General features: G+C 47.1%; 8 protein-coding genes across 9 annotated transcripts in view; 4 read left to right on the plus strand and 4 right to left on the minus strand.

The window, feature by feature from the left end:
* Nucleotides 1-12,294: 12,294 nt before the first annotated feature.
* On the plus strand, nucleotides 12,295-19,256 carry LOC118513766 (nuclear pore complex protein Nup205). Its single transcript, XM_036059942.1, has 5 exons — nucleotides 12,295-12,481; nucleotides 12,609-15,742; nucleotides 15,815-18,539; nucleotides 18,606-18,782; nucleotides 18,853-19,256. The coding sequence occupies exons 1-5, from the start codon at nucleotides 12,472-12,474 to the stop codon at nucleotides 19,053-19,055; spliced, it is 6,249 nt and encodes a 2,082-aa protein (XP_035915835.1). The 5' UTR covers nucleotides 12,295-12,471; the 3' UTR covers nucleotides 19,056-19,256.
* A 357-nt stretch (nucleotides 19,257-19,613) lies between these two features.
* On the plus strand, nucleotides 19,614-34,891 carry LOC118513769. 2 transcript variants are annotated; one of them, XM_036059946.1, is made up of 5 exons: nucleotides 19,614-20,857; nucleotides 29,512-29,852; nucleotides 29,919-30,612; nucleotides 30,689-30,955; nucleotides 31,044-34,891. In XM_036059946.1, exons 2-4 carry the CDS (start codon nucleotides 29,709-29,711, stop codon nucleotides 30,934-30,936), a joined length of 1,086 nt encoding a protein of 361 aa, XP_035915839.1. In that variant the 5' UTR covers nucleotides 19,614-20,857; nucleotides 29,512-29,708; the 3' UTR covers nucleotides 30,937-30,955; nucleotides 31,044-34,891. The 2 variants fall into 2 exon arrangements, with proteins under 2 accessions (XP_035915839.1, XP_035915838.1); XM_036059945.1 differs by having other exon boundaries at nucleotides 30,689-34,891.
* Nucleotides 33,778-37,355, minus strand: LOC118513770 (ribonuclease H1). Its single transcript, XM_036059947.1, has 3 exons — nucleotides 37,162-37,355; nucleotides 36,683-37,096; nucleotides 33,778-36,590 (listed from the first exon to the last, which is right to left on the minus strand). The coding sequence occupies exons 1-3, from the start codon at nucleotides 37,257-37,259 to the stop codon at nucleotides 36,224-36,226; spliced, it is 879 nt and encodes a 292-aa protein (XP_035915840.1). The 5' UTR covers nucleotides 37,260-37,355; the 3' UTR covers nucleotides 33,778-36,223.
* Nucleotides 37,356-37,456: 101 nt separating this feature from the next.
* LOC118513768 (mitochondrial-processing peptidase subunit alpha) lies at nucleotides 37,457-39,619 on the minus strand. Its single transcript, XM_036059944.1, has 3 exons — nucleotides 39,431-39,619; nucleotides 37,918-39,323; nucleotides 37,457-37,854 (listed from the first exon to the last, which is right to left on the minus strand). Exons 1-3 carry the CDS (start codon nucleotides 39,484-39,486, stop codon nucleotides 37,682-37,684), a joined length of 1,635 nt encoding a protein of 544 aa, XP_035915837.1. The 5' UTR covers nucleotides 39,487-39,619; the 3' UTR covers nucleotides 37,457-37,681.
* A 432-nt stretch (nucleotides 39,620-40,051) lies between these two features.
* On the plus strand, nucleotides 40,052-44,608 carry LOC118510057 (ribonuclease 3; the record flags this gene model as incomplete). The annotated part of the gene is given in 4 exon segments (XM_036051446.1): nucleotides 40,052-40,498; nucleotides 40,564-41,147; nucleotides 41,210-43,373; nucleotides 43,375-44,608. Coding segments are annotated over 4 exon segments (4,272 nt in total), but the record flags the coding sequence as incomplete, so codon positions are not given.
* Nucleotides 44,609-44,897: 289 nt separating this feature from the next.
* Nucleotides 44,898-49,922, minus strand: LOC118513767 (manganese-transporting ATPase 13A1). Its single transcript, XM_036059943.1, has 4 exons — nucleotides 46,556-49,922; nucleotides 46,132-46,471; nucleotides 45,782-46,058; nucleotides 44,898-45,713 (listed from the first exon to the last, which is right to left on the minus strand). The coding sequence occupies exons 1-4, from the start codon at nucleotides 49,425-49,427 to the stop codon at nucleotides 45,597-45,599; spliced, it is 3,606 nt and encodes a 1,201-aa protein (XP_035915836.1). The 5' UTR covers nucleotides 49,428-49,922; the 3' UTR covers nucleotides 44,898-45,596.
* Nucleotides 49,923-50,187: 265 nt separating this feature from the next.
* LOC118513771 (TBP-related factor) lies at nucleotides 50,188-51,540 on the plus strand. Its single transcript, XM_036059948.1, has 3 exons — nucleotides 50,188-50,405; nucleotides 50,487-50,566; nucleotides 50,865-51,540. Exons 1-3 carry the CDS (start codon nucleotides 50,325-50,327, stop codon nucleotides 51,382-51,384), a joined length of 681 nt encoding a protein of 226 aa, XP_035915841.1. The 5' UTR covers nucleotides 50,188-50,324; the 3' UTR covers nucleotides 51,385-51,540.
* A 10,335-nt stretch (nucleotides 51,541-61,875) lies between these two features.
* Nucleotides 61,876-69,014, minus strand: part of LOC118513772 (hybrid signal transduction histidine kinase L-like) — a 13,063-nt gene continuing 5,924 nt past the window's right edge. The window contains exons 2-3 of the mRNA XM_036059949.1: nucleotides 68,378-69,014; nucleotides 61,876-68,271 (exon numbers count right to left, since the gene is read on the minus strand). The exon at nucleotides 68,378-69,014 is cut by the window's right edge and continues 1,246 nt beyond it. Of these exons, the coding sequence (XP_035915842.1) occupies nucleotides 68,152-68,271; nucleotides 68,378-69,014 (757 nt within the window). The 3' untranslated portion in view covers nucleotides 61,876-68,151. The remainder of the gene's footprint in view (nucleotides 68,272-68,377) is intronic.

The following is a 69,014-nucleotide window of genomic DNA, read 5'->3' on the forward strand; positions in this document are numbered from 1 at the left end:
AAATTGGGAATTTTCTATAAGTTTTGAATTATCATTTCATTATTTTAACGCTCGTTTTTTGTGGTACTTTCTACGAAAAACATAAAATAAAATCAAAAGATGCTCAAACTCCTAGTGCATCAAAAGACTTGAGTGCCTGCATAGGACACGAACCAGCCCATCAGAGACTCTGGGTTATCGTCCCAATGATGAGGAATGATGTAAATGAAGTCAATGATTTAAGATTTTTCAATTATTCATTTGAATGATAACGATGAACGATTTACTAAGACCTTTTCAATTATTGATATGATGATAAATATGATACTTTGTACGGAAAAATTAATACAAAAATTATGTACTCCTGGATTTATATCAATAACTTAAATAATGGGTCTTTTTTTACTTGCATGAATAAAAAAACACAAAAAAACCCATTTTTTTGCTACTTCCGTGAAAAATCTTGATTTGACTTTATTTCCCTCGCAGCTGGACAGTGTGTGCTACGAAAGTGGAGCATATCTGGATTGGATTAGAATCTCTGTAGTACCTTGCGAAGATTACTGCCACTATCGCCTCGGCCGTCGGACCATACTATTTTATTAAACTGTATATATTTTTTATTTATCAAGGACGGCATGGCCGTATTGCTTAAATAATATTAACATCATATTAAAGATTGTATTTCTTGGTCGCGTGTCAAAAGACTTGCACGGCTGGATAGGTGACGAACCCGCCATTGGTAGTTTCATCGAGTGCTTTTGTGCTTTGCGTGAGAGAGTCTAGGATTTTCCTTCGGTTGTGTTTTATTGTAATAATTATTTTACAAAATTTCTCAAGCCAAATGTACCATAAATCTAAACATGAACTTTAATTCATCCAATAATAGCCTATAATTCATTTGTCATAGGCTCGCTGTGTTTTAATAACCCCTTTTTTATTTCCCTTCACAAACCAGCGAAGCTAAAGATCACCTCGATTTAACGATAACCCACACACACACGCACACAGCCACCGCACCCCATTAACCAAATAACAGCTTAAAAGAATAATATCACCAGCCCTTCCGAAGTACTACATCTCCGCCAACCGTTTAATGTTGTTTTTAGTTGTTAAAGACCGATGCGAAACAGAAAAAAAAACCTGAAGCGCTAATAAAACACCGCATTCCTTTTCTCACCCTATTAATTCCTGCAATGGTTTCGGCCCCCAAACATGGTGATCGTGGCCCTTCACCCATTCCGTACAACAACCAAAAAAAGGGCCAACCAACTTCACAGGTTGTTATTACGACAATTTCGGGAAATGCGCCATCATAGATCATCTTAAACCGTCGCCTCTTCACGTGAACAATACCGCTGCCAGCGCAATACGCCTGCTCCACGACCCAATGACCCATTGAACCTTTCGTCGTCGTTGTCGTCGTGGGGTGCAGTGGTACATTCATAACTTTCCCTTTCGCCCACCCGCCCACCTGCCCATCCACCGCGACCGATAAATTGCCCCGACGCCCAATTAGTTAAGCGCAGTTACTAAACGCACCGTCATTGAGCTGGGAATGTCACGTCGGGCGCCCTGCTGATGCTACCGAAGGGCGACAGTCCGAGAGCCACACCAAAGCATCGGAGAGAAGAAAAAAAACTCAGATGCCATTCAGATCAACAAACGGACCGCTCTCCCACTCACTCTGTCCCCCACCGTCAACGTCACCTGTCGATCGTTAGGTTAAAACCGTTTCGAATCAAAGCAGCGCTGCTAAATGACAGCCACCGGGACCGTGAAGCGTTGCGGGCCGTCGCCGATCGCGCATATGAATATGTAAATCGGATCGTTTTAGGGATTATTAAAGCCGAATGCTGTGTTTGCTCACGGAGCGAATTTCGCCATTGGCTGATTAAATTTTACACTCCCTTTACGGGGTTTTGTCCCCCAGCGCCACAAAACATTTCTATCGCTCAAATCTACTCGGTTCGGTTTGGGTGTTAGAATTGCTATTAATAGCGTGTCCGATTAGCATCTTCAGCTGACTGGGCGAGCTCACGCTATAGCTAGAATCAATAGTCGCCCCGGATGTGATAAAACCACGGCTTACATCGAAGGACACAGCTTAAGGATTACTTATCAGTGTCTTTCCCGGCTGCTATTTCCATAACACTGTCCATAGGCATGCTATCAACCCATCCACCTGGGTTGATAATATTTTCTCGCCCTCATCGCTATTCAAACGCAAACATTACCGCAAACTCCCCGCCCGAGACATCCTGACTGTCCTTTCAGCTGGTAACAGAGGCAGGCTCAGACCGCTTTGAAGAAAACACAAAGCTTAGCGCCATAAAAAAAGAAGCGCGCTTGACAGACCTCCCCATCGGCGAATGATGGACGTAATCGTAATCCATCGATAGGAAAATTAACAGCAAAAGCATCTGCAACGATTCCGAAACGCCCGTTGAACTCTGCGATCTATCGTGGCGCCTGTGTCCAATGTCTAGCCATCGCGTTGCCAAAAGGCTTTTGGCCGTCTTGCGTAATGGTGAGCGAATTTTCCAGGATGGCAAACCTGGCAGCCACCCGCATAATAGGATTTTTCGGTGGACCTTTTCGAGTGTGGGGTCCAGGTACCAGCGTCCAGGGGATTGATTTTTTTTTCATTGTGTGTCTTCTCTTAACTCCAACGCTCGATGCGCGCTCCGGAGGTGATAATGGCGATGGGATGGCGAACATAATGGTGATAATGGTCAGCATAATAACGATGATCGATTGGTGCTTCTTTTGATGTCCCAACTGATCGTGATCGATTTTGGCGTTAGCCTCCGGTGGTTCGATTACTGCAAAGTGTGTTGAAGAGGTTGAAGACGAAGTAGTAGTAGAAGAAGGCGTTATTGATCGTGGTGGAAGCGAGTTATGATTAAGAAAAGCCCCTGCAAAAGAAGAATATTGCTCAACAGGCTTTTCTAGTGCATATTGCAACTATTAGAATTTCTGCTTAAATTCATCATGAGGGCACAGATAGCAGCACTAAATTGAATAAAGGACTATGTATACAAAATAAAACCACAGCTCATCTGTCAGTTACTCTTAAGATGTTTATACGCCCTAGTTCCGTACTCTCTTGAAGCAGCAATACCACGTTTATAATACATTGTCCCGGAGTTGAGAACGAGTTATTAGTGATAATCTAATCATCAACATCTAAAGGACATTAACATCGACAGAAAATAATAGCTAATGGGAAGACAAATGCATTAACTTATTAAATTAATTATAAAACGAGTAAAAAGGTTCACCTTTCGCTTGAAAAATAGCACCCTATAAAAACCGATCGGCAAAGCTTACCCCCAAGATCTTCAGCCCAAATCGATCAACCCTCAATCGATCAACTAGAATCGAACTTTATCGTGCTCAACATTAGGTCAAGCATCCCTTCAGCGATAGCGATATCTCAAAACCAAAGCCCCTAACATCCGCCTCCGAAACTGCAGCGCCAAATGCTCGGATCATTTAAATTCACATTTATTTTAACCTCCCTTAACTAACTCAACCAACAGGATCCGTTGGTGGGGGCATCGCGGCATCGGTTGGTATCGATTTTTTTTTTGGGCTAAAAACTGATCGAAATAAATTATGAGATAACTGCCAGACAAAGCGACGATAATGATCGTACCGCCATTAATCTAATTTCTTTTTTATGTAAATATTTATTTTCATTCTGCTCTGTGGTCTGTGGGGTGTGAGAGTGTGTGTGTTTTTTTTCTTCTTCAAACTAGATTGCGAAGGAAATGTTAGCCACTAGAAGAAGAAGAAGAAAAAATAAGATCAAACATTGCTTTCCTTGAAGTAATGGCCGTTTGCAGCTGTTGGCCGGCCAGAGTTCGGGGACTCGTTTTGGGCAACCTTGACACAATTTTGGAAAGAGACTTTATTTAAAATGGTTTATTTCATACACGTTGACCGCTGAGCTAGACAACAGTGACAACAACATAAAAAACATTATAATCCTCCACAAACTGCCCATTTGTAAATCAAAACGCGCTATTTTGCTCACGAACGGTTCGAATGCATGAAATATCGATCGATTGCATTGGCCAAAATCGTCAATAGTTCTATTTCACTTAATAAATTACAAAAAAAGTTTTGGGTCACATTTCAAAGCCGCCCGGCCACATTCCATAAGACACGCCGGCGCTCGGTTCTTGTGCCACCGCACGGACCCGCACAAAAACCCTTTAGCGCCGGCCTTAGGCCCTTATTTGTATGACAGGCCCGGTGTCAAACACCTTTGCCGCCGGATGAAAAATGATCGCACACACACATCGCATTTTTTTTTTTAGGACTGCCCTGGAATCAACGTTCGTGTAACACATTCCGAAAAGGGCTGTCGCTTCCCTTACCCACGACCGACACCACCGAAGCGAAACTAGGGATGAATCCAGTCTTCGGAATCGGTCATAATTAATAGCACCCGAAAACGAATGGCACTCTCCTGAAGGTCAGTGGTTTAGGAACGGCACACTCGCTGGAGGGACACACAGCTCTCAATGAGCCATCTCCCAGCCAGCCAGTTTTGATTATGAAGCATTTGGGAGTCCAAAATCAATCACCTTAAAAAAAAAAAACCCCAAACCGAACGGAACGTTTTGGGGAACCGGCTGGATGGCGCCGCCATCCTTCGTCAGCTGGGGATGAGCTGCAGCATCGTACCTTTGACAGTTCGGCTAAGCTGAAGCGACATGCCGAAATTAACCACAAACCTCCTTCCTCACTCATCCTCCCTTCCCTCCCTCCCCTTTCTAAACCCGCGCGAGCGTGTGTACGATTGTGGCGCGAACATTAATTATGCTCTCGGAGCTTTCGCGGGCAAGCCGGACTGCAGGAACAAGCGCGGGCTTTCGACTACCCCGGGGCATCATCTTCGGGATTTTCTTCTCCACCTTCCCTACACCCCCTCCCCTCCTTCTCCGTAAGCTGAGGGGGAGAGGGGGAGTATGCAAACACAAAAGCGGGTGGATTTAATGTCTGAGCGCTGAGCGCTTGCGTAAACACGTGCGTTCCTTAGGGGTATTGCCTATATCGAGAGGGGGTTTGGGAATTGGTGCGTGATCGAACGATGAGCATCTTGCCACCACCGAGAAAACCACCTTGTTTTCCTTCTTTTTATTTATGACGTGCGACAGCGGTGCAACGACGCCCGAACCTGTTCCCGCAGCCGGGCCACACTTGTCTGTTACCACACACACACGCAGGGCACGTGAAGACTCCCGAGGCATCCGAACGATTCCGCGCGGTGAGTGGATAAACATATTTCGTTAGGATGCATCTTTATCACACCGGTGTTGACACGCGTGGAAACGCATCGCCACAGAAACTGCATTCGTAATCCAACTTTTTGGGGTAGCTGCCGGACTGGTGGACGTTTTACTACCATTTTACACTTCGTTAATATTGTAGTATTCGAATTTATTGATATTGATTGAAATTGGTCCAACGTCCAGGCAACGGAGGGAGATTATAATCGAAATATTTTGCCCCTTTTATCTGAGGTGCTTTTGGGGGCTTTCGTCACGCCGGGACAGCAGTGAAGCGAATGGGAACGATCGGAGGTTTAACTTAAGTCTCTAGTTTATGGTGCCGCTACTAGCTGCTACTTTATGGCGCCGGATTATAGCGCACCCGATGTTGGGTTGCATTTTATATTTGAATTTAAATCAATCAAATAACGTTTTTACAATCCAGCTTTACTGTATGCATTTTGATTGATTAATTATTTATTTTTTGCTAACGTTCCTAAGGATTGACCATTGGCACCTGACACTCACCAGTAACTATTTGCCTATAAGCATCTTCTCTAGCGATCTTCTTCCTTACTCATCATAACAAGAGCTGCCACAGTCTAGTTTCCGATTTTGGGAAAGCTTTTTTTCGGACCGAGTCACAACATCCTGGAAGCACTTTGGCCATGATTTATGATGATTAATGACGTGCGCCCGAACGTTCGAAATCTTCCCCAACATCGACCGTCGGTGCAGGTGAAAAACAAATTTTGGCACAACAGCTCAAGGTTGTCCCTCGTCTCGGGTTTGGGAAGGAAATCATTAAGCATCTCGATTTCTGCAACGGTAGCCGTAGACAGACAGTTGTCACAGCCTAGAAAACCCGACCGGAAGCATCGAATTTCCTGGCGTAATTTGATTAATGGTGGCAAGCGACCAATTGCTGTCACATTTATTCGCGAAATTGCTTTATCTGTCATCAAAGCGTTGTGTCTGGTGGGTTGTTTGGGCTATGTCGCCTTGCTTGATCGCTTAAAGGAAAAGCTCATTACAACCTGTTTTAGTATCAAATTTCCCCCATTAAACGGAGTACATCTCGATCGCATAATCTTACCTCCAGGGATATGTCACAAAGTCGAAAACCTTCCACGACAACATGCTGAAATATCTCCACATCCATAAGATCACCACCAACAGAGATCGCCGCGGTGATCCTCGTGTAATCGAAGAACGCTTTATCCCTGCATTGGTCCACTCTCTCAGAAGCACACACATAAAGCATCGCAACAAAACGTGAAACTTCCCTCCCAAAAACCGAAAACCTGATCGTAAACCAGCCTGATAATCGTGCTGCCTGTATTACGCCTTCTCGAGCGCTCGGACGCGTTCCAGAAGATGAAACCGATATCCGGATCTTTTAACTTGTTTTCATTTGGAGCTTGGAGAATTTCTGGAAACAAAATGTGTTACAAGAAGACCTCTTTCTCTCTCACTCTCTGTTAGGCGTTCGAGACTACCTACCAGACTAAGATTAGTTAAATCGATTAGTGATGCCTTCGGCAGAGACACCACAACACCACCGCTGGTATGATAATTTGCACCATCACTGAAGCGGAATGGCATGCCGACACCGCGAACATATCACCGGCGCGTCACGACGCGTCCTGCCGAAGATGACACCTCGCGGCTCAGTGGAGTTGGCGTTGCGGCGCGCTGTTTGACAAGCTTGGCCTAATTTGTTTGACCAATCAACAATTATGCAATCGAACGCGCCGAACTCTCCCGGCCGAAGGCGACCCCTTTTTCTTTCGCCGGAGAATTCCTTCCTCGTGCCGTTATCAAGTTGGCGGCAGAAAAGAAAGCAGCGAAAAAAGTGCCTAAAACCGAATCGTTAACATATTTGCATACACACATGCATTTGGCGCGTGGTGGGTTTTGGTTCACCACCACCCCCGGAACCAGATATACAAAGGCCGTCTCACACGTCCCCATGCACACGGTTGGTGATAGTGGTGATCGATAAAGAGCAAAAAAAAAGGGGAGAGAAGTGCATTTTTTTATGGTGACATATAACTGGAACGTCACACTGGATGCAGGCGAGTAAAGCGAAAAGAAAGTTGCCCCATATTAGCTCCAAATTTAAGCAGTTAACTGCTACTCATTAAGATTCTACCAGATATCTGTCTCTCTTTCTGGAATATGGAGGAAGTTGTGACACCATTCACTGTCTGCACTCTTTCTTCAGATGTCGGGTAATGTAAGTGAATGACTCGATCTCTTATGCCACTCTTTCTCGCATTGAAGTAGTACGAGATCTAAGCATTCAGTCGCTAAAGCATAGCTATTACCAACGCTGGCGAACGATCTCAGGATTCATTTCAATATACGGAGAAAGATTTCATAATAAAAGGTTTAGGATACAGTAGAGCGGATATCGATTTCCTGCTCGGTTCGCTACAGAAATCTTCCTACGATCTAGCGTCACAGACATTATCACCCCATCTCAATGTATTCCTGTAAGGACCCGAGACCTAAGCTCCTCCTTAAGGATCTGCGGGCAGCTCAGATGGATTGGGTCGCCTGGTACCGTTCTCATGACATGCCTAGCTCAACGGAGCCTGGTGAGACATTATGTGGAGCCTGATGAGTCTAAGGGAGTTTTGACAGCTCTGAACAGAGCGCTTCTTTCTGAGGTGAATGTGAGTACTGGGACTTTGAATATTCTATACAGTCCCAGGTTCATCTCTTCAATGTCAACTACGGATGAAATGAAGTACTTCTTCTTCTTATTTCGATCTATAATCTCGGCCTGCCGGAAGTAGATTCTACAGCAGCACCGGTCTTTACACGGCAGGACTAGGGTTCAAATCCCTTCTGGGACGTTCCCCCATAGTGAGGACTGATTATCCAACTGAGCGGTATCAAAAAGTCTCGTAAGCCAGAGATTGCAGGCTTGACCTATGAGGCCCAAGAAAGAAGAAGAAGAACCTCGGCCTGCTATTTCTGGCTTCCTATGAATTTTATGAAAGACACAAACTGGCTCTTACATCATAACATGAATAAGTAATTGAAATTCAATCGATAAATTAAGCATTAAAAATATATTCAAATTCAAGCAAAAATACACATAAAAAGAGGCCTAAAAGAGTCCCGTTTTAATTTACCCTTTAATGTACTCCCATAAATGCGTAACACTTGAGTGATATCATTTAATTGTCCTAACTTTCATTACCTTCTGGGCGTTTCCTTGCCAACCGTTCCCGCCCGAAAGCAGACAAGTGATCGTGTGATCGTGCTTTTATTGTAAAATTGAAAACCCCCCTGCCAAACTGCACCAACTTTACGATCGCAGTATCGTTTAAAAAAACGTTCCATTTATGCTTTGCCTCGTTTTTTTTATTTCCCTTGTTTATTTGTATTCACTCTCCTTTTCATTTTATGACCCATCCACATTTGATTACCCTTCGAACGGCCATCTGTCTCGCCCCGAAAAGCGGTGCTCCCTATCTCGTCCGCTATACTTGGGTGCATTAAGTACGCCAAACCTATCAATTCGCGATGGATGTCACGCTAATTGCCCGTAAGTGAGTGTACGGGTGTTCAGGCACATTTGCTTTGCTTTCGCCCCGTTCGGCCATCGTGGCGTGAACGATCGTCAATCTTGCCCAAGCTGCAGTGTGCTGGTGGGTAGATTAATGAGAGCATCGTCTGGACTACGTGAAGGACCCCCAAATAAGGTCCGGTGCAGGTGTGTTTCCGTTTCTACTCTTCCCATTTTCTCCTTTCTTTAAGTGTTTTGATCACATTTCTGCAAACTGCGTGCACGGGAGATAAGCACGGACAGGCTCCGCAAGACAAACGAACGATAAAACCTTTGACATGCAACGTTTCTTTTTGCATACAATGTAATGCAGACAGTAAAATAATCTTAAAACTCTCCAAAGTTGAGTCGCACAACGGATTTTTTTAAAAGCTGTCAAAACAAGACCCAATTTCCTCATTGGCGCCAGTATCCCAAGGTTGCAAATGCCAGCCCAACCGTACTAGCTAGCCATCATCCCGAAAGGAATTACTAACGGCTTTGACAGGTGACACAACACAATTGTGGGTACACGCGCAACACTCGAAAGCCTATCCCGTGCGAAACCATTTGTCACAGCAAGCTTCATAAACTAGCCAGCGCCACACTTTTCGCACCAGAATCGCACCGTTTGCTAAAGGTGTACACGGTTTTTGATCTGGTGCGAGCTGGTGCAGAAATGAATTAATGCACCACGAAACACTGGCGGAATGTTTTATGAACAAAAGCGCAAAACGCGCCTCGGCACGCTGGCTCTAATTAGAATTTTGAATTCCGTTTGATTTACGTGCCGGATAAGTGACGGGCCGCGCTTCTGTGCTGTTTGCGCACATAAATTCCAAAGACTAGCTGCTAACGGGTGGCACCGCTTTGGTGAAGCTTCCTTAGTGGTTTGGTGGCGTCTTAAGTATGACAACATAATGTTTTTGTTTTTTTTTATGCATTCGGTGCGAAATATGGCCGCGTGGTTGATGGCGCTGAGTGCAATTTATTTCCTTAGTTTAGTTGAAAATTTATCTCTGCCCAGTGTGTTGGTGAATTTGTTGCGCTTGAATGGTGCAGACAGATTCATCATAAGCGAGAAGATCGCAAAGATCAACTTCATATTGAGTGTTTATTAGGACTGTTTTGGACGTTCTTTATCATGTCACTAAGATCTTTACATCTACTTTAACAGCTGATATCTGGAATGACCCGCCGGACTTGTACTTTGAGGTGTGATCTAATACCCTCCCATGGCTCGTCTAGACACAATCTCTCACCTAGCAAGGACTCGCCGAATCTTTCGCAAGTCTTCAAGAAGCATAGACAGGCATCAGGAATGTCCACTTTAAAAGCAGCATTAATAAACATCATTTGAAATTGTACACTTGCGCGTCTTATCGCGAATCGGACTTATCTGTGGAATCTGTGAAGGGGTGGATTTTTCAGCTCAACACGGATACCAGTCCACTGTAGCTTGATATGCCGGGCAGCGCTCGTTGGACATCTATAGGTTTTACTAAGGTTGGGCATCGTCTATGATATACCGCCAATGTCTTGCGACAGTGATATGCATCTGCAACTGCAATTTGCACCTCGCGCAATTGCCCAAGCCGTGTTTCTAGTTCCCCCTAGCCAGGCAATAAACTGCTAGACTTCAAACTTTACTAAAATAACTAGAGTTCCTTAAAAGTTCTCATTACCTGTAATAGCTTTCCGGCACAGCTAATTTATTGCCGATCGTTGTGCATCGTTGATCCACCCGAGGTGCAGTGCAGTGAGCGCCTCTGCCAAGATCTATCGTATCACCTTTGGCTTATGGACTAATCGCCTTCATCGAATAAATTCAGTAGTTCGACGGGAGTCACCTTTCACGCGCGCGATTCGCTATCCTTCCAAACCTTCCATCGCAAAAGATTCGTTCGTCCAATCGGTCGTTGCGGCTAGAGATTTCGTTTCATTCATCTTCGCGGATCTATCCTCTGTGTATCGCCGAGAAAACGCAGGCGAGCTATTCCGTATCGATTCTTCTCACGAGCTGAGCAAGCATTCGGCGGGTGCTCCAACCTGAGACTGCTCACTTGCAGTAGTGGGTAGATTTATCTGCAAACCATCCCAATGACCGTAAATATTCGCCTACCGGGCGGGCAGTTCTTGTAAACCCCCGGGGGCAGTAGCGTTGAATTATTGAGATGATTAACCACCACCCGAAAGGGGATGCTGCCCGGTACCGAAAGTTGGAAACTGAGCTTTTGGCCCAACCATCCAGGTGTGAAGAAATTGCAATCCACCTTTCGGAGCAACTAACGTCTCTCTAATAGCGAGATTCAAAGTTGATCGTTAAGTTTGGTACAATATTGCGTTATGAACGAGCCAGAATGATGAAGTCCAGGCGCAATAAATAGTTTCAAAAGGCTGGGTTCGCATTTCAATTTCGCATATAGAAGAGTTAAGGGATGGGAAAAGGTTAAAGGCATATTTTAAATTACTCTCTCTCTACACACTCGGTGCATTTACTCATAATTTGACAGTTTTGATTGAACAAACTATTGGTGACTCTTCAGCTAGTAAGGATCGTGAGTCCCGTACTCATCTCCCACATCGTTCTCTTCTCTGTACCGGCTCAAAGACGACCGCACCAGCGGCTAGCACAACCTGTTGCAAATGGTCGCCGAAACGGACCACCTCAATCCGAAAACGCATCACCGTGATGTGATGTCGCGGTTTTAATTGATTCTCTGACATTATATCCGTGCGATAAGCGATAAATTTTTATATAATCAGCACTTATAAACGATGACTTTTATTGATGAAATCGCTGTCGTCACTCGCACCCGACGCAGAAGCGCCGCCATGTCGAAAGGGGTTATTGGGTGAAGAGTTGGCCAATGGTGCACGGGGGAACAGGGCGCAATGGTTTTGCGATCATGAGCATGAGCTGCTTATCATGCACGATCTTATGCTTTTTATGCATTATGGTACTGTGGAGGCTATGAGTGTTGCAGCTTCTGAGTTCGAAGAGGATTAGTGAAATGATATTGACAATCTAGCAACGAGCATACCAGGCCTTGGTAGACAGAAATGGCAAAGCAATATTTATAAAAGTTGTTATGCAAAAAGGGAGTTATTTATAAAATTCTAGGAAATAGAGTCCTCATTCGAAGAGCATGTCTGAAAGCCCTGAATATTTCTACATTTTTTAAAATTAAAGATAGAATCTCCCTTCGACCGTTACAAAAAAACATCGCCGTCCTAAAAACATATTACGCGATGTTTTTACAGTCTGTTTTTTGTTCCGAACGATTTTCAATTCTTTTTTAACTTTACCATAAGGAAAAATATTTTAAGCATCGATTTTACTCCAGATATATTCATTTTTCCAATTTCTTTATCGCAATTAGTTCTATTTAACTTACAAAAAATAACATCGACGCATGACCGAACGCACGCCACAGTGTGCTTCGTTTTGACAGCCCAAACATTGTCGAAAAAAAACAAGTAAAAGAATTCGTTTGCCGCCTGTTTGTGTGCGGGTCATTCTCGCAATCTTGAAACGGTTATTTTTCTGCGAAATACTTCCCGAAACCTTCTTAAAAGTGATTTATACAAAGTAACTGCGTACTTTACAACGTTCTAGTTGCGGACTGGTTAAGTGCTCACACGATGGCCGATGGTAAGTGTGCCGGAATCGTTCCGCTCAACGATGCAAACCGGTAATGTGAGGTTAGGAATTGTGAATCAACAAACGCTTTGCTTTCATCGGTGCATCCGTGATTTTCGTTACTCTTTCCCCCCCGTAGCAACACCCGACGATCTGTGGACCCCGTACAAATGTTTGCTGAACAATGTTGAAAACTATCTGCTGCCATCGTCCGATTTCGCCGATACGTCGCACGCCGCCAGTTTGGAAGCGCTGCTGCGGAAACACAAGCAAAACTTTATCTCACTGCTGAAAAATCCACCCAAGAACGCGAAATGCCGCGAAGCGATCAAACAGGGCATCACCGAGGGTATCACGCTGCCCGAGTTTGGTCACACCATCCTGTCCAAAGAGCTGGTCGACGAGAGCATCATCATATCGGACATGTTCGACATGAACGAGTATGTGGCGCTGGAGCTGTTGTGTACGTCGCAGCAGCAAACGATAAACCATCCGGGCTTGACGCGCGGACTGGTGGCGGTGTTGCTGTACTATGATGGGCGTAAGTCGCTCGTGGCCAGTTTGAAACAGTTGCTGAAATCTAGGGCCGGCGTGTCGTGGTGTACGGATGCACCGCCCGAGGTGACGCAAATCGTTACCAGCTACACGGATGGGTTGGTAGCGGACGGGCTGCTCGAACGTATCGTCGACTTGCTGCAGGAGCTGGACATTACGAAGGAGCTCGACATTTTGACCACGAACCGTGCTCTCGGACCGCCCCGGCACCATCGGCAGGTGTTGGATTTGTTCGAGGAGATACGCTTCTTGCTGGCACAGTGCATTTACTACTATGCCGCCCAGTCCGGTTTGCCGCGGAACGCCACGATGAAGTTGGTGCAGTATCTGCGTAGCTACAAGTGCACCGAATCGAGCGGTGGTATCGACGATGTGACGGTGACACTGCAGATGGGTTTACTGTACGCACTGGACCTAAGCGTACTGCAGCGACGAGAGGATGGTGAAGAACTGGTCCGCAAGCTGCCCATGATCAAGGACGATCTTTACATCGATTTCCTGATGGATGCGCTTTCGAACGGGTGGGAAAACGATGGCCTGCACGCGTTAACCCTGTTCGCGTTCGGACTGTCGATTGCAACGCTTCGACTCGCTCCCCAAACGCTCGTCCAAGATGCATCGAAAATGATCGATCAGGATGAGCTGCTCGTGAACGGAGCGCTCCAGGGTAAGGTGTTCGACTTCATGTACTACACGTTCCTGGAAAGTGAGCTCATCTTCGACACGGAGTTCTTCTACCGTCGTCTGCACACGATGTTTGCGGATTTCATCGAACTGATGCACTCGAAGGTGACGGAACTGCGTGGCCGGGCCGATGAAACGGCCCGAACGGTTCAGGTGTACCAGCAGCAGGGCATCGAACCACCGACCAACCTCTGTCGGAACTTCGAGATGCTCCTTCTGTCCGTGGGAAAGCTGTACGCAAACGATCGGCTGCGCTTGAACCTGAGCATGGAGTACTGGGGCCCAACGGAGTTTGCGCACACCTTCCAAGGCAACCGCATCTCATCGCGATCGGTGTGCCTGTTTAAGTTCATCCGGCTAGCGGGAGAGCTGCTGCCACCAACGCTGTTCATTCCCTACCTCAAGATGCTGGCCGGGCTCAGCTGTAACCTGCAAGCGGCAAGAAGTGCATTTAATCTGCTCAAGCAAGGAAGCGCTTACTCGGGCAGCAGCACAGTGTCCTGGGACCACTTTTTCAACTCCCTCAGCGAGTATTACTTCAATCTGCGGCAGGAGCAAAACCCCCAATCCGAAACGGTGTACCGGAATCGAATGATCTGCCGAAGCATCAGTCCGCAGGAGCTGCTCGGGTTGCAGGCTGTCCTGCAGGTAGTGCAAGCAGTCGCCCGACACGACGAACTGTCCCGCATTGCACTGTGCGAAAGCGACAAGTGGGCGCCGCTAAACGTTCTCGTCGGGCTAATCAGTTGCTCCGTGCCGATTCAACTGAAGGCGGAAATCGTTCGCACACTAGCCACACTGGCGGGTAGCCTGGAGAACGCCATCAAGCTCTGGCACAACCTGGAAGACTCGCAAATCATCAACACCGTACCGTCGACGAGCAATTTCAAAACGCGTGGCGTCATATCGGAGCTGGAAGAGGTCGAAAGCCGCAACGAAACGTTCCCGCTTACCCAAGCCATGCTGGATTTGCTGTCCGCCCTGATGAGCACAGCCATTCCGGACGATTTGGGCGAAGGAGCGCGAGCTCCCGGCATTCATCCCTACCTTTCCTACGTGGTCAATACCGTGCTGCTGCGACTGTTTAGCCGCAACTACAAGGACGGAGCAGAAAAGTGGCAACTCGCTCAGAAGTGTCTCAAGATCGTGTACATGTTTGTGAACAGCTTCAACTTTAATCCTTCAAACGCAAACCTCATGAAGGAGCTGAAGGAAGGACGAACGCCACCAGCGTACCGGATTATGCTGCAGCTAAACACCAAGTCCGATCTGCTCCGTTTCATCCTGCACATCGTCGACGAGTCGATCGTTTGCTTCGACTCGTACACACCGTTCCCGGGCAAAGCGTCGCTCGAGGCTGCTTCCCTGCTGTGTCTGCAAATCATCGAAAAGGCACTCAAGCTTCAGGAAGAATTCTTCAACATGCATCTCAGCACGCCCAGCCCGGTCAATCTGAACGGCATCAACAAACTTCTGCTCGGCGTAAATCCACGCAGCGGCACCGCAAATCACATGCTGAACATCATGAAGCACATTACCTACAGCACCTGGCTGCCGGAGAACAGTCTCGTATCGCTGCGCATCCTGTCCATCATCATGACCCTGCCGGACGTTAATCAGCTCATACTCGGACTCGTCACCCAGACGGACGAACTGAAGAACGAGATAAGGCAAGGTTTCGTGGAGTGTCTGGAAGCGGATTTAAATGTGACAGAAGAAGCGGAACCGCTGCCGCTGATGGAGCAGATGAATGAGGCCGCCCTGATACTCGGCACCGGAGCAATGGAGGAAGACATTGCGTCCAAATCTTCCTCTTCCTCGGAAACGTTCCTAACGACAAGCATCAAGACGGCCGTAATACAGCTCATCCAGGAGTGTTTGCAGCAACCGATTGTGCCAAACCTGGCCCACTACCTGTTGGGATTCGATCTGGGCAAGGATCTCCAGCTGACGAGTTTGCAGCAGCCGGGCATAATGAACTTCCCGAGCCATTGCTCGAAATCACTCATCACGCTGTTGGACCGACATTTAGAGGTAAGTTTCTGTGCCACACCGGATTCTTAAGTGCTAGTTGCAGGAAGTTTCTAATCTTTTCGCTACTTGCAGCACCTGAAATCGGGAAACGTCCTGTCCACCAGCTACAACAAGCTGATCGAGCACGCGTACCGATTGCTGTACCAAGTTTGCCGCAACTACCACACCTCGGAGGTGTTTCTGCGCTTCCTTCGCTCGTGTAACGATTTCCTCTGCCGGCACACAACATCGCTGCCCTTCCCGGATGCGAAAAATCCGTTCCTGCTAAACCAGATGACGTTCCTGCTGAAGGCGATCGTCATCGAGCTGAAGCTGACGAGCGAACGCAACCAGGCGACGCAGTTTGAAACGATCTGCAAAATTCTGCTCAAGATCATAAACGCTCCATCGATCGAGGCGGTAACGACGGGGCTGGGCGACTATTACACCAACACGAACATTAGCTTCTCGATCAATGCGTCAGCGGACATGTCGACGACTGCGATCGCCGCTACGAAGGAGTCGAGTGAGACGGCGAAACGGTTGCTGTGCATACTGCTCGATTGTGTGGATTTTACCATCAAGCAGCTGGAGGAACCCACGTGGAACTATTTCAATGCGGCCGTGCTACACGAGCTGCTGCAAAGCTGTGAAACGCCTGTTTCGCAAAACTCGCGCATGCGACTGATCGACACACGGAAATTGCATGACATCTTGAGGGATGAGCTGGATTCAATCCAAACGATCGCCACTGGGCAACGTGCGCACGTCGTGCAGGAAGTGAAAACGATCCTCAGGTACGCGTTGCAGCTGAACACGCAGCGCAGCCTGTGTTCGTCCACGATTAAGTTCCTCGAGGCGTGGGGACAGGTGGCCGAGGTGCTGGTGTGCGTTACCCCAACCATGATCATGTCGCTCGACACGAAGCAGATCATCATCACGGAGCTGCTGCAGATCATGCTCAGCAAAGCGGTACCGAAGCAAATCATCTCCGAGCTGGCAAATATCGCTTCCTCGACCATCTCGCTGCTGATGGTGAATTTGAGAAGCTGCTTTCTGCTGAAATCGGAACAGATGTCGCTGCACATGATATCGGAACGGCATCAGAATGGAGGTATGAATGGGACGAGCGCTAGGAACGGATTAAACGGCGAGCTGAACAATAGCGCACAGCACCGGCAGGAAGGAACATATGTCTATCTCGAGCGTGCCAACGCGCTTAGCTTGAAGTTTATCCTGAAAAACATTCTCGACTGGCTGCTGATCAGCAGCGATGGATCGCCCCAGCTCAAGATGAATCTTTACGTAGCGCTGCTAAACTACATGTACATCATCAAGGGCAACCGGGAGAGTCTGGAGCGTAGCCAGAAGCTGGAAAGCGACAAGGAAGAGGTTGGATCGTTCTTGAACAAAACCATCAGCAACGCGGGACGGAAACCGTTCGGTACGGAGACGGAAGATTACAAGCACCTGACGATGATCATGGACATTTTCCACTCGTTCGGCGACAATCTGATCGATGTGATCTGTCAGGACTGTACGACGGGACACGATATCTGTAAAATGTTGGCAATGTCCTGTCTCGACATGTTGCTCAGCATGGACGCGTCGATCGATATAGTGGAGTTTATCGCACGGCACGGCTATCTGTCGCACATCATTAACAGTTTGCTGAAGAAGGACGGTGATCTGTGTCGGATTCTGCAGACCAACCCGAACACGTTCCGGGCGCTGTATGTGTACGAGTCGAAGATGGCACTGTTGACGCGCTTTGCTCGCTGCCAGATCGGCGCACGAATGCTGCTGGAGGAACACATCCTTGGGGTGCTGGGCAGCATGAAGGTGTACGATCTTCATCCGGACGTGCAGATCCTGAACGGTGGAAGCATCCAGCAGCAGTCGTACGCGTCGGCAATGGCGGTTGCAGCTGCTGCTGCATCTGCCTCACTATCGTCCTCGTTTATTCCTCCGGTAGAGGCTCGGTTCCAGCAGATCCTGTTCCCTGCGCTGAACCTGTGCGATGCGATCCTCTCGACGCTGGGGCACGAGAATAACTCGGCGCTCAGTCAGATCATTCACTTTTTCCTTTCGCACAGTGACATGATCGAGACGGTGCTGCGAGCCGGTTCGCCCAGCATGAACCTCGGGCTGCTGAAAGAGCTGGCCGGCATAACGAACCTGATCGCCCGGTCAGCGAATCAGGAAATTTACGAACTAACCGATCCGAACGCTAACCAAGCGTTCGGCATGCAGCTGTACCGGATGCAGAAGTTCATGCTCGCCCTCCTGCCACGGTTTATCGTTTCCGAGCAGAACCTGAAGGAGCTGTACCAAAGCAGCATGATCGTGCAGCCGTACGGGGCCGGTGGAATGGGCATCAGTAGCAGCGTTAACTTTGGCGCCGCGCACAGCAGCAACGCCGCGAATGGGAACGATCAAAAGCAACGATCGCAGTACGTGAAATACTTCCTCGAGGTGGCAGCTAATCTTGCCCTGTACACACGCAACTGCATCTCGAACCATGTGGTTGATCATCGTGCGATTAATGTGCTGTTCTCGCCCCACTACAATCCGGACGGAACGACAACGGGCCCCGGCACAACGCCGACAAAGACAGTCGGCGGATCGTTGGCGCTGATGCGCCAGGAAACGTTCCGCTCGGCAACGGAAACATCGTCGACCGATGTGCCCCACAGTCTGTACGTGGTGATAACGCAGCTTCGGTGTACGGTGGAGTTTTATCACCGGGAGCGCAACACGCTCGAAAGTCTGCAGCAACAGCGCAACTCACTGCCAAGCATCGATTTAGATAAAAATAGTAAGTGAAGCGAGCACGAAGTTGAGGGGCAGATTTGTGAATTCTGAACTTCCTCTTTCTTTGCAGTTCAATTACAATACAATGTGCTGACCGAGCGTGTAAATGCGAAACAGGAAGAGCTGCAGCGCAGTGTGTTCATTATCGAGCACTATCTGTACATCCTGTGGGCGCATCTGGACTTTTTCATGTTGCGCGTTTTGCCCGTCAATAATCGCGTCGGAAGCTCCACGTTCACCGGGCACAGTGAGTAAACCATGGAGGATTCTAAGGAGGGAACGCGCTCCTAACATCTCTTTCGTCCTCTTTCTTCCAGACTTCCAAACGGATCAATCGGATTCCAGCTGGCGGGTATCGAACGACGATATACTCGCGCTGAAAAAGACCCTCATCGGCGTGTTTAACGAAACGTTCTGCAAGCAACTGATCGAATTGGAAACGAAACAATCTGAGAAAGGTTTTGTCGCGTCGTTTATAAGGCGAATCAAACAATCCATACAGTTTGTGCCAGTAAAGTGAGTCGTCGCCCCGGGGTTGGACGTGACGTTGAGTAGCGCAAGGACGAGAGCGAAGGATCAGCAAAAGTAGTGCGTAAAACTGACCATTTGATAATGAAGTTTTTTTTTCCTAGCCCCGCTGATAAGAATCGCCACGATCAGCGAAAATTTATTGGTATAAGCAAATAAAATGTTCGAATTATGGAAGTAATTTCTAAAATAAGCTGTTGTATCGGAGAAAATTGTCAATAAGTGGTCTTTTACCTGTACCGTTTGCTATCAAAAGTTGGGTTCAATGTTCATCCGGACCTCTGTCCAACGTAATCCGATCGTTACGAGGAGGCAAAATTATCATCTTTCTTCGAGATCGTTTCCATATTACTTCCTACTAACGCTTAGCGTCTCCAGTAAGCAGTCTTCGTGATTCTCGAAAAAAATCAATTTCTCACAAAAAGAACACGTAACGGACAAAATTCAAACTAACGTCATCGCGCTCGTCCCCTTTCGATCTCCGAACGACCCGCTATAAACACAGTCCAAATTCTAAACACACGCCCAACTGTCAAACGCCAAGCGCGACCCGTTCGCTCTTTTTTTTTATTGTGAACAAGTTTCCCCGTTTCGCGCTGCAATTGGTTCGGTTCGCACGAAGAAAAACGCACGCGATATACGTGTGCGAGTGCAAGTACTAGAATTTCACGAATTCACGCCCTCTCTCGAGTTTAGTGCATAACCTCCCGGAGTGTGTAACCTTTCCCGGTGAGGAAAAACCACCGTCCAATTGGATTGCTTCGCCCGAAAATAGTGGTCGCGGTAGAAGGAAAGGAGGCAGACAGCGGGAGGAGACAACAACAAAAAATCCCGTGACCGTGAACGGCCGTGATCCAATCGGATGGTTTTTGGTTGTCTCTAGAACGGGCTGATTTATCACGGGAAATTCTCGTCATTCGGGCAGGAATCGGCCACGGTCCTCTGGTGCATCTTCCGAAAGGTGAACGCGCTGGGTGCGCTTGGCTGGCGGCGGTGGTTCGAAAATCACAGCAACCTGTTTTTCCGTTCCCCACCCACTTTCGCTTGAATTGTCGTCGTCTCCTCCCATCACGGACGGACGGGTGGCGCGACGCGAGTGTACCGTACCGAACGGGGGTGGGCCAAACCCATCGATAGTGAAAATGATAGAGAACGCAACGATGATGCTTCTTCTCGCGTTTTCCGCCGCTGGCTGCTGTCGTACCGTTGTCATCCCGGCCATGCACCGCCGCTACCGATGAACGGGGGAAAAGCGCTCGAAGAAAAGCTCGAGGTTGAACGATAGCACACCATCCTTCGCCTCGGTTTGGTCGGTCGGTCGCGGTTGCATCGGTCGCCGTGTCGTTTTGCCGTCACTCTCTGTGGTATACTCTGTACCTATCGTAGCAGTCCGTGGTGTGTTGCTGGTTTGCCAAGTGGTGGAAAAGCCGAAAAAGTGAAAAATCGGTGTTTCATCTGTGTCGCGCGAAAGGTGATGGTCGATGTGCGGACAGTGCAGCGATAGTAAAGAGCATAGAAAGCAATAAATGCTAATGTGTTTGTGTGTGCCTCTGGATGTGTGTGTATTGAAGTGCAGTGAAAAATCGGCTAAATAGAGAAAACGCCTTCTGCGAAACCGGCACGAAGAGGAAGAAGCGCGCAACAGAAGAAGGAAACATAATTTCGGGGGAAAAACCACTAACCCGGCTACACCACACGCGCACATAGCGGTTTCGCATATTCGGTTGCGGCACTATGCAGTGCCTAACGGAGCGTCCGGATTTCCACCACCGACAACAACAACGTCAACAACAGGTAGGCTTGGGGCGGGGGAAAAGTGGGGCCAGTTTTCCTCTCTCGCTCTCGGTCTCTTTCTGGTTGTGGTACAAACTGTTCGAATTAAAGTCAACCTTTGTGCGTTTATCCTTCTTCAAACACGAGCGTTCACTATCGCCGTAGCTAAACCGGGGCATCGGAGGCAGTGAGAACATATTTAGACACTGAAGCTACACGGACACATACACACGTTACAGGAGCATGGTTCGTCCCCGGGCGTAAAAGAAATTTCCACATCATTGCGAATCGTGCCAGGAGAGTGCAAGAGACATTGCGGTGCGGATTCTGTCAACTCTGGCTGGGCACATCGCATCCAACATCGGTTGGTGACATCGGTTGCCACACAGCAACCGGTGCTACTACCAGTCGCGTTAAGTTCCATGGCTTGCTTGAACTCATCCAACCATCCTTCGGTGGTGGTGTTTAATTAAAGGGTGATGTGAGATTACTTCACCTGTGCTGTGTCCCACAAGCAAAACACCCCCGGCCGACCTCATTTAGCATAGAGGAGGTGATAGAGAGGAGGTGGTGGGAAGGTAACCGAAGGGTTTCACTTTTTTACAGAGCTTTTGCTTATCTTCGAACATTAGCACTCAGAAGACATTCGAGTCGGTACGCCGCTTTTGCAGTGTCGAGGCTTGCCCTGTTTTTTGCACAATAAACGGTGCTAACTAGATCCGCTGTCGGTTGTGAAATAGGTGTAGTACACTAGGGGGAGAAGATTTCCATTACAACAAGTAGCTATAGAACGTTATGTCTTGGCTCGTGACTCACCTTCAGCACTTCCTGTCTGACCGCCTGTCTGTGTCCATCCGTCTGTCCGCCCGTTTCCCCGGATGCCATTCGTTTCCAGCAAACGGTAGAGAGACAACGGCATGGGAATGATAAGTTAGAACGCTACCATAATCAGCCATCGGTAGCCGCGAAACTGCGGGTGTTGTTTACATAATCCACATCGATGACGATGACGACGATGGGTGGAATATTCGACCCGTTCGATGATTAGCACATTTCGGTCGGACTCGCAAGCAAGGGAGTAGGTTTGCAAATGTTCCGACAAAGTGAGAAGGAACGAGAAAAAATGCGTTCTAATTTTTCGTTCGTGACGGACATTGGAAGAGATTGTTGGAAGTTTTTTGTATGTAGCACATGAGTTAACAGCTAGAATTGATAATTGAAAAAAACTGAGAGTGGATTGAAGTTTTGATAACAGTATCAGAAGCTTTTGAAATTCCAATGTCTAGAACCAAATTTTATGTGGGTGATTGAGACGGTAACGACGCTCGTTTTCACACAGCACGATGGGGTATTGAATCCCATTCGGGCAACCTTCCCGCACGCAAGACTGAGGCAACCTTCAGCTATGGGTGAAATAAAGTCAAGGAAAGCCACTAATGCTAAGGACAAGAGTTCTCGAGGTTGTAGAGAAGAAGGAAGAAGAATTATTGTATAAATTAGTAAAGAAAATCATCAGAGCTTTATTTCTGCTACATCTTCTCTTAATTTGACTGCTTAAATCTTGTTGGTAACGGAACTATGAAAGTTGGCATATATTTTTTTTTACCAAGTCGATGCAACATTTTAAAGGGTTCTTTGAACTTTAAGTTATGAGTGGTAGACATTAGGGTTAATCCATACGAGCTTTATATAGGGACATCCACTTCCGCATATGCTAATGTTCGATGTGGCCGAGAATTTCCTCCTGAAAGTCCTGTCAATTGTCCTGTCTGTACAATTGCATAGTCAAATCCTTGGTACTCAGGATCAGGATCTGATTGAAATTTGATATCAGTCCGTGTCTTGTGAAAGCTAGACATCGAAGCCAAACTATTCCAATTCAATCTGATCCAGTCTTCAAGATTTAGACTTTCACTAGAATTGTAAAAGCTATCTAGTTGCTGGTAGATTCAAGTCAAAGAAAACCAAAAATGACAGACAGGATCTCCTTTCGAGGTCGTAGGGCCCAAGATTAAGCAGAACATCTTACAAGCGTCTATGGAGTCTGTAGCTTTCGCTGTCATTTTACCAGTCAGCTTCCTTCCGCAGATTAGTTATCACAAAGCATCATCATCTTCCCGGAACAAGTAGTTGAAGTAGCAAGTAGCCTAAAAGCCAAGGCACATGATAACAATAAACGGAACAACAGGCGATGTATGTTGCATCTTTATTGGACCCTCGTGCTGAATCGTCGGGTCTCTTCGGGTGGAGAACAGACCAGATAAGCAGCAGCAACAAGAGAATCCTACTTCAGCCAGCACGGGGAAGAAGAGCATACAACCCGCTGCACCATCATCCCACCGGTATTTACTTCCCGACAAGCGATAATTAAATCTTGTTGGCTTGAGCAAAACTTCTGTCCCAGAGTCTGTTGATCCTGATGTTTACCCTGACGGCCCCCTATGTGTTCGGCCATTTGAAGGAAGCAGTAGAACCAAAAGCACGTTGCACTCGCGCAAAGATAATGCCACCGCTTCATTTTCTGGAGCAACAGTACGAAAACACCTCCGAAAATATATTTGCCGTGCGTTGGGAGGCTGGTGGAGGGTTTGCATTTCGGCTGTGAGAAGTGTTAATTAAGTTTATCCAAAGTTCAGACAACACGTCCCAGTCGCATCCGTTGATCAGCCTCGCTCGTCCCCGAGACTCTCGAAGAAAAACAGGTCGCATTTGCACAACTTGTTGAGCAAATTGCCTCGACGCTCCGTGTACCGGACATTGGGGAGGCAGGCATTGACGCTTGTCGAAACTGTCTCACCGGAGACATCGTCCGTGTCACACTGGACATCATAGTCACTCTCGTTGGACTCGCAACACTACAGGACCTAATTAAAGTGCACGAGAAGGAAAATAAAAATAAACGAAATCACTCGCCCGGTTTTTGGATGGGTTGGGTGTACGTGTGCGCTTGTTTCGTCAATTGGCCTTTCGTGACTTCCCGGACGTGACGTGGAGACACTGGACCAAAAGCGGTGAAGAAGAAGAAAATGTTGGAATCATTTCATTTTACACAACCGGACCACATCACCACCGACACATCCTTCAGCAGCATCGCGACCAACGGACCAGGTGTTGTGTCCTCGTGTCATCTAAAGAAAATGCGGAAGGAAGGGGAGGGCTGGCGGGTGCGGTAGGCAGGGACGAAAAACGGAAACATTGTTGGGCGACGGTTTGGCGGGCTCCAGTTCAATTACCCAGACTGCCTCGAACACTGACGCACTGCAGTGAAGAAAATTGGACGGCCACGTTGGTGGGTAGCGCAAGTAGTAAGCGCACGGCACTCTCGCTGTGCGATGGTAACAATAGAAAGGAAAATTCAACGTCCTGAAATTTCATCAGGTACCGTACCGAGCGACCGACCGACCGCGGTTACGAGGGACCAAACATGCAATCTTTAGTTGTTTTGTCCACAGCTTAGATTGCTTTTTCGGCCTCGGCTGGCGGAGGTTCGAGCCTTTCGTGTTTGAGCATACCCGGCACCGGGATTACATCAAGCCAAAGGGCAGTCAAGCCATCCCTGCCATCCATCCAGCAGTGTGTCTCGAATGTCTCTCCTATAGTTTTCCTGTGGCTTTTTTGTTGTTGTTTCGGAATCCTTTTTTCCGCTGCCATAGGGCTGAGACAGCTGAAGGGCACACCGACCGAGTGAGAACGCATGCAAAGGTCCGGTCCGGACGGTCCGACTGGTTGGTTGGGTGGCAGTGTGGGGCAGCATATTATGGAGCGCGTTACATAATCCTTTCGGCTTCAATCGATACGGTTTCGGCTGTAATGGGATGCCTCATGCTGGGGCCATCAACCACTACTGTGCAGTCGCACAGTCCCGCAGGTGGTCCACCTGGTGGTTGGTCCATGCCCGGATATCGGATTCTTAGCTCCGGTTTTTGTTGTGACATCTTCGGCGGCGTGTTTGGATTTGGGGTGAGGCGGAGGAAGGATATGGCGTGCTCAAACGCTTAATGTGGCACTATGGGTCATTTCAGTTCAGAAATGGGCTTTTGAAGAGTTTGTTTATTTTGTTCTTTAGTTGTCAAATTAAGTGTCAATGAGTCGTTTGCAAGATATAATATGCTGTGGGATTTTTTCATAGTTTTTGTTTTAGCCAGGAGTTAGCATAATATAATATTGCAATTTTCCCCTACCTGCTTGCAACATTCCATTGTATAATTACTCATACATCTTACACGCAGAGCGATCTTACTTTATTCCATTATTTAATTGAAACATTCCCCTGAGTGAATCAAAAGTTCTATTAAATGGATTGAAAGGATATAAAACGAATATTGCTAGTCTGTCTTTACCTGGAAGATGTCGGAACATGACTGTGTTTCTATAAATTGGTTTTCCCACGATTGAAGGAAGAACGAATGGTCTAATTTGATAAGAGAAAATATTTATATGCTTGTCTCTACTGGGTTTAAAAAACGTAGTAACTGGATTTACTAACTGAACCAGCTAAGAGCCTACTGCCGCTAAGACAGTCAGAGAAGACAACAATTCATAATGCTAAGAGATCATGATAGCAATGGTTTATCTGCAATTTTGGGCCTGACCTTAGGTATTTGCCTAAAAAAATGGTTACACAACATTGCTAAACATTAAAATTTTGTGATACAAATATTTTACGTGAATATAAAGGCTATGAAAAAATATTAACGTCTCAATATCTTTTAACTTAATTATTATTTAAAACATTGTTGGGACAATTAATATTTTAATGGTTTATCTTAACTATCGCTTAAATTTTAGTGGAAAAATATAAAATTAAGCTGTCAAGTTTTAAGTATTGCTGTTAATAGCTACATTCCCCGCAAGTGCCCATTGTGCAGTGGTCCGTCAATGGTTTCGTGCTGCTTTTTACCGCAGTCTCTAATATAAATACGACACCGCTTTCCTTCATCCCTCACTCCGTCCACGTTACTTTGTGGTCACAACATACTCTTTTTGTGGTGTGATTCATTGTCGGCGGAATTCATTGCAAAAGTTTCCACAATCTGTTGACTTTTAGACTCGCCCCAGATTTTTCCTTTTTCTTGCTTGCTTGCTTGCTTACGAAAGATTGTTTGCCCAATGTGCCCGATAAACTCTGCAAGAATAAAATCTGTTTTTATTTGATTTTTTTTAAACATATTTCACAACTTATCTGTGTGTGTATGTTTTGGAATGTGGCGTGTTATCGGCTGTATCGCTTTTTCCTCTAGCCGGTAGCATTTAGATTTCTATCAGTGTAAGAAACTGATGAAGAGAAGCTAAACACATACCGGGCCCGTTAAGATAAGAATCCGGGTTCGGAAGCAATGAGCACATGTTTTTGGGGTGTTACAAATGCCATTGTGATAAGCGAGACTCACGGTGCGGAGATTTCAATATTCCTATGTCCCCGGGGTTCGTGGTGTTGTAGTTTAACAATTATCTACTCGAAGTAATGTACGTCTGTTACGTACGATAAAAAAAGTCAATTAACCCATCAGGGCAACAGCAGGTGCAAAGGGTAATTCTGCCCAGAGTCCGGAACCCAGAAGCGGACCTATCGCTGCGTTATCCACTTTCAGTAAATCCGTTCCGATACAACCCGTCTAGTTCTCCGGTGTTGTTTTGTTTTATTTACTTCGCTCGGTGTCTCTTGCTTATCGTGCCACCCTCCGGCAATACTGGTTTGCAAGTTAAAATTCTCGGACTGATGCAATCCGCTGGCGGGAATCCCTGCGGTTGTTACGCTGACTCGGTTCGCTTTATCAGTCCGGTACAGTGTCGGTTCGGGCGGCATAACTATATGTGGGATAAGGGACATTCGCACATGCAAAGCGCGTCTCACAAGTACTCCCCGTAGTAGGGGTGGTGATGTTCAAGTTGTGCTATTATTGCAAACCCCTTTCATACCTCGGGCGGGGTTGAGGCAGATGTCCGAGAGTGGACAATAAATTTCTGGTTTCTATTTTAACGGCAACGTGCAATCGCACAAACAACAATATTGAAAGAATGCGCGTGGCGACGCATATGGCAGACGACGACGACGGAGGCCACACGGTACACGCAGGGCAGAATTAACTGCCATTTAATTAGCTGGTCCCCAGGCAGGCCCTTATATCAATTACAACCACCACAACCACCACCACCGCCAGTAGTTAATAGAACCATACAAAAGGCGCTATTAAATAAACTCGACCACCTCCCATCGTAGAGTCTCGAAAGGGTGCACACAAGGTCACCGTTTCGGCACTTCATTTGCATCGGCGAGATGTGGAACGGCCTGAGATGTTTTATTTCTACTAATAAACTGTATCATTTAACGAGTAAGCCTATCACAGAGAACAGGGTTAAGTTAAGTTGATGAGAGATCAACACAGCTTAAGTCGTTGGGATGTCTGTGAGGGAAGAGAACCCCCTAAACGAGTTCCATTTAATTTAGATAATCAGATTATTTGTCACTGACAAGAAGCAAAAACTCAACCCAACGTAGAGGACATAAAACGTTATCAATAAAATATTCGATTTATACCGGATCTGGTATTACATTTCGGTGGCTAGTAGTTAGTCTTATCATATCTCCCTCTGGTCGATCTCATCACGGCTACCACTCAGACTGTGGCGGCGTCGTCGCTGGCGGCAACATTACTATCCTTCGTTCACACTTCTACCACCACTACTGCTCGGGAGGAAAATGCTACATTAAATCGCCATTTTCTAACACGGTTCGGATCCATTCCTCACCTCCCATGTTCCGGGTCCTGTCGGCCTGTTACAGAGCGTTAATAGTGTGGCTAGGTAGGAGGCGGCTAGCCAACATCACAGTCCTTCCAGATTATGAAACCCCGATGACGGGTTAACACGCACCTTCAATTTTCCGATACATCGCGTTGCGCCTCCGTTGGACTTGGCAGGGACGCTGTTGTGATTGAATGAACCAGCCCAGGTAATGGGTTGTAATGTTGTGCAATGAAACCATCTGGAGGACTATAATCAGTGGCAGCTAATGTTAGACCCGGAGGGTGCAACGGGTCCTAAAGAGAGGTCCTCTGCACCATTTGCATAAGTGGGAATTGCTTTTCATTGTAGGATGAGCTAGTACTAGTTTCTAGTAAATAAATAAGCAAAAACACTCACTACTATCAGTTTGATTCACAAGACTCTATAAAGTACATGAAAACGTTAAAGAGACAGCGCACCCTTGCGGAAGAATTGCGTGATCTCTGAAATTGTTCCCCAGTTTACAGTGCAGCCGTCCACTTCACTCGAAGCACTCGGACACTCGGCACTCCAAATATAGGCCGGTCTCTAATCGGTCATTACATGCGTCTCACTGCTCTACCGACACGTGCCACCATGAAGAGCAGACGATGTCGGTCGAGGGTGTTGGAGACTTTAAATGAGTCACATTGCATTCGTCTGATATGCCTCGACTGTACCGACTGGAGCCAGGGAATACTCTCCATGTAAAAGGAGCATTAAATCTGTCATAGGCTTAAAAATGGTAATCAATTTATGAAGAATTTTCCTGAGTAACGAACCGTCCCGTCCAGCTGGACATTATGCGTACCAACTTTACAGGGTTTACCAAGTTAACAAACAAGCGGCTTCATACATTAAATAATGCGAAGTTAATGAAACACATAAGACTTCAACTTATAGGCGACAATGGCATCGGAACTTCACACGGTAGGACCGGGGTTCAAATCCCATCCGGACCTTTTTACCGTGGTGAGGTCTGACTTTCCAACTACGTGGTATGGTTAAGTCTTCTTCTTCTTCTTCCTTGGCACTACAACCTCGAGAGGTCTCGGCTTGCCATTTCTGGCTTTCTGTGACTTAATTTTATCCGTAGTAAAGTAGTCAGCCTTACGTACGGGGAGGCGGTCTGGATGGGATTTGAACCCCGTCCTGCCGTGTAAAGACCGGCACCGCTGTCACCTCGGCCACCGGACCGCCCCAAGTCTAGTGACCCTGAAATGACAGGCATGACCTAAGAGGTCGTTAGGCCAAAAAGAGAGAGAGAGAGAGAGAGAGAGAGAGAGAGAGAAAAGTCTTGACTTGTACAGAAAAACCAAACGATACCAGCAAGACTGTCCAATTAAATAAAACAATTTTCATAATTTTGTTTGATTGCGCCACTTTGATTGATATTTCTTTAACCATACTACTAGTGTTAATACTGAACAAAGACCTGACTCTTAACCCTGTAGGACCTTCTCGCCGTTTAGGAATGTTTATCCCTTAAGGAGGATCAATCAATAATAGATCTTCTGAAGTGAAGCTGAAGATTCAAAAAAGCTTTTAAATGTAAATTGTTAAATTAAAGTGGACAGTGTTGACAGCTTGCTGGTGTGATTTGGGAACAAGTCGTGGACCATAGTTTGGATCCCGTAAACCCACCAAATCAAAATGTTCATCGATTTGTGATGAAGACCTTCTTCGGTAAATCGGGCTCTGTCCCTCAGGAAATTATGCGACCGAAGCTCACTTTATCCCGGGGTCGAAGTTTGCATTATGCTTTATCACTAATGTTGTTTACCTGCTGATATACAGAGCAAATGTTGATTTGATTATTCGATTTTCCCCCCCCCGTTTCGGTTTCTTTTTTTCTCACTTTGGTCTATTTTCATGTCTATCGTCGCCACAAAACTATGCCGTCTGTGTAGTATCCGTTCGCTGCCACCGTTCTAGCGTCGTCGTGTTTTATGAAGCATCAGCAACAGCAGCCGAACCAACAACCCTGTTAATAGAGTGCAAATTCTCGTTTCAAACTTGCTTCAAGAAAAGCGCAAGGTAGAAACACACGCACAACAGGGGGGACTACAGCGATCGCCGGGGACAGTTTGGGGAAAAAGCAGGAACCATGAGAACGAAACCATTCCTGCTGATACTGACGTGCGTGCTTATGACCACCTTTCTACTGATCCTGTTCGGTTCCGCCGGTCAGCAGAATGATTCGCTGAAAAACATCGTCACCCAGACGCATCAGCAGTTTCGCAACTTTAAGGTAAGTTTAAGGCGAAGGTTCGTTTGCCGCACTTGCTTGCTAATGTTGCTCTGCTTTCACTTGTAGAAAAATCTTCGTGAATCCAACTCCGATCCGCGTCCGGAAGTCGATCCAAAGTATCTGGCCCAGCTCGGGTTCACGCAACCACTGTACAATGCAAGCAATCGGGCCAACTTTACCATCGTCACATACGCGCTGCCCGGGGACATCGCGTCCGCGCTGCTGTACGTGCAGAACGTCGCCATGAAGCTTCCCGCCCAGCCGCTGCTGGTGTACGATCTCGGGCTGGCCGAGTCGGATCTGCACGTGCTGCAGGGTTCGTGTAACAGTACCTCGACCACACACTGCACTGTGATAACGTACGATCTGAGCAAGCTGCCGGCCCACGTTGCCGACCGGAGTATGCACGCGTTTCGGCCAATCATCATACACGATGCGCTGGCCCGGTCGAAGCTGATCCTCTTCACCGAGAACAGCGTGCGGCTGAAGGGTAGCAATACGGTGCGCGAGCTCGAGGATGTACGGTTGCGGGCCGAAAACAGTACGTCCGGTGTGCTCGGGTGCGCAACGAAGCAGCCCGTCACCAGCCGGACCCATCCGAAGATGTTCGAGTACTTTGAGATTGCGGTCGACAACTTCTACTTTCTGCCGATGACGTCGCTCGAGTTTGTGTTCTTCAGAAACAGTGCGACCGTTAACGATAAGGTCCTGCTGCCGTGGGTACGCTGTGCGCTAACGCTGGAGTGTTTGCATCCGATTGGTGCGTTGAGTCAGCCTCGCCCATGGGTCGGGCTTACAGCAATTAATCCCAAACGTTTGTTACTTTTCTCCTGCAGGAGCACAAACTGGTGGCTGCAAGTACAACAAGAAACCGCTGTACCGATACTCCGGCTGCCACGAGTACGACACGTGCGCGTTCAACATCATTCTCGGCATGACGTTCGGGTACGACGAAAGCAACTACTCGAACCAGGAGCTGGCCAACCTGTACTATCTCGAAACGCTCGAGCAATCGACAAAGATATTGGAAAACCGGCGGAAAAACATCAGCGACACTTCGGAGCATCCGTTCACCGAGGATTAGATTTTTTATACGCCAGCGGGTACATTTTTTTTTTGTTTGGCATTCGGCAACTACGGTGTGTGAAATTGAAGCAAATTGCAATGCATTTTCTCGAATTTTATTTTCAGCATTCACCCGTAGTGTTTCCCTCCATTCGATTGCTAATATGCATACAATTTCCCAAGGAAATTGACATGGTGGGAAAAGGCTCGCGAACAAGTATTATTTGGGGAAGGTTTAGCGAAGAAAAACCATGGGTCGATGCTGGCAGTACAGCTGTAAATACGTTCCAAGCACAACTCCACCGTATAATTCATCAACGAGATTGCACACATTTACTTGATCGTATGAATCGTTTCACGATGTTGCTGGGCATGACTCACCTGAGTTAGTAACTTTTATTGTGTTGCCGTTTTTTTTATACAACCAGGCTGATTAACAACTCTCTGTTTTATCGTTATCGATTACTGTATAAAGCGAGATTGGTTGATTGGTTGGCGTTGGAAGTTTGGCTGTTTCCCTACCGAAGAACACGTCAGCGTCAGTTTACTGCTGCAGTGTTATCTTCATGGTTGGTTTTTTTTTTTGTTTTTCGTGAAAATAGTTCGGGTGAGCGTTTTTTAGAAGATTAAAGCGGGAAGGAGGAATGCAAAGAGATAGATGATAGGATTGCGATCGCGGGAGTAGTGGGGTAGTTAGTAGGTTCAGTAGAATGAGCAGTTGTGATCAACAATCGAATCGGCCAAGGGGTTTTAAAGGGGGTTAGTTGGGATAGTAAGGGTACGGGTGGTGAGGATTGATTTAGTGCCGTCGCTGTATTTGTTTTCGTCCCCCTTCTTTGTTACGTTGTGCTGTGCATGTATTTAAACGGATTTTCCATTATTATTTTGCGGCTGGATGTATGTATATATATATAATTGGCAAGAGTCGGAAGGGTTGGGTTTTACTGTTAGAGCGCTTAAATTCTTACCCCTTTGTATATGCTTTGTATATAGTTTGCGTAGAAGCTTGGTTCTGTACGTGAACTCGTTTACTCATACACTAACGAATTAAGGCAGCATTACACGTAGCTATGATAAGTAATGGAAGTGGGAGAAAAGAGAAAGAGCAAGGCAGAAAGAAAGTGATAAAACGTTCTCGGTATGAAACGATAACGAAGGTACATATATGCGCGAAAACAAATGAGGCATAATTAGAGTAAAACGAAACAACAAAAAAATCTTAGAGGGAAGTACACTCTGGCTGGGTTGAGGAAAAGTGATGCCAACCCAATATCCCGGCTGTTCCGGCGGACGCATCAACGCCATCACTCCATCTCAGTTTCCACGCCTCCTCTGTCCGTGTGGACTGTCTAAAGGGACTTTTCGGGCTGCCTGCCCACCGGAGCCTGGCGAGTCTAATTCACAGCACGATTGTGAGATCATCGTACAGCTCGTAGAGCTTCTTCTGCACATCGTCAGTTTCAGGGCAGAGTCCATGTCTCAGAGTCGTATGAGAGTACTAGGTCTATAATTGTTCAGTCTCAGGCTATAGTATGATCGGTTGGCAGCCATCCATAGTCGGTGCTGACTTTCACTCCAGATTGAAAAGACGACAGGCAAGACCACCTCCTTGGCGTAGGCCCTTGGTGGTAGCAAAGGGGCCCTGATTGTCTGGGGAAGATATAGAATTCAATGACTGAAATAGCTGAAAAAACACATTTTCTCAAGCTCGCAGAGTGTACTACCCCGTAAAAAACCCACAAATCGACCATCATCACTAGCAGCAGGGCCAAAATGCGTTACAATTGTTTGTTCTTCAGGGAATTAGAGTAATGGTTACAAATCGCTTCGCGCATGTATGTCGCTTTAGGTTTAGGCCAACTGATCGCCAAAACGAACCGGGAAAAAGGAACATGAAACAAAAGACTTGAGGAACTACAAAAACGGAAATATTATGCCGCGCACAACAGGGGAGTTTACAAAGGCTTTTACCTAACTACGCTACATCACAGCTTAAAACAAAGAACCACCTCACACGCACTCGTCGTTGTTCGACTCCCATCCGGCGGATCCTAGGTACACCGATTAATTGACAATCATTTTGAACCCATTTCACCCCTCCCCGTACACATAATGTTCATTTTCGGAACCCCTAACGAGATCGGTGGTGGTAAAATGGGGTTTGTAAAATACTCAAGCTTCATTGTTCGATTTTGTTCGAATGTTTTCGTAACCGGCGTTCCGTTTGATCGAATCCATTCTACTACATCCACCATTCCCTTGCTTTCTGACAATCACAGCTTGCGTTTAGGTGACACCACTGGTTTGCGCGATATTATAATATAGCTTCAGTGAGGATAGTACATAGAGGAAAGGCTGTCGGCCCGGGATGATTGGTTTTGCTTGCGTATCACAGCCACATTTCGCATTAAGATGTAACAAACTGTCTAGTCATATGATCGTCCGCAAGATCCATTCCTAAGTTTGACCCGATCGAGGGGGGGTTCTTTCACCAGCAGTTGATCGACCAGCATTATACTAACCGCACGTGTGCGACACTGTTCGGCAAAAAGGATGCCGGCAGGTTTACCGGTTTCCCTGTGATAATATACTATTATTGATTGGTACCGTCCAGCACACCACACGCGCTCCGATACGAATGCGGGTGACTACTTTTCGGTGAAATGCGCGCCTGTGTTTTGGCTTGTTTCTCTTATTGGTTTTGGCGCACGTGTACTAAGGCGTAACCAGCGGGGTCCAGGGGGTTGGTTTGTGCTTATGTTTTATAGCATTATAGCAAACTGTCAAGTGGGGATGTTACACACATTCGCGTTTGGATGGAGGTGCTTAAATTTCGTAAACCAAGGCTCGAAGTGTTCAAGACTGTTGTAAAGAGAAAAAGTAAAACGACCAAGCTTACCGGCAACTCTCGCGTCACGCGGAAAGTGAGCAAAAGGTGTCTCCTTTGTTTCAAGCCAGCTTAACCATTGTGTCCAGTTGCTATAGGGGGCATAAGCCACTTTGGGGTGGGTGCTTGTATTGCATCTTGTTCTTATTTCGTGTGTATTTGTTTTTTGGTTTGAATATGAGAATAATATTGGAAAATAATTAACTATAAATTCAACAAAAATTTATAGCAACTTTAGAGCAAGAAATAAGTCCTCTTACCTTTAATCTTAGTAAATTGGATTACCATTATAGCAACTGGACAGCAAGCAATAATCAGTTCACCTACTAAAACCCTTAGTAAATCTGCCTTTGTAATTGCTGGTGACTCAATAGCAACTGGACACAGCTTCAATATCCTTTGCATGTTAAATACTCAAGGCCCTCCCTCCCCCAGAAGAAAAAAGGGAACGGTGACGGTGGAACAAAGTTTTCTTAATTTGGCATAAACGATCCACCACTACCACTGCTCTAGGACGTTGTATGTGTGCTGCCGCCTTTGAATATACACGTATAGGGAATCCCGGTCGCCATTATTACACATTACAGGAACGGCAAGCAGTATGCATTAGTTAAGGACATCCTCGAGCAGCAGCGCGTTGATCCCGAGATGCACACATACATACCATTCAACATATCTACTAATGAAGGGTGGACACAGAAAGGAAGGCCGAAAAACTACGGATAAATACTAGAACGAGAAGAAAATATTAATTAAAATCAGCTTTAAAATAAGTAAGGCAGCAGCGAAAAGCAAAACAGGATCAACCGAACGCAACTTAACGGAGTCAAAAACTAAACCAGAACCTCCAGGCAGACAAAAAAAACCGACTGGTTGGACAAACATATACTATTAGCATTTAATACAACAAAAAAAAATAATACAACAAACGCAGAAAGTAAAAGCCAAGAAGAATCTCTTACCAACAATCTAGCGGAACGATCAAGAGAGGATTCTTAACTTAAGCCGTAACCCTCCCATTGTACCATTCATTACCGTGTTACAATATTTTAGCTGCCTACCTTTAATAAGCCGATACCGTATAAAATAATTATTCTTAAAGACAAAAACCACACAACAACAAACAAACAAGCAAAAAAGAAAACGGCCGAGAAACCACACTTAGGAGGACCAGTTTGTTAACTTAGCAGAAAACCAAAAGGAGCAAAACAGGTGAACGTTTTAGCCAGCCACAGTTCGGATTTCTAGTATGTTAAGCAGCGAAAGCAACAAAAAAGCGAACGAAAAAGGAATTGTGAAAACAGAAAAAATTAAACGAACAAATCAAGCCAAAGCAGAGCAACAAAACAAAAGCGACGGAAGGAAGGGACCGACCGTTAATTGCATGCCAGTAAGAAGAGTGATTATCGCTAGCAGCCCCGACACAGCGATCAAAAGGAAGTGTGAATTGCGTTTTCCGACCGGTAAACCGATACATTAACGTACAATAATTTGTTTCAGGAAACAGAATCAGAAAAAAAGCGGCACAGAATCACCTCGAATGAAAGCTTCCGGGTATTTTTAAAACAAATTTAAGCGACAAGGAATATGCTAAGGACGCACAAGCCAGGGAGACAGAGAGACAGAGAGAGAGAGAGAGCGAAGGCTTTGAATTGCTGTGTGAATGCTGTTGCCCCCAATGTTTTTGATTGCCCCCTTAATTTCATTTCATTTTACTCACGCTATCGAGAGCCGACTTGTCTACTGGGTCATCGATGCGGTTCGAAAGCTGCTAAAGTGGGCTAGACTAACTCTCTTTACTCAGCGGGCGAGCAGGCAGGCTTAAGCACTTGGATTAAGGGGGGGGAAAATTGACTTGTGACATAATAACTACTAAATACTAAAACTAAAATAGATCAAAACAAAACGGAAACATTGAATAATCAAACAGGAAAGGAGCGAGAACAAAACGAGGAGAAAACAGAACCACACGGGTAGTGTGAATCTGCGGCGTACTAGAAACATTAAGGGGTCAACCAAGAGGGACGCTTTTTTTGCATTAAACAAGAGAAACGAAACAAAGATGTGTGCTGTTTTAAGCATATAAATAAGGGTAACGAGCTATGTGTGTGGACAGCACCTCTATCCTGCTGCCGCTGCCGCTGCCGACACCGCGGAACACCTCTCGCAGCATCACAGATCGGGCCACACAAAAGTAAGGCAAAGAAAGCAGGAAGAAAAACACACAAAAATTGCATTCATAAGTAACAATTAGTAAAGGGTTTAAAAGAAAAAGTAAGCTAGTAGTAATATCTGGAAACTGGAACCATAAAGCGGGGGAGCGGATTAAAAGTGAAATGCGCGCTATTTAATAAAATTTAATTACACTTTCTCAAGTCCGCTGTTTTTGTTTTGTTTTATTGTTACCGAACAATCACCACTATCGCCGCTCCATCCGATACATCTCCGAGCCCTTGCGGGCTAGCTGATCCGCCCGCTCGTTCCCGAGGATGCCGCAGTGTGCATCCACGTGGTTCCACTTGATTTCGATGTCGCCCGCACTCAGCTCGCGCTCGAGCTCCACAAAGTCAGTCTTGTTCTTTACCGGCCCACCGCTGGCCAGTGTCCAGTTGCGCTTCTTCCATCCCGGGAGCCACTTCGTGATGGAGTTGATCAGAAACTGTGAGTCGGTGTTGATGACCAGCCGCCGGATGCCTTGCTGCCGGGCGAGCCGGATCGCCATCGAAGCGGCCTGTATTTCGCCACAATTGTTTGTCGCTCGGCCACTCACCGGTTTCGATGTGTTCCTACAGTGTGAGAGAGAGAGAGAGGAAAAATCCAAAGAGAGCGGTCAGCTCCGTTCCTTGCTACTAATCCGCAACCAGCCAGCTACTCTTACAAAGCGTGTCCTTCGGCAAAGTAAACGCCAAGACCGGCGACTGCCCGCGCTGTCCCGTTTCCCTCGCACGACCCGTCCGTATACACGTGCACAAAGCCCGCATCATCCTGCAGAAAGCTGTACTCGCCGTACTTTACCATTTTGCTCACCGGCGCACTCGGAACTTCCTCGAGCAGAATCGTTTTCTTCGCTTGCTTACTCGCTGGCGGTTTAGCTGCCCCGGTCGTCGCGCTCGTGGAAGCACTTCGCTTTCCCTTCCAGTTTGCTGTCGGCTGCTTGTTGCCGGCCGTCAGAACACTGGCGCTGGTGGGCAACCCGGAATTGGCCGTGATGAAGCTTTGGGCTTCAGCCTGTGTGGGGAACTTCTTGAACCGGGCACCGGTGAACCCGTTTACCTGGGCTTGGCATTCTGGCCTAGAAAGAGAGCGCAACCGAATAAGCATTTCGTTGCTACGATGCGTATTTCGCGTGCTGTTTACCAAGTTGAGAATATGCCCACCTGGCGTCCTTTGGCAACCGCGTAGTACGGCATCGTTGGAAGCAGTCGGCGGAACAGCGACCGCGGTACAAGATACATGTGCACAGCTGCACAGGATAATGGCGCGAACTCCGGTCCGGGAGTGGAAAGCGACTCGAAAGCGAACGAGCTGGAAGCGTCGTTCAAAACAATTGTTTGTTTACATTCGGCGAAAATGACAGTTGGTAGCCCAGCTGACGTAACTTAATAAGGCAGGGTTAACAAGGTGTTGGTGAGACGCAATTGTACGCAAGTCCCGGTTCACTGGTATCTCCTCTGTCGGTAAATTATATTTCCAATTTCATTCGCTCTCGTTGACTGCGTTTACAAAACAAAAGGCCATCCGGTAGTGCTACTATAAAACAACTAGCTAAAATATGGTAAAGCCGGTTTAAAGGAAAGGCGAGCTCGATAGGTCTAAGATTTCAGCTAATCGTAGGGTTTGTTGTGGCTTTAATTATCATTTCTCCCTCCCGGAGTGTCTATCGAAACAGCGTCAACCGCCGATTGCCCGGAAACCGTCCTTCGTTTGCCAGCGCCGTGTGGATGTCCTTAACCTCCGGAATACCCTTAATTTCTCCGCGCGCTGCTAGTGCAGGAGCCGACAGGAGCATCTTCCTAGCCACGTTCTGGACATCTTCGGCGGTAATTTTTTCTGCAATGACAAAAAGCGCCTTATAAGAGGATTGAGTCGCTTCCTCAAGATGGAAAAGCTTACCGATTTCTTGAATGAAATGTTCCGGCCGTCGACGCTCGCCAGTCGCCAGCACCTGTCGACCGATGTCCTCGAACACAACCGGTCGCGCCTCAAGGTTCATCAACAGCATCGACTGCAGCTGCGTCTTGGCACGCCGCAGCTCCTGATCGCCCGGCCGCGCCTGCATCGTGTACAGTTCGCGCGTGATGACCTCCACAAGGCTGCGCACGTGCGTCGGTGGTGCGGTGGCGTGAATGCAGAACAGTCCCGTATCGCCGTACGCGTGGTTGTACGCGGTCGCACTGTACATCCAGTGGTACCGGTTGAGCACGTTCGTGTAGAGCCGCGTGTACATGCCCTTGCCGGGGCCGCCGGCCGAGAACGATCCACCACCGCCCATCATCATGTTCAGGACGCAGGCGGCAATGAAATCTTTGTCCTGGTGCGAGCATCCCTTCAATCCGATCACGACGTGCGCGAGCTCGGGAAGACCGACGGCCGCATACACCGGGATGGCACACTCTTCCAGCTTCGAGCCTCCGGTGTACTGCGCAACGGATGTGTCCACTCCCTTCGGGTGGGGCGATTTGCTTTTCTCGTTTTCCCAGGTGGCCGAACCCTGCGCAAAGTAGCGCTCCGCTAGCCGGACCAGCTCATCGTGCGGAACCCCCACACCGGCCAGCACCATACGCTCCGGGGTGTGGTGCAACCCCAGATAGGACAGCAACGTATCGCGGGTAATCTTCGGAACATTCTCCGACGGGCACAGCTTCGGGAATCCGAGCGTATTGTCACGGTAGGCGGCCGCGTGCACCATGTCCATCACAATCGGTTCCTGTTCCGGGCGCATGCCGAGCGTTTCCAGGTCGAACTGTACCGCCTGCCGGGCCAACTCCACTTCGTCCTCCGATAGCTTCGGCCGCAACACAACCTCCGAGAGGATGCGCGTCACCGATTCCAACCCTCGACTGTCCGCGCTGGCCGCGTACACAAACGTATCCCGGGTGCTCTGACAGTCGCAAATTCCTCCGTGCCGTTCAAGCTCCCGGAAGATTACATCACGCTCCCCATACTCGGAGGTCGACTGAAAGGCAAGCTTCTCCAGGAAGTGAGAAATGCCGCTCGGGTAGGCCAGCTCGTACCGTGGCCCCGAATCAATCACCACCCCGACCGTACAGAACTGTCCGAACCGGTTCTCCGACGCTACGCGCAACCCGTTGCTGAGCCGTGTGACTTGCGTGACATTTTTCTGATCTCCCGGCCGGGCATACTGTACCGGGGGCAGATCGGGAATGGGTTGCGATAGGGGCGGGAGCGGCGTAACGATATCCTTCGACGGCACGTTGATCGTTGTCCCGTCCGGATCGCTTGCCCGGCCGCCCGACGATTCACTTGCAAACGTTCGCCAGTGTGTTGCGGTGCCGTAGCTAAAAGGGCAAAAGGAAAAAAGGCAAACATTATCGCGCAGTTATTGTGGAGTGCGCGGCGGGGGTTTTCCCGTCCCGACCACCAGTCGTCAGCCGCATTACGCTACCATTTGTTCAGCAGGAGTCGCTTGCTAAGCGCACGCACATTATACGGCAAGGACATCCTGTAGCGCTTCGTACCGTATCGCGTTCGTTTCTCTTTTTCACTGAAATTAACACAAATTCACGGTCGATAACGTGCCCGCAACTTCTGGACTTTGTTTTGTAATTGCAAGTAGCGAACTCCGACGGGTGTAAACGCACGTGATTTGAAGGTTTTCGAAAATGTCACGAAGAGCGCACGAGCGACGGAGCGATTGGATTGTGGTGCCTTTTTCACTGGGGTTTGTTTACATTGTGTGAAAGGGCGCACCGGCAGGATTAAGTTCTGTCGTGTTTTATGGAATAATTTACGATAAAACGATTCCCAGACAATAAAACACACATAGTTCTAGTTTAAAATCGTGAAAGTTTTGTTTTATAACAGTTTGAGCACGTGTCAGCAACCATGAACCACCATCACAGGCCACCGAACTATCCACCGCCACCAGCAACAACACCACGTACAAATCATTTTGTGCCCCGAGGAACCACTTCGCTGCCACCATCCGGAAATGCATCGCCCAACACCGTTGGATTCACGATGCCAAACTTCAGCTTTCCACCACCGGCTATTCCACCACCCATGACGAGACCACCGCCACTACCGACCGTTCCGTACTATCCGCCAGATCGTTCCCGAGAAGAGCCATTCCAGCAGCTCGTCATATCACTCCTCCTCCGCACAGCACCATCCGTACAAACGCCATACACAGCACAAACCGGGTGGACCACAATACTCTTCGTCGCAGGGAAGGCGCTACGAATCATCGTCAAATGCTGGGGCATCCCATTCCGGTGGTTCCTATAAACATCCTTCCTCGCATGCTTCGTATGCTTCTACGGGGAGTTCAAAACCCGCATACTCCCGCCCATCGGCATCGAGATATTCGTCGAGCGGAAGGTCGCATTCCGTACCCACAAGTACGGACCGGTTGGGACGATCCCGCACGGATCGGTCTGCTTCGTGCAGGCGTGATTCGGACAAACCTTCATCCTCCGACCGGAACAGTTCTCGTCATTCACGGTTCAAAGTGGTGAGTACTTCTGCTTTTTCAATGCAAATCAATAAAAGGCTAACCGTTGCATTTCGTATTCTAAGGATACCGAGCGCGCTGAAATCCTCTCTAAATGGTGCCGCAATTATTGCGAAACATCTGAAGACATCGCACGCAAGCTGGCCGAAATGTCAAATGATGAGGATCGCACCGTGTGGGTACGCTCCTCGCCAGCCGAACTGTACTACAAACGCGTATCGGAAAAGGTGGTCGAATCGACGGCCAGACTCGACACACTGTGCACGCTGTTCGAAGGTGAGCTTATCCAGCGTGCGGAACGGATTCGTGCCACTCAGACCCCGTACAATCCACCACCTCGCAAGCGCAAGATGAAGATGTGCCGTCACAGGCATGATAAGTGTTCGTCCTCTTCGGAATCGTCCGACGACGAGATGGAGTTTGAGGACGAGTGCAGTATGGAGGAACTGACGGCAAAGATAAAGCATCCGTTGCGATTGCACGTCGACCTGTGGTACAACGATCCGGGCGAGATGAACGATGGGCCTTTGTGCCGGTGTTCGGCACGCTCGCGACGGACGGGCATCCGGCACGGGAAGTATCCGGGCGAGGAAGGTTTCCCGAAGTGTGTGCCAAACTCGAACAATGCGGATAAGCTGTATCATTATCGGTACGTCTGTGGTTTTACACGCGGAAAAGCCCTTTTTAAAACCGGATCTTGTTTTCTTTCAGCATAACGATCTCTCCGCCAACGAATTTCCTCACCAAAACGCCCACGATCATCAAGCACGATCAGCACGAGTTTTTGTTTGAAGGATTCTCGCTCCTAGCGCACGAACCGATCGGTGAGCTACCGACGTGTAAGGTCATCCGTTTCAACATCGAATACACGATCCTCTACATCGAAGAGCAAATGCCAGAAAACTTCACCATTCGTGAACTAACCCTGTTCGACCGGTATCTCTTCCGTGAGCTGCTGGAACTCGTCGACTTTACCGTACAACCATCCGGGTCGGGCGAAGAAAGCTCTTGCCCATGTTATCACTTCCTGCCACGCTTTGTGCGCGATCTCCCCGATAACGGAAAGGAAGTGCTAGCGATGAGTGAAGTGCTGCGCTATCTGTTGGACAATTCGGGCCCGCTAGTACCACCGGACATGCTGAAAGAGATGATGGACATGAGCCAGAACGAGTGGCAAGACTACGTGGACTACGTGAAGGGAATGGTTGTGACGAATCCGGGCATGAAACCTTGCTCCGTAAGGGTTGATCAGTTGGACCGGAACGTGGGCGACGTACCGGAAGCAACTGCAATCGATGAGCACGGTCTGGTGCATCCCGTAATCGTCCACTTTGGCATACGGCCACCGCAGCTAAGCTACGCAGGAAATCCCGAGTACCAGAAGGCTTGGCGCGAATACATAAAGTTCCGCCACTTGATCGCAAACATGTCGAAACCTTCGTTCGAGGACAAGCGCAAGCTGGAGGCGAAGGAGAACCGCCTGCTGGAGATGCGCATGCAGGGCCGGATGAAGCGAAACATTACGATCGCGGTCAGTGCGAAAGCTTTCCACCGGACGGGCATTATGTGCGACATGGTGCAGCACGCCATGCTGATACCGGTGCTGACCGGCCATCTTCGGTTCCATCGGTCGTTGAACGTGCTCGAACGGTATATTGGGTACACGTTTGCGAACCGGTACACACTTCAGCTCGCACTCACACATCCCTCGTACAAGGAGAACTTCGGGACGAATCCGGATCACGCCCGGAACAGTCTTACGAACTGTGGCATCCGGCAGCCGGAGTACGGTGACCGGAAGATTCACTACATGAACACACGCAAGCGAGGCATTAACACACTCATCAGCATTATGTCCCGGTTCGGGAAGGAGCACGAAACGGACAGTAATATCACGCACAACGAGCGGCTGGAGTTTCTCGGCGATGCGGTGGTCGAGTTCATTACCTCCATTCATCTGTTTCACATGTTCCCCGACCTAGAGGAAGGTGGATTGGCCACCTACCGTGCCGCTATCGTTCAGAATCAACATCTGGCCGTACTGGCGAAGAAGCTGCACCTGGAAGAGTTTATGCTGTACGCGCACGGGTCGGATTTGTGTCACGAGCTGGAACTGCGCCACGCGTTGGCCAACTGTTTCGAAGCGCTAATGGGAGCGTTACTCCTGGATGGAGGCATTGAGGTTGCGGACCGTGTGTTTGCCTACGCTCTCTTCCAGGAGGACGATTCGTTGCGTAAGATTTGGGTAAACTATCCCGCACATCCGCTCCAGGAACAGGAACCGCTCGGCGATCGGAACCACATTGATTCGTTCGAGATGCTCAAAACACTGACACGCTTTGAAGACTCGATTGGAGTGCAGTTCAATCACATCCGGCTGCTAGCGAGAGCGTTCACCGATCGTTCGATCGGCTTCACAAACCTTACGCTCGGCTCCAACCAGCGTCTCGAGTTTCTGGGCGATACGGTGCTGCAGCTGATCTGCTCCGAGTATCTGTATCGCCATTTCCCCGAGCATCACGAGGGACATCTTTCGCTGCTGAGAAGCTCGCTGGTGAACAATCGAACGCAGGCGGTCGTTTGTGACGATCTCGGCATGACGCAGTACGCCGTCTACTCCAACCCGAAAGCTGACCTCAAAACGAAGGATCGAGCCGATTTGCTGGAAGCCTTCCTCGGTGCACTGTACGTCGACAAAGGGCTCGAGTATTGCGAGATGTTCTGTCACGTGTGCTTGTTCCCGCGGCTGCAGGACTTTATCATGAACCAGGACTGGAACGATCCGAAGTCGAAGCTGCAGCAGTGCTGCCTTACGCTGCGCACGATGGACGGCGGCGAACCGGACATTCCCGTGTACAAGGTGATCGAATGTACGGGGCCCGACGAACACGCGCGTTTACTCCGTGGCGGTGTACTTCCGTGGCAAGCGGTTGGCGTGCGCGGACGGGCACAGCATCCAGCAGGCGGAGATGAACGCAGCGAAGCAAGCGTTGGAAAATTCGAAAGATCTTTTCCCTCAGCTCGATCATCAGCGGCGTGTGATTGCGCAAAGTCTCAAGCGTCAGAAGGTACCACGGACGGCCGGTGGCGGCCAGCACGGTGGTCGAGGTACGGGCGGTTCTGCTGCTGGTGGAACAGCCGGGGTGGTGAATGGTGAACAGGAAGGAGCCGGCGGAGAGGACGAGCTGGAAGAGGACGACATGAGGCAGAGCGGCTCCGGCGATCAGCAGTCGGAAGGAGCGGCAGCCAAGCGCACTCGGGAGGAGAAGAATGCGTCGGTGTTTCTGCCGGAATCGGCCCGTCTTCCGAAGCAGTATCAGATAAATCGACGGTCGCGTTCAAATAGCGAGAGTAGCAATAGTAGCGACAGTAGTGATAGTAGTAGAGATGGTGGCAGAAAACAGCTCGTTGTGGATGATGTCGTGGCAAGTGACATTAGCTCCGATACTGAGGGCTCGATGGATTTTAACACGACGGGTGATAATGAAGAGATGGTAGTGGACAAACCAGTGGAGCCGGTGGAACCAGCTGCGCAGAAGAAGCAGATGAAAGCAGCAGGAGAAGCAACGCAACAACCCGAAATCAAGCCGGAACCGCTGGACGAATGCGGCTATAGTTCCGTGTCGGACGATGAAGACTTTGGTCTGGACGACATTTCCGAGGGTGAGGAACAGTTTCCAGCTGACGGGGCAGATGATATTAGCAGGGAAGTGCAGGAAGAAATTAGTGAGCCCAGTGTTGAAAATACTCTGCTGCCAGCGGAAGAGATTAAGGTAGAACAGTTGGATCCGCCGGAAGAGGAGGACGCCATAAGTGGCGCCACTGCTGATGCTGCTCCTGCCACTACTGCCTACGTTAGTTTGCTGCAGGAGTACCAGATCAAGGTGGAGGGAACGGATGAGCTATCGTCCGATCTGGAGGCAGGCGAAATTGATGAAAGTATGGAACAGTAGGTTAGGAGCTACTGCTATGCTCACACATTGCATTAAGAATTGATGTAAGTCAACATTACCCAGTGCTAGGAAAGTAATAAAAAAGTTAATCGAAAACAGGCCCGGTCTCCACACGACAGGACCGGAGTTCAAATCCCATCCGGACCGTCACTCTCAACTGCGTGGTATCATTAAGTCTAGTCCTAGCCTGAAATGGCGAACATGACCTAAGAGGTCGCCAGGCCAAAAAGAGAGAGAGAGAGAGAAAGGAATTACTAACTTACGTTACGTTGAGAGTCTCCTGTACTGTAGAATTCCGGAACGCTCTCATTGTACAGCTCCTAGTCCTGTGGGGACCTGATCTTCCCGCCTCTGCTCCGTTCGTGCCTCGTTGTTTTTCACGATCAGCCGTAGAAGTCGACAATTTCGGACATTGCTGCTGCGAGTGAAAACCGCCAATCGACCAGTTCAGTTCAAGTGTCCATTTTACCGCGCCACATTTACTCGATCCCTCGCAACAAGAGGTCCTCGGTTAAACCTTATCGAAATTTTCGCTACTACACATACACCCATGCCGGACACAATTGTGTAAGTCTTGCTTCCGTGCGTTCCGTTTTAACGCACTACTGTCGGGATTTAACAGCTACATACCGGGAATCGGCTACAAATATGAATGCTCCCACAGTTCGTTCCCTCCCATTTAAATGCCCTTATTCGACTGCAGGTTCATCGACTAAACGCGGAATTGAACTGTTTGGTTCGGTGGAGAAAAAAAGGAAGCAAACGACACATAAAACACCGGTGGAACATTATTAAAAGTTTTTAGCTCGCTTTCAACTGTCGTTCAAGTGATTCAAGCTACCCGCGTAAATGCAACTAAAGTACAAACTATTCTCTAATGTGCCTCCTGTTTGTGTGTGTGTCGAATCCTCGCGCATCAACAACACTATGCTGACTATGCTGATGAGCATGCGAAACGGAAACAATTATGATTAACCACCAGTTTACCTTGCTGCCGGTGACGAACGTGCTGATGAACGATGCTGCTGTCTTTTCTTTCACGTGAGAACGTCTTATAATAATGCTTTTCGGTCGCCGATCCGTCCGTCGATCGGACGTCCTCGACTAAACCCCTTAAACCCGCCGCCGAACGTACGATCAATGCTTTAAGTAATAATGTCCGACTTTGCGCGCGTGTCACCAAACAGAAAGGAGCACACGCGATCGACTAGGTACGCTAGTACCATGTCCGCTATTAGCACGCCAACGAGAATTCGCCGATACTGCAAGACAGAAACGATTGCAATCGATTAGTGAAACGTGTATTAAGACATGAGCAAACATCACTTACATCCGCCTCAAAGTCAATCACTTCGAACATCTCGAGCAGATCGGGTACGATGCCCAACGCGAGCGACAGCACAATCGCGCTCGAGCCGAAAATCGCGTACGAAAGCAGTCGATTCTCGCGCAAACTCTCCATAAACGGATGGCCCTTGTAGTTGACCGTTACCGTCGCGATCTGCATCGCAATGCCGATGATGTACACCGTGCTGTTCACGATGTTCGGTTCAAATTCCTGCTTTTCGTCCGGTGCTAGGTCTACGTTGAGCTTCACTTTTCCTTCTCTGTAGAATGGAATAAAAAAAATCCTCAATAAGCTTAGAGTGATAGATGTATAGGGAGCAAAAAAAATCGTACCGTGGAGGCAGTCGTGCATCAGCTTCATGCACCATATAGATCAGCGCCGAGAAATGGATCGCAAACTGGGCCAGAATCGTCGTGACCGAGTAAAGATTGAAGATGTTCGGCAGGGGCGCCTGTTTCGATAGCACCTTCAACGGTTTCGAACGCGTAATGAAAAGGAAACAGGCCGCGGTCAGTAACCCGTGGAGGGTCAGCTGGGCATCACTATGCTTTACGCCGTCGATGTACAGCACCGACTGGCAGTAAGCGGAGATCAGTGCATTCAGGGCAAGAATCTTGAACATCTGTAACGTCGTCACCAACGTGCAACGGCCCTGCTTAATAATGTGACACACTGCAAAGGAGAAAATACGAATAACGAATCAGTATCGTAGTGGACGTAGTAACTATCTGTACGAAAAACACCGGCTTCGCTTACCACAATTGATCGATGTCAACCGGCTGGTGAATGGGGCCGCAATGCTTGCATCGCCCAGCTTCACTATCTGCACCTGCTCATCGTCCATCTCCTTGAGCGCTTTCTGTAGCCGTTCCTGGGCCGCGCTTTGATTTTCCCGCGCACGCATGATCGCTCTTTCGCGCGGCGTTAGCTGCCTACGGTTGGCGGCATCATCGACCACTCCTCCCACGGTGGGACCACCGGCGGGTTTCAGTGCCTTTTTCTTGTCCTCCCTGTCATCCGGCTGCTGCTGCAGCTCGCGTTGTTGCTTGCGGTCCGAGCGTGACGGCATGTGGCTGAGCAAGGACACACCGACGTGTGCATGCTTGAGTGCGCCCACGTCGTTCGTTCCGTCGCCACACATAAGCGTATAGAAGCCCAGCTTCTTTAGGGTGGTTATAACGTACTCCTTCTGTTTCGGTGCAAAGCGCGCAAAGACGGTAGCGTACGGTATTAGCTCGAGCAGGTACGCTTGCCGCTCCCGATCGAGATACTGCAGACCTTCGCCGGTGATGCAGAAATCATACTCTCGGTAGAGTTCTTTTACCGTGCGAGAATCGACGGGCAGCTGTACCTCGCGGTTTATGGATTCCCAGTACCACCCGGCTGGACCGCTCTTGCCGTTAAGGTCTTCGGGCGGCGTTAGAATCACGATCGTTCTCCGGCTGAAGCGAAGTTCCTTCGCGACGTGACACGCTGTGAGTGGATTGTCGCCGGTGATCATCATCACTTTGTGCGATGCTTGAATGATCTCTTTGATAGCGTACTTCGAGTCGGGTTTGAGCGGGCAGGAGATGATGATAAAGCCGGCAAACTCTAGATCACGCTCCACGTCGTCCCGCTTAAGCTCGCGCACCGTATTGTTGTCCAGCGTTCCGAAGGTTTTGTAACCGAGGGCAAGCACACGGGCGCCTCGCCGGGAATATTCCAGATACGTTCGTTCGTAGTGCTCCGGGACGGTTTTTAGCATCTTCACGATAACTTCGGGAGCTCCCTTGACCGTGCCGATGTAGCAGTTTTCATTCGAGAATGGAACTAAATATCCGGCCAGCACAGACATGCGCTTGAGCGAGGACGAGAAGTGGAAACGATGGTAGATTCGAAGGGCTTTGAATTTTTTCCGCTTCGGAACGCAAGAATCGCCCTTGGTAAGGTGCCAATCGATCGCCGTTAGGGTGGCTTTCTCCAGCGGATCTCCCACAAGCCCTTCGTCGAGCTGAACCAACGAATGGCACGAGCCGAGCACGTGAGCCGTCTCCTCCGGGATGTCTTCAATCGGCACGATCGAGGTGTCCTGCTTGAGCCCAGCGACACCTTCCACCAGCAGATTGTCGCTCGTCAGCGTGCCCGTCTTATCGAAGCAGCAAATCTGTACCTTGCCGGCGAACGGCATACGGAACGGTTCCGTACAGTACACATACACCTTCGAAAGCTGCAACAGCGACGTGTTGACCGCGAGCGACAGTTCGATCGGCAGATCGGGCGGTATGATCGAGGTGAGAATGAGCGTACACTCCAGGAACAGCTTGTACCGGTTCCTGTCCGGATCTTCCGTACCCTTGATCCACACGTACGTGGCGGCCGCAACCGCGAACACGAGCAGGAACAGAATAAATGCAAACGTTTCCAGATTGTTCTCCGTCACGCGCTTCACGCCGAACAGGATCGTTCGGAGCAGCTTGCCCTGCGATGTGTTGAACCCGGTTCGCAGCACGTATCCGATGCAACCGTTGTCCGGCGAACGCATCAAACCCTTGCTCGGTGCCGAATGCTGCACAACTTTCGTGCCACGGAACAGAACGTGTAGCTTCCCGTCCGCATCAATATCAAGCACCTTATCGTGTTCGTCCGTGTTGTTTTCCAGCGATTCCTTCATCTGAGGCACCGATTCTCCCGTCAGCATGCTCTCGTCCACGATGCACGAGCCGCGTATGAGCAGCAGGTCGCACGGGACAATGTTTTCGTCCTGCGAGCGCGTTATCGACACGAGATCGCCCGGCACAAGCTTGGCGGAGCTGATCGGACGCCAGCGCCGATTCCGGAACACATTGATCTGGTACGGTTTGTTGCCCATTTTGCGGATTTCCGACAGACTCCTCAGCTGCTGCTGCACCAGCACACACTCGAAGACGACGAGCATGCAGAGCGTAAACAGCGAATAGTACATGTACTCGTCCAAGCACCACAGCAGTACGGAAAAGATCTGAAACACGAAGAACGGTGCGGTGGCACGTTCCTTGAACAGCTCGAGGAATTCCGGCACCACCATCTCCATCTCGTTGTCACCGTACGTGGCCTGTGCGAGCGCTACGTCCGCATCGTCCAGGTGGCCCTTCGATTCGAAGTACTCCTCGTACGTTTTGTGGATCGGAAACTCGACGCTCCGGAACTGTGCCTTGTTCGGGTCCCAGATGTACTTGGTCTTTTGAAACAGAAACCAGTACGTAAGCTCGCCGTCCTCCTGCGCAACGCCCTCGGCCTTCGATTGGCGGATGCGCACCAGCTCGGACGTGCCATTGTTCTCCGTCGGCACAACCTTCGCCACCGCTCCGGCACAGGGCGCTTTCGTTCGACGACAGTTCAGGAACGTTTGTACGTGCACGCTCCAGAAGCAGCACAGGCACACGAATATCTGCGTGAAGGCAATGCCGGCTAGAAACAGCAGCCCGGCATCCTGATACTCTTCGATACCGTAAACAAACACCCACAGGTACAGCCACAGTGCGTACACCACCATAAAGGGCATTACGGCACCGCTCAGTACCACCGGCAGTGGAATGTGGATCGTTGCATATTGGACCAGCTCGTCCAGGGAGCCACTGCCCGCGAGTTGCTTTGTTCCGAGGCCCATCGTCGTGGACGCGTTGGAAGGGGTTTGTTGTTGTGACTGTTCCTCCAGTAGCTTCCGTCCGGTGTGCCTTACCTAAAACTAACCCCAGCCGCCAGCCCGGTGGTGAGCGGTGGGTTCTAGGGGAATGAATACTTTATCACAACCTCGACGTTTTGAACGACGTTTGCCCCGAAGGCAACGATTAGCTGGGGGGACAGTCTCGCGCACACAGACACGCACTAAAACCGGGCCATCGTGCACCGGACCACCCGGGGAACCGCAGCAAGCAAGCTACTCAACACGTGATTACTACGGCCGTACGGGGTTACGATTATGCTTCAACGAGATGGAAATACTGAAAGCAGAACTTCTGCCCCACCGGACACGGCGGAAAGGTACGCCGTAAAGCTTTTTCGAGGGCAAATTTCGGAAAAAGTTGTAAGTTCAGCGGGCAGAAATCGTCGTGGCAGTAAGTTCGTCACTACTTTTTTTGTTGCTTTTCTACGTTTGACAGTTGAATGTTAAGGCATGATTACACGGTGGAATATAATTTGACTATTGGGTACTTCACAAAAAACAGAAGCTCTCTCATAAAATTATCAAAGATTTGAGAAAACTGTTGTTAAAAAGGATTGAAAAGCTTATTTGCTCACAATTCTACGCAATATTTTCAAATTGGCTTTCCACGAAAAGTGTTTGAACCACATTCACGATGCATTCATTGCATCCACACACGTGTAACCGAAGCTGCATCACGTGTGACGTTTGGCGTTGCACTTCTTTTGTACACATAAATAAACAACAAACGTACGTAAGCATCTGTTCGGTGTGGCCGGTTAAATGATTTCGCTCATTTAGTGAAAGAAAGGAAAATATTCCGCTTAGTCTGTTGCCCGAAAATAGTTCCATTCGGCAAGGATGGACAAGTCCGCGCCCGAGTCACCGCTGAAAATGTTGCTCAACGCTGCACCCCGGCAGACGAGCACATCGTTGGTGAAGGTGTGTAGTTTGCTCCGGATTTCCGCAGCACGGTAGTTAATTATCACGAGGTTTCTTACACGTTTTCCCTTTACTTTGCAGCAACCTCCGCAGGCCGGGATATTGATGCAAACACCTGTTCCTACGGGGCCACAGGAAGCAATAAACTCGGTTCTCGTTAGGTAATGCTTCCTGCAGTACACCTGTTGTATTGCTTACCTGTTGGAGATTGGAAGGGATACACCGCGAAACATTCAATTTTCACAATTGAAAAGAATAATCTATTAAGTTTAAGATGGGCGAGATCTCGTCAACTCAAACTAGGCTTATGGTAGAGTCCTCCAAGCTGTATTTTCTTCATAAGGCTTCTACTCACCCCAAAAGATCTTTCCTCCTCTGTTCCCTTAAAGTGTAAATTGAACATCTCACACACAACATCAACACTAATCACAAAAATCGTTTACGATTATCCCAAAACAGAAACTGCGTAGCGACGGTAAGCGTGGGCTGCGAGCTTAACCTTACCACGATCAACTTCCGGACGCGCAACTCGGAATACAATCCTTCCCGGTTTCACGGTGTCGTCATGCGGATACGGGATCCACGCTGTACCGCACTAGTCTTCCGTTCGGGTAAACTCATCTGTACCGGGGCGAAGAGCGAACAGCAGGCACACCTCGGTCTGCGAAAGTTCGTTCGCATCATCCAGAAGCTAGGCTACGACGTCAAGTTTCTCGACTTTAAGGTACAGAATCTGGTGGCAACGGCCGATCTGCGGTTCCCGATACGGTTGGAAAACCTGAACCAAATGCACGGCCAGTTTAGCTCGTACGAACCGGAACTGTTTCCCGGGCTAATCTATCGGATGGTGAAGCCACGGGTGGCGCTGCTCATATTCGTGAACGGTAAGATCGTGTTCACCGGTGCGAAAAATCAGCGCGAAATCAGCGAAAGCTTAGAGAACATCTATCCGATTCTGCAGAGCTTCCGGAAGAATTAATTCCCAGTAATTTTTTATAATTGAATTATCTTTTTGCGTGTGCTAGATAGCTGAATCGGAGCGTGCATTTCATTTATATTAATTTCACGTGATCAACCATGTTTAATATTAGCTGTACGACATTCTTTATAATAAATCTGCCCCATATTTAACGTACAATGCGCATTAACATCTTTCAAAAGCCGAAAAAATTAAGAAATAATCCCATACGAGTGCCTCCGCTTCGGAAAAGAACGTGTGACAAAAATAGAACTACCACCCAGCCCAGCAAACCCACCCACCGAGCTTCGAAATCAATTTTCATTTGGCGACGGAAGTTGAATGAATTCGTTATGGTGGCATTCTTTCAAGCCTTTGGAAGGCTTCGCCGTACACGAGCAAGAGAAGAATGGTGTGCTGTGTTGTACATGTGTGACGTCGGAATATGCTGCAAGACGCATCGCACACAGCCCAGCAACAGCGATGCGAGTAGAGTGTATAACATCATCTCCCAAAGTCTCGGGCCCCGTAAGGAAGAAAGGGCGCACACACACGTACACACAAAAAAAGGGACCAAATCGCTGGCTCCGGAAAGTCTGAAGTCGTGCAGTTGACTGACGCAAAAGTTTTGTCACCAGCGCCATTTGCGCCATCATTGCTATGCAATGATCGGCTGGAAGTGGGATGAAAAATAGGGGTGAGTTTTGAAATCTCCCCAAAAGAAAGAAAAGAACGAAGGATAGCGTGGAACATGAGCTCATGCTGTGATTTTCGGTCCCTTTTCGATGCGATGCGTTCGACGGGAGCCAAGAGTGTCATCCATTTTAGAATGGCACACACAGTACAAGAATCTCTCACAGACACTCGAAAGAAGCAGCCGGTCGGTCGGTGTTTGCCAATTGCAACGGAATTGTGAATTGAGCTTCGGAGGAAGTTCATATCTTATGCCATCCGGGTCGGTAAGGGTGGCGGCGATGTTGGGGGAACAGCATTGTGCAAATGGGATGGCTCATTGATTCGATTTTTTGCGTGGAGAAATTTGTGTTGCCACAGAACCAGTAAAAGTGAGACTCGAAACTGTTCGCTACTTAAAAATAGATTCCACCAAAAACCAATCTGCGGAACGATGCAGACGGACGAAAGGGTGGAAAGAAAATCAATTTAACCCACACACGACTAGTTAATAAATATTTCACACGGTCCATGCACACGGGTATACACGGGGAAGTCTTCACCGCCATTTTAACCCACCACACCACGTGCAGTCCTTTGCAGAAAGCAAGGATCCCTTTCGCTTGGGTCGTTGAACGTTCGGACTAAGTGCATCAGCAAGCTGCAAAAATGATTCCTATCGCTACCCGCGGGAATTTTCCCATTTGCGGGCACACTAAAACCTCGGAAGCGAAGCAACAAAAGCATTAATTCCGTTTCCGAACGGGGAGTAGTTTCGGTGATGATGGTATTATGAGCGCAAAATTGGGTCATCGCGATGGAGCTACTTAGTTACTATTGGGAGTGGATTTAAGTGGTCAGCTAGACGCGAACCACTGTCATCAAATGCAACTCATTTCCGAATTATGGCAACTGATGGAAGGAAAATTGCTACTTGCTCGGGGCATCTCGAGGGTGGGCGTGTAGCTTGGCGAGCATTTTTTACGAGTACCCGGTCCTTTTATCAAGCATTTAATTAGTGGCCCGCGTAAATAAAGCGATCTAATGCTTTCCGGTGCTTTAGATTAATGGTAAATGATTGATGGACGGCTGAGGTGGACGATTGGTTGCTACTGTTGGGAAGAAGGACGATTTTTGGCAAACACTGCCGGAAGGAGGAATGCTGCTATAAATGTCCCTGATGGATGATGTAACGTTTAAGAGGTACTGTACTCTTGTTGAAAATTGGGATAGTTTAAAATTTGGCTGATTGGTGAAGTTGCTCAGGACTACCACCTCAAATGGTGTTCATATCTGACTCCCTTGATTTAAATTACCCGGCGCAAGATTGTCAATCTCGCAAACCATTTGTGGATCCAAGCATGAGAGGGCTTGTAGCAGGAATGAGTCTGAAAATATCTCTTAAAACCTGTTGGATTTCTGTTGGACAATAATAATCCGTGTACAGAGGCTTCTTTGACTACAGAATCCTTTGTAGATAAGGTGACTTGGATGAGTGTCTGTCTAAAATAAGACTATTCCCGCTACGAGATTTCTTTATACGATCCTTGGTACATGACAAAGCATCTAGAGAAAATCGGAAGAGTCCAGAGAGAAAACGGGAGATAATCGAGAAAGAAATGAGAGAGAATCTAGAGAAAACTGAGAGAGAATCGAGAGAGAAATGACATAGAATTTAGAGAGAATCGAGCGATAATTGAGAGATAAATGATAAAGAATTATTAGCGAAATGATATTGAATCGAGAGAAAATAGAATTGAGAAAAAAATGACAAAGAAAATCGAGAGAGAAATGAGAAGGAAATGAGCGAAAATCTAGAGAGAATCGAGAGAAAAATGACAGAGAATCGAGGAAAAATTGAGAGAGAATCCAGATAAAAATGAGAGAGGACCAAGATAAAATAGAAAAAGAATCGAGATAGATAGATGAGAATAGATAAGAGATAGATGAGAAAGAAATAACAGAAAATTGAGTGGAAAATGGCAGAGAAATGAGAGAGAATCGGGAGAGAAACATGACAGAAAAGTGAGGGAGAAGATGGGAGAGAACCGACAGAAAAATGAGACAAAATTGAGAGAGAATCGAGAGATAAATGCGAGAAAAGAGTAAATTGATATTCTCTCCCATTTCTCTTTCATTCTCTATCGATTCTCTCACATTTTTTTTCTCGATGCTTTCTCGATTTTCTCTCATTTCTCTCCCGATTCTCTCTTGATTTTCTCTAAATTTTTTCTCATTTCTCTCTTATGTCTCTCGATTATTTCTCGATTTTCTATCGATTTTCTCTCATTTCCATCGCATTTCTGCCTTGATGTTCTCTCATTTCTCTGTCATATTTCTCTTGATTCTCTCTCCTCTATTTTCTTTTGATTCTCTCTAATTACGAGCTAAAATCTCTCTCATTTTTCTTTCGATTATGTCTAGATTCTCTCTAAACTCTCTGACATTGCTCTCTCAATTGTCTCTCAATAATCGCTCGTTTCTCTTTCGATTATCTCTCAAGTCTCTCTCACTTTTCTCTCGATTCTCTCTCTATTTTCTCTCAATTCTCCCATATTTCTCTCTTGCTTCTCTCTGATCTATCTCTCGATTATCATTCAATTTTCTTTAAATTATCTGCGATTTTTCTCTCAATTCTCTTGATTCTCACTCGATTATCTCATTTGCCTCTCAATTCACTCTCTTTTCACTCTAAATTTTCTTTCGATTCTCTTACGATTCTCTTTCATTTCTCACTAGAGGTTTTGAGATTCGGTATGTGAAATATACAATGCCTTTTGAATTACGAGGTCTTTTGGTAGACGAGAGCTTTAGGACGACGTGAGCCCAAAAGATCCTTTTTGATGAGTCTGAAGGAGGAAACCCCAATCCAACCATCTTGATGCAACGGAGCACCTTGATTCCACCATCTGGTTCCAGTAATTCTGTATCACCGTTGAATGTCCTCGAGGTCTTTTTTAACATCCTTAAGGTCATGCTAATACAGCTGATTTAATCCGTAAAGCAGCAACAGTACTTTACCTTCGTCAGCTTATTAATAATAAATACCTGTTAGCTATTTGAACTTCCAAACTCGCGCAATTGAAAATTCAGTGCTTGGGAAAGCTAGATTTCATTCGTGAAATTCGTCAAATGTCATATGTCTATCTTATCGTTGTATTAGCAGCTGTACTCCCTTCAACCCGTTGAGTCCCATCTTTCCCGTTTCGTTCCCAGTTATCTAACGATACGCATCGGACAACGTGGGAAATTGCACAATCGACACCCAAATCTTCAACCGCCGCTGCCAGATAGTTTATCGAACACAGTTCCACCGAAAAAGGATCACGTTGCCACACACGCGATGCCACCTGCAAGCCGTTCCATTAGCGTGCCGTGGGAGATACGCTGGGCTCGGGCGCCAAGTATTAGATTTCCGAGCATCTCCCCTGGCGGACGCCGTTGACCTTTATGTAGGGCAGCTGAGCCGCTAGCGGAATGCGCTTAAATGTGTACTGGAGCAAAGTAGTACAAGTTTGTTCATAACCTTCTAAAGTTAGGCAGGCAGAGGTAATAGATAACCTTTCAATCATACGGAAGGTTTTTTTTCTTTATTCGCCGGGAATTATTCAACGCACAGCTGCATGATCTTGCATGACCGCGACTCACATCCGAGCCCATCTCGACTCGTGGTGGGCGCGTGTGTTATGCTTTGCGTAGGTTGGTTGGTTGTTGGCCATTATTCGGTCGAAATTCGACACGTCGGTGTCACGGCAGCTGCGTCCTTTCGCTGCTTGCAAGGATAATTCGTCCCGTGCTTCGTATTATTTCGCTTCTGTACGCACCAAACAGCAGCTTGTCACAACACAAGCTAACGTAACATTGATCCATCTTGCTGTGTGTCTGGAGGGAGTACAAGTCCTTCAAATTGCTGCCTGGTAACGTGGAGCTTCACGTGAACGGCTTTACGTGGACGCGTGTGAGGGATTGCCTTATCGCGCCCAAAACCCACGGGAGCCTGTTGCACCATTTCACACGATCATCGCGCGGGCAATTCTGGACAACATCAATCACACCGAGCTGGCTAGGCTAGGGCTGACAGCCGAAATTAAAGCAAAATCCCCACAACCAGGCCTAAGCAAGCATGTTAATGAACGTTCGCTGGGAAGTTCTTCCCACACAACACACAGCGTGCTGTCACTGCGTCATTCTATTGGACCACCGCGCAAACGGTTAAGCAGCGGCACCAGTTGCATCCTATTATTCCATATCTCGTGGAGCATTCCGTGCCCCGTCAAACCGCGCGCTTGATAAATGATGTGGGAGAGTCCTTGGAGGTTTTGCCATTCCCCGGTGGAACCGGCCGGATCATCCCTGCAATGTGGTGGGCAATGCCCACGCATCTTTTTGCCATGCAGTGTTTATGTTGCGGTCTGGCGTGGCTTCATATATTGCCCAGCTGCCATTATTGCTGTCAGGACTTCTAGTTAGTGTCAGGTAAAACAGGAAGATATGCATTTGAACCTAGCCACAAGGAAGGCCGAAACACGGGGGCTCAGTTTTTCCAGCCTCTTTCCACGTCGTTAAACGCGTGCGGTGGGTGTCTATTGTTTTCCCAAGCTCGGAGTTTTCCGCTTGACTCCATTTTAGATTTGATCCCATTTTCGCTTATCTAAAGAGAAAGGCTCTCTGTGTGTTTGTGTGTGCTGGCAAGCATTTTGCAAAATCGGGCAGGGTTTTTCCCGTACTTGGGGGCTATTCTTTTTTGCTGTCTACGATCATTTATTTAAAGGATTTTTTATTTCACCCCACAACACAACAATTTATTTGTATTTCTTTCGCTTTCCTTACTGTTGGCCCAATTTTGTTTGTGTACTTTGAAGCTATTTTACTTACGCGCGCGACGGTCGTTTCGTATCTCACATTTTTCACCCAACACAATTTCGTGCCGTAGGAAAACCCACACCCTCCGACTTTTTTTTTCGGTCCCCGTTTACCCGATAGCCGTGTTCGACCTTTGACATTTAGCTGGTTGTGCTTGGTTCCCTGGTGGGTTTTTCCATGCCGTGGGTCGCTCGCAGGGAAAAACGAGTAGTAGCAGCAGCAGCAGTAGCATGTTGCTTCTGAAGCACTGAAACAACGGTTCGGAATCTATCGCGGGTTGGTTAGCCAACCACCCCACCCCCCTCCGGCGTTTTTCCACCCATTCATCCATTCCTCCCCCCACCAAACACTCTAGTTAGTCTCCTCGTTATCCTGTTGATTTTTCTCCTTGTTTCTGCGTTTCGGGTCTTCTTCGCCAACAACAAAACTTTTGTCATGAGAAAAAACTTTGCTTCTCGCTTGGAACGTACAGCTCACAAATAGGAAAATGCGCGAGGAAATGGAGAGAGAGAGAGAGGGAGCGAGAGAGCAGTCGTGACATACAACGATATCAATTTCCACCATTTTTTAACCCATCTCGCTCCACGGCTACACACGATAGTCCTGTGATCTTTCTATCGATGCTCGTACCTAGTACCCACCACCACGACCTTGCTGATGTATCGCAAGCAGCACCGGTCGATTACAGGGATCAACCCACGTTTCCATCCGGGTTTCCGGGAAAAATGTAAAATGCTGGATTTTATTGGAACTGTCGAGTCGGCTCCCCGACCGAGCTAATTGCTTGCAACGGGGAGCGATGGGAGCGCTTGTAATGAATTTGGTTTCGAAATGCAACCGAGTGCATTTCACACACGGACCCGGCTACACATGATTTATGTGGATGCTAAATTATTCAACAGACAGCTCGGGTTCTGTGGATGTACCATCGAAAAGGAGAACCATCGTCACGCTCACTTCCTGGCAAGTTTTGTATAATTTTATTCACTTGAAGAGTGTTTCTAAGCAAAAGGCAGCAGCAGCATTCCTGTAGCAGAAAACAATTTCATCGAAAAAGCGTTCCTTTTAAGCGTAAATTCCTGCGAGAAGGTTTGAAAGAGATATTTTTACAGGAAAAAAGAAAAAACATTCTTCTATCGAATAAGCAATCCGGGAATGCCATCTGAGCGGTTTCCCACTAAGCAAGGCTTGTAGATGGGGATCTTGCAGATGAGCATCCTTGCCATTTGCTTCGGCAAATTAAAGGCTTCAAGTTTGTGTCGGTTGTTTGACCTTTTGCTGGTCGTTCCGATCACAACAATTTCTTCCCGCTCGGTTCGGGAAATTCCTTACCCAATTAGGTCAAATTAGCATACCGTAGCTAGCAACCTGTTGGCTGATATTGGTCCTTTTTTTCGGCAGGAATCACCGTAAACGCCCACCATAGTTGAGGGCAATTCGTTAGCCGTGCGTTGGTAAAAGTTGGGCAAAAAAGAAAGGGTGTGGTAGAAGTTGATTTTAAACCATTAATCTTTGTGGTTGTGGTTATCGAGGCAGAAATCCTCTAATATCTTAGCCTTACCGGTGGATCTCTTCAACGCCAATCATTTCATCTCATCTTGGAACTTCCTGGCGTCTTCTTTGTTTATATGAAAACTCTGAAATAGACTTCAAGGGCTTGGTCGTTCAGTGTCATTCTCGTGACATGAGCCATCTTATCTGATTCATAGGTGATCCTCAAACATGACTTGCATGTCCCACCTCCGAGACTAGGAATAGCGCTCTCTAGCACCAAGTTTAGTACCACTAATGTTGTACCAAACTGTCCGCTCACACCGGGTACCGGGAAGTGTATTGATCGATCGAAAACTAATTTAGCTAGACTTTCCACGCTCTTAAGCAATCAAACACACAAAAACACTCAAAATGGCAATTAAAAACAAACCTATTGACACATTTATGCACCACCCTTCGAGGAACAACCCGCGGGAGGACCCTCCGTACATGCAAACAATCAATCCACCTTCCACTCTGGTAGCGTAACAGCAGTGGCCAGGCTGGGTTACCGGGCGTCATGTTAATTTCGCGGAAAATTATTCGCATCTCACGAACGGACACGAACCGCCCCATATACGGCTAAATGGAAAACTCCTGTCCTGCGAGAACTGCCTACCTGCCCTTCGCAGCCCATCTGCCCTCTCCTATACCCCCTCATGGAAACGTTATGCAATGGCACCATGCGCGATGATTCGTGGAACGGGCGGGCATACCGTTGATGGTGTTTCCATTTCATCAACTGTTTAACTGTGCGATTGCCTCGCCTTGTTGATCGACCACTGCAGCGCCGCTTGCGATTGTTGCGATGAAGTCAAAAAGTTTCCCAGGAATTTCCCACCCAAACACACACACACACACGCACACATGGTGAGGATCACCCGGCTGACTGGTAGGGTGGATTGGCAGTTTTTTGTTTCCTTTGCGTCGTGTAGCATTTTGGTAATCACTTCTGCACGCACCCAACGCGTCTCCTCTCCCATTCGGTGGTGGAACATGTGTTTCATGTGGATTTCCAATTACGACATGGAAATTTCTCGGAATCGGATTGGCATGGGTGGGTCCCCGGCGCTTCGGTCGGTATGTCAATGCCGGTAGTGGTCAGCGGAAGTCAGCCGGAAGGGGAGCATCAAGTGGTCGGCATATCGTCGATGGCATGTGGATAACTAAAACAACTTAATGAGATGCAACGGTGGAAGGTCTCCAGATGGTTGGAATGTCGTGCCGTGTGCCGAGTCCAGCCGGCTTCGGACACGACAGATCGTGGTGAGTGAGCTTTGGCGTGGCATTTAAGGTATTTGGGCCATAAGGAATAAAGTCCTTCATTAAATTGTACTCTTAAAACTCTTTTCCTGTAAAACTGGATAGTTTGAAGCTTAACAAATAGAATTTGGTATCCAATTGATTAGGGAATACGGTCCCCAAAATGGATTTTGATCGAGACTAACTACTTGAAACTAAGAAGTGATCGAACGTCAAATGTCAACTGATAAATTTCCCATAATCTATACATCGCCTTCTTAAAATAGTAATCATAACTTTTCAAATGTATTAGAACAAAACTCCAATTAGCTGATGGAACCACTACATACTAAACTCGTTGACAGGTGTCGAAGGTAAACAATCACTGCAAACTTATTTCTCCAATCGAACACATTGTCGACCTGTCATCCTTACCTGTTTAAATATTTACTTAAAATAAGGTATTAGAACAAAACAGTAGTGGAAACGTTCAATCGGCTGTCCAAGTCTAAGTACAAATCTCAGAAAACCAAGTACCTGCTTACTTACTTACTTGCTGGCTCTCGCGCAATCACCCTGCACGTGTGTAATGATTTGTAAAAGTATTTATATTTTCCACGAAACAAAGCCCTGCTAATGCAATCAATAATTCACTTCCATTGATTGATTGCGCACCTCATCCGACTCGCCCTTATCGTGCGGCGACCGATCGAATGACGGTTGGAATTCTGGTGAAAATTTCGCTCCACATCATTCGATATGTGCATTATCCATGGTTCCCCGAAATTGCGATTTTTCACCTAATGTTGGGTTGGGTGAAAAAAAAAACTGGACGGGAAACCCGCATTTTGCTGTGAAAATAAAAGAAGGGTTTAGTCGGTAATAGGTCGCACCGGCGCACGTTGGCCATGTTGGTGTCGGAAAGGAATGCTTATGATTAAAACCCCGACCACGGGAGCTTCCGGTGTGTCCGGTTCCGGGAACGTCGTAGTGAATGTGTTGGCAAAATTCTTGCGTCCATTCGCTTGCCCACTGCTATCTGTCAACGCCTACGGAGGAGATCAACCCGGTTGGCCATGATGCGGAAGGTTGTTGGGCCGAACGAAACAACCATCATCTCGCACAGTCACGTACAATCGACATGGCAGGCTGATGAAGTTGATTGAAATATTACAAGCGTGGCCACGCGTAATGTTCTTCCGCTGCTTCTGCGTGCCGGTGACCTTCCCCGGGAGATGCCTTGCCGGCAGCTGCTCAAGGACGCAGCTCTCTCGCGTCCAAGAACACCCGGCGTAGAACGGTGAAAAATTACGACCTCCAGGATCGCTGGAAGAAAGGCTTAAAGCGCAATGTCTACACATATTAGTGCGATTGAGCATGAAAATGACTCCCGAGAAATTTAATGAACAGAGATCCCACGAGTCTTGTCTGTGCATGACATATGTACGCATTGGGTTAAACAGTTGGGTTCTGAAGTTGGGTAACCACCAGCACAAGCGTTAAGAGTGCAGTTTATGCAAGATTAATAGTTTGCGAACCGGAATCAATTATTAACTCGTGCCGAAACTTGAACTCGTAGCTACCGCAACCTAACCTCAACACTGCTCGAGCTTCCACTTATTACCGCAACGGGACGCCACCAGCGCAATAGGAGAAAGCGAGAGCTTCTTAGTACACACATGGCGTGCCGAAGAGTATTCGTTGAAGTCCCGTTTAAAGTTTAGCTCCCACACTGGTTGGTTAGGTGGGACGGGCGAAAAAGGTCAGAAGTTTTTTGAAAGATTTGCAATCAAACAAAATGGCAGCAAACGCTACGAGTGGTGGTTAGGACAGAAGAAAAAAAACTTTCCCCAACACAATCTCAAACAAATCGATCGCACGATCGAACTGGACGAGGTGTTCAGCTGTGGCAATAAAATGTTGAAAGGTATTTATTTTTTTACAAATCCTATCGCCCACCTCTGTCCTTCGCTGGGTTTGGTGAAAATGTTCGTTCATCTAACTTTGCCGTGTCTTCCGGCGTTACTTACCTCCGAAGCGCCTGGTGCCACCACAGTTCTTCTCGATGACATTTGACCTTTTGCGGTGGAAAGCAACAAGTAGAAGAAAATTGTTTTCCGCTCGCACGACAGCCCACAGGCCCGGTTTCTTTCCGATTGTAATCGTTCTCCGAAAATGAAACGCACACTCGGAATGCCGTTGTGTATGTATATAATATATATATATATGTATATGTATATATTTTTGTATTTATTCTATGTACAAAGCTGCTGATCGGAGAGTTACCTTGTTTTGTTTTTCCACGCTCTCACGTATAAAGATCGTAAATTGTTTGTGTGTGTGTTTTCTTTTTTGCTTTCTTCTTCTTTTTTTCTTCTTCTGTTTGTTATTTCATAGAGAGGATATGTACATTTGTAGTGTTTGTTTTTCTCTTTTCATTTTCGCTTTTTCTTTCATTCTCTCTAATCTGTTGAAGATGGCATTCTGTATGTGCGTATGTTTTAGAAGTTGAAGTTGTTCTGTTTCTTTTTCGACCAGTTTTCTATCAGTTTCCTTCGGTTGAGTGTTAAAAGAGTGAGTAATTTTCGTCTGTTTTTTTGGAATGTTTTTGCTTGCTCTTTCTATATATGTTTGGTTATTCGGTTTGGAATTTTTCGGTTTTCAGTTATACTTTTTTTTAATAGCAGCAGTTATCAATACTATCACCAACAAGATTTCATTGTCTATGTTATGCGTTTGGTTTGTAACGTATGATTTTGTTTCTCTTCTCTTCTCTCTTCTTGTTTTCTTTAAAATTATATTAGCTCTCAGTATTTTCTCTTTTATCTTTCCCCTTTTTTTCTGCTTCCTGTTAGATGTTTTTTTTTGTTATAATATTTTTCCTCATCATATAGACAAAAAAATACGGATAATTTCTGTACTTTTATGTGTTTTTTTTTTCATTTCCCACCGACGACACTTTTACACTAGAAGAATATTAGCATCATGTACTGTATGTGTTATGGGATGGTGGCTGTTGTAGTGATCTTCCTTGTTTATTATTTTACCATATTATAATGTTCTGTATTCTTGTGCTGATGTTTGTGACTCTTGTTGGTGGCATTTAAAATAATTTTGCATCTCCGGCAAATTATCCCTTTTTATTCTGCTTTACTGAGGACGCGGTTTGAGATGAGATAAAGCTGCCTTATGTAAGATTGATTCTTTTACAAGAACTTCAGAAGAGTACAAAAAATATACAAGTATCAATATAGAACTTATACTCTCCCTCTTTCTCTCTCTCTCTCTCTCTCTCTCTCTCTCTCTAGTTAATTCTATCTCCCTTCCTTTTGCCCCATTTACAGCCATTTGATTTACATCGTTCGTTTGTAGCATTCCGAGCAAAATGCCTGTCTCTGTGTAAGGATGATTAGAAAAGTTGGCACTATTTCAAGTATCTTGTAGCTTTAGTTGCGTTTGAGTTTGCGTTTGATTAGTTGAACTATTTTTAAAAGTTTTTTTGCAAAACAAGGAAGCACCAGAAAGGCAAATATTGAAGTTGGTGTAAATGAGGAGAAAAATGATATAAAAAAGCTTTTACATATTAAAGCTGTACAATTCTATCGCTAAAATGAAGCAGTATGGAAAGCGAGAAAAGGAACAGGAACATGATAAATCAATAACCAACAGCTCTTTTTCGCTCTCACATTGTTCTCACACACTCACTCACTCACTCTCTCGCTCAATATTACCTACGGACAAATAGTTTGCATTGTTTTCTTTTAAAAACGATTTAATATTTTTATTGTCAAATTTGTGTATGTGATCCTTTCGCGGGGTTTTTTTTTTCTTTGGTTTTTCCACACGGCTATCGGCTTTCTATAATCCATTTTGTTCTAATCCATTCTACTTACAGCTTACTTTCACATATACACTCGCTCTCTCTCGTTATCAACTCTTTTATTTCATCCCGTCTCAAGTGGACAGTGTTTCGTTCCACGAACCGAACAAAACCTAAATTGTATTCCCAAAGAAATTAAGGTATCCCCTTTTTCGATTATCCCTTTTCTGGTGATATCTGGCCATTTTTGTTCGTTTTGTTTTCTTCTTACTGTTTAACGAAAAAGGAAAGCGAACCCAAAGGATAAGGCTATCCGGCAGGCTTTTGGGGTTGCGTGATTTTGTGATCAACCCTTAGGTTTGCATGTTTGCCAAAAATTTCACCCTTTAACCCTTGCGTTTTTCTGTTTTATTTTCTTGTCGAACGTATTATAAGGAACGCGCCAAGGGAAGCTTCCTTTTTGGGGAGATCATTTTCTTGCACTCCGCACAAAATAGGTTCATCGTGATCGAACAGAACTGCTCCGGCCGGTATCATCAATGGTACATAGGATGTGGTTCCATGTATGTCATCCCTCGTCCATGTGGTGCGGCAAAACCCAGTCCCAGGCCCTGGTTGCCCAGGCTGGTCGGCAAGTCGTACATTCCCTTTTACGCGTTCCCTTTTTCTGGGGGTGAATGTACTCTTCCCGATAGCTTCCGGGCAGACTCGCCCCAGCGCAATGCACAGAGCAGTGGATTCCGTTGGCAGTTTGCCAAACATCTCTTGGTGCAGCAACTCTATTTTCCCAGGACTCGCTTTTGGCATTGTGTTCGATCACCAGAAACCTTTTTTTTCCCGGAGGAAGAATTCCTAGTGTTCGCTTCTCCCATCATGATTGATTTGGTTGTGTTGGTTGTGTTGGTGATGCTCCGTGGATCGTTACCGATCGATATTTGGTTGTGTGCAAGTGTGAGTGAGTTATGTTGGCTTCTGTTGAGTAATAACTCTTCAACCCAGTCTAACTTTCGCCGTCGCGACACAATTAATTGTGTTATGATTCTATTTATGATGTGCCTGAGATGGAAACGAATAGGAAAGAAACGTATTCATCTGTTGGCACTTACGCTACTATCCCTTGGCGCTTGTGTGAGTCCTCAAAATTTGTAGCTCAGCATCGGATGTGCGGTATTCGACTATTGGAATGTATTTTTGCACTCCCATAGCCCTATTCTGTTGCATGATTCCTTAGCGTTTGACGTAAAACCGGGAATTTTGCTTAGGTACTTCATTCTGCCAGTGTAATTCAGTATGACCTTTTTGGCGCTGGTCAATGGCATGTTTTAGGAAAAAAGGGGTTTTCCGCAAACAAGAACAAAACAAAAAGGAGAACAACGACCACCGAAAGCATCAAAGCGATTGCTGATTAAACTATTTTTGGATCTAACTATTTCTGGCCACAGTTGCTCGGTCCGGCACACAAAGCTAGCCAACGATGGAAAACCAACCCCTCACTGGTTTTGGAAAATTAGCGTGAGGAAGTTAAGCCGGTTCGGAGAAGGGGTGAGGATGAAAAAGCTCCCCTCGCCCTTCGGTAGCGTGTACAGCATGATGTGCGTGCTTAAAGCGAACTATAATTACTCCATTCCACCCAAGCCCATCGCAATCGGTCGGCAATAAGACTAGGAAATGGATTATTATTAAAGCCGACGGAACAAGAAAATCGAGCTAGTGTGGAAAATGGATCCTTATTTCTACATGAAATTGGAGTGACGAGAAGCTGGCGATGAGTGAGCAGCTGTTTTGTAAAATAGGAAAAGCGCTTTAATTATTTTTGCCTCAATTTTCATGATCCCCTTAATCAATTGTCCCCAAAGTACTGCATCTGAACCTCCTCTCCCTGAATGCAGTAGCTGCCGCTGGGGGTTTTCATTGTTTGGTTGTTGCTAATAGTATTTAAAACCCTTTTCTTTTTGGTTTAAGTAGATTTGTTTAATAGCTACATGCAGTCCATGTTCTCTGTAATGTTGATTTACGCGTTATGCCAAAATCAGTTTGTGCCTTATTCTTTGTGCGTGAATGTGAAAGAAATTCTCATAAGCAGCAAAAGGTGCAGAATTGTGAAAAGCCGCGGGAAAACACATCGGGAAAAATGCTGGCTCGCTTGAAGGAACACAGTGTGTGTATGTGTGTGCTTTGCTTAATTAGTGCACGCGCAATAAGCTTAGTTTGGTAATGTAGATACTTTGCTGATTGTTGATTAGGTACCCAAGACGAATAAGGCTTGCTTGTATGTATTGTGTTTTTTTTGCTTTGCTTTTATATGTACATAGTGTGCTGAATAGTGAAAGAGCATAGTGGAAAACAAAAGCTTAGAAAGCATTAAAAAACTTTTTAAAATAAGAAAAGTATTTTTAAACAAATCGAGAAAAAGGGAGCAAAATATTGTACCAAAAAAATACAAAGACTAGGAAACAAGAGTTGAAAAGAAAAAGTGAGAGGAAAAATTTGCAATGTCAAGCATGCAATACATACGATACACTAAGCTTATGTTGAGACCGATTTTGAAAGCTCTTTGATTCGATTTATAATGTGTGCTCCAGTTCTCCCGCCAGCGCTACTTTTCTATTTACAATCTGTACACTGTGTTTGCGTGTTGAGAGTACAGTACACACACACACACACACACACAGACAGACACATACCAATTTACATGATATCGTTACCTTGAATATGTGTTTTGCTAAAAATTGTAAATAAATCTTCCAATTTTTGTTTTAGGTGGAATCAGAACATATTTTGGTAGCTTTGTGCCTTATATTCTGCATTCTCGTGTATTGGCATTATGAGCGTGTGTATGTGTGTTTTGTTTGCTTATAACATCGATAAGTAGACCGGTTAGTTATTTGTTTGTCTTGGGTTTGTTTTTAGTGACTAATACCGATTTTTTTTTTCGAGTGCACACGTTTCCGCATGAACTGGCCCGTACAATACTTCCCATGTGTATTTTTGATTATATTATCTAATACAGCCTCCACTCGTACGGTTCCAATGGCACACACCCATACACACATACACAACTTCCACACGATTGGTTTCCAGATGTGACAGTAGCAGGCTTAAGGCTTAATCGTTCGTGCAAACGAAACGAACCGGCCTTTGGTTAGTACACGCGGTCGGTACTTTTATCCCAACCTACGGCGCCTGGACCGGGTTCGTGATCGTGTTTGGGGCGATTATGTGTCCCGCTCGGCTACTTCCCCACACCGGGAATCCACCAACACGCGTTGTGGATGTGCGTGTGCGTGTGCGTTTGGAGCCAACTTTGGAGCTTCCGAGTTGTTGTGTTTGCTTAGGGCGCTAGCTGCCATTTGGAAGGGACTTTCAACCACCAAAGTGTGCGCGCCCTTACCGCGGTACACGATATACATACTGCTGCAGATCCTTACATTAGAAAGTGTTACGACGTTCAGTTCAACTGCCAGTGGATGATTTTCCACCGGTTGTTTATCTTCTCCGGGGCTACCATTCCACACGCCGCCATTTTTTTAATTGTTTTTTTTTCATTTTGCTTGATATACGAGTGTTTGCACTTTTGCCGGGGAAGGTTTTTGCAACACTGCCGTTGCTTATCTTATCCCATTTTAAAGTAATAGGAAAAGGAAAACAAATCATTATCCTCAATCATCCCAAAAACACTTGTTTTTTGTGATGATGCTTCTCTAATGTCATGCCTTCTTCTTTTTTTCTTTCGGCAAAAACGATAAGTGTCTTGAGCTTTTTCTTTTTTGCTTCTTCCTCTTGCGGTATACAAACACACGTAGCAACGTAAATGTAATTTCAACCCCTGTTGGCGTGTCTTGGCGACATAAGCAAAATTGAAAAGTAAAGGTGAATTGACATTATGTTGGCTTTTAGTATGACGGGTAGTTACTTAAGAAGAGCCGGAGAAGAAGTTGGACATAAAGCGGGCAAGTCTCGGCCAAAAGTAACGATCCCAGTCCGTGCCCCCGTGAAGAGGTGGCACTGTTAATCCCAACTTACACAGTTGCTTGCCATCGCACAGGGTTACGCGGAATGGTATGGTCACTTTTTTGTTTAAGTAAATGTACATTTTTTTTTGCTGGGGTTCCACCATTAACACACTCTCCGTCGCGCTTCAATCACATGCGGCCTGTATGTATAAATATGTATAACAAGAATCTATATCTCCCACCCGATCTCCGGACAACACCGCGCGCCGCCTGGTGCTCGCTTTGCGAACCATGGTATAATTGGCTGTTTGCAGCCGCTGTATATAGTGTTCTACTAAACTCGCCCATATTATATATACACAAGATTTCAGTCTCAACCTTTTTTGTGTTGTTTTTTTGTGTCTTCTTTTTGCTATCTTCCCCTACATTCGCTATCCATAATGCGTTTGGGAACCAAATTTTAAAACAGTAGTAGAAGTAGTGTTTACGATTCGATGCTATGCTGTTCTTAGTATATGTAAAAATTAAAACAAGTGTTTGCTTCGAAAAAACTTAGCTGTTTTGAGCAGTGGTTTGAAAACTAGCTACGGATATCGGTTTTTTCGTATGAGAAAAGTCTTCCTTACGAACTTAAAAAAATAACAAACAAAAAACTCACTTAGCACATCGATGTCTCGGTGCGTTGATACTGGTAGATTCTGGAGTTTAAGCCGCTCGCTTCAGTCCGTCCAGCTGCTGTACGAGCGATTCCTCGTTGGAGACGAATCGCTTGTGGATGTGGGCGAGTTGCTTCTGATGTTCGAGCTGCTGGCGAAGATCTGCACCCTGAGAAGGAGAGATCAGCAAAATTCAGATTGGAGATTAGTATCCTCTTCAACTCCTCAATGAAGCATCATAAACAGATAAGTCTTGTAACACTAATGGGACTCACCTCTAGATCCTGTTTCATGTTCATCATAGCCCTGATCGCATCGTAGATCTTGCTCGACTTGGGATCCTTCTGCTTCGATCCATCCTCAGCCTTCTGCGTGCCCAACTGCATCCTCGTCTCATCTACAGCGTGGATCAAGTTCGCGGCGAACAGGTTCCTCGGGTTGGTGGGTCTCGGTAGAACGACCTCCTTCTGTCCATTGCCCGCCTTCGTCGATGCTGTGGTAGCTTTCGCTGCCGCAGGAGCTACAGTTGTGCTGACCACTGTCTTCGGTTTCTTCGTCGTGGTTGACGTCGTTTTGGTGGTCGTGGCGGTGGCGGACGAGAAGGTAGCCTTCTTTGGCTGTACGTTACGCTTACGATCCCAATGGCTCCAGGAATCGTCGTACTCGTCGGCATCGTAATCGTACGCATTGTAGCTGGGGCTGTCCTTCTGCCAGTTGTCCGTCTCGTACGTCGGCTGATAGTCGGAGGAAAGTGTTCGGAGCAGTTGCTGTTGCTTCTGCTGCTTCTGAAGCTGCTGTTGGGCTTCCAGTTCTTGCTGTTGCTGAAGCAACAGTTGCTTCTGCTGCTGCTGCAGTTGCTGCTGCTGTAGCTCCTTTTGACGCTGCTGTATCTGTTGCTGTGGTTGAAGTTGC

The sequence above is a fragment of the Anopheles stephensi genome, chromosome 3 (genome assembly GCF_013141755.1).
Source record: "Anopheles stephensi strain Indian chromosome 3, UCI_ANSTEP_V1.0, whole genome shotgun sequence".
NCBI classification, from domain to species: Eukaryota; Metazoa; Arthropoda; class Insecta; order Diptera; family Culicidae; genus Anopheles; species Anopheles stephensi.

Excerpts from the sequence above, each read along its gene's own strand:
- LOC118513766 (XM_036059942.1), top strand. Across the intron at positions 15,743-15,814 it reads TGTTGGACCGACATTTAGAG|CACCTGAAATCGGGAAACGT; the intron begins GTAAGTTTCTGT and ends CGCTACTTGCAG. Across the intron at positions 18,783-18,852 it reads CTCCACGTTCACCGGGCACA|ACTTCCAAACGGATCAATCG; the intron begins GTGAGTAAACCA and ends TCTTTCTTCCAG.
- LOC118513769 (XM_036059945.1), top strand. The coding sequence starts at position 29,709 with ATGAGAACGAAACCATTCCTGCTGATACTGACGTGCGTGCTTATGACC. Across the intron at positions 29,853-29,918 it reads AGCAGTTTCGCAACTTTAAG|AAAAATCTTCGTGAATCCAA; the intron begins GTAAGTTTAAGG and ends TTTCACTTGTAG. Across the intron at positions 30,613-30,688 it reads GGAGTGTTTGCATCCGATTG|GAGCACAAACTGGTGGCTGC; the intron begins GTGCGTTGAGTC and ends TTTCTCCTGCAG.
- LOC118513770 (XM_036059947.1), bottom strand. The coding sequence starts at position 37,259 with ATGTATCTTGTACCGCGGTCGCTGTTCCGCCGACTGCTTCCAACGATG. Across the intron at positions 37,097-37,161 it reads GTGGGCATATTCTCAACTTG|GCCAGAATGCCAAGCCCAGG; the intron begins GTAAACAGCACG and ends CTCTCTTTCTAG. Across the intron at positions 36,591-36,682 it reads TTTGCCGAAGGACACGCTTT|GAACACATCGAAACCGGTGA; the intron begins GTAAGAGTAGCT and ends CTCACACTGTAG.
- LOC118513768 (XM_036059944.1), bottom strand. The coding sequence starts at position 39,486 with ATGTCCTTGCCGTATAATGTGCGTGCGCTTAGCAAGCGACTCCTGCTG. Across the intron at positions 39,324-39,430 it reads CGACTCCTGCTGAACAAATG|CTACGGCACCGCAACACACT; the intron begins GTAGCGTAATGC and ends TTGCCCTTTTAG. Across the intron at positions 37,855-37,917 it reads ACATTTCATTCAAGAAATCG|AAAAAATTACCGCCGAAGAT; the intron begins GTAAGCTTTTCC and ends TTGTCATTGCAG.
- LOC118513767 (XM_036059943.1), bottom strand. The coding sequence starts at position 49,427 with ATGGGCCTCGGAACAAAGCAACTCGCGGGCAGTGGCTCCCTGGACGAG. Across the intron at positions 46,472-46,555 it reads GTTGACATCGATCAATTGTG|TGTGTCACATTATTAAGCAG; the intron begins GTAAGCGAAGCC and ends TCTCCTTTGCAG. Across the intron at positions 46,059-46,131 it reads GATGCACGACTGCCTCCACG|AGAAGGAAAAGTGAAGCTCA; the intron begins GTACGATTTTTT and ends TCCATTCTACAG.
- LOC118513771 (XM_036059948.1), top strand. The coding sequence starts at position 50,325 with ATGGACAAGTCCGCGCCCGAGTCACCGCTGAAAATGTTGCTCAACGCT. Across the intron at positions 50,406-50,486 it reads CGAGCACATCGTTGGTGAAG|CAACCTCCGCAGGCCGGGAT; the intron begins GTGTGTAGTTTG and ends TTTACTTTGCAG. Across the intron at positions 50,567-50,864 it reads ATAAACTCGGTTCTCGTTAG|AAACTGCGTAGCGACGGTAA; the intron begins GTAATGCTTCCT and ends ATCCCAAAACAG.